This window comes from Chaetodon trifascialis, chromosome 17 (assembly GCF_039877785.1).
Source record: "Chaetodon trifascialis isolate fChaTrf1 chromosome 17, fChaTrf1.hap1, whole genome shotgun sequence".
NCBI classification, from domain to species: domain Eukaryota; kingdom Metazoa; phylum Chordata; class Actinopteri; order Chaetodontiformes; family Chaetodontidae; genus Chaetodon; species Chaetodon trifascialis.
In genome coordinates, this window is record NC_092072.1 from 25,131,581 (window position 1) to 25,203,669 (window position 72,089).

Here is a 72,089-nt window from a genome sequence, read left to right on the forward strand (position 1 = left end):
GCCAGGTGAAACCTATCCTGGATAAGTATGTGTACGCGGCTTCCTCAAATAGACCCCGCCATCGATCACAGATTCACTGATTCACTATGGCAACTAGAGCAGCGTACTTTTCCCCGTCGGAGGCAGAAATCCTCATGGAGGCTTACGAGGAGGTGAAGGACCAAATTAAAAAGAAAGGCAACACTGCCACAGTTATAAAACAACGAGAGAAAGCGTGGCAAAGTATTGCAGACCACCTGAATGTGGAAGTAGTGCACAAATACACACTCGGTGCTCTGCTGAAACCATCACAATTATCCAAATCCAGTTAATTAACATCTCCGAAAACATAGTTGTACTCTGATTATGAATCAGTTGAAACTGTAAGTGAAATTGTGTAAATGTAACTCCCATCACTGTATATAAGGACTGTACACCTCCTTGATAATTTCCCTTCGGGATAAATAAAGTTGATCTTAACTCATGTATTGCTCATGTATGTTGTTTTATTAGTATATGTGTGTGTGTGTGTGTGTGTGTGTGTGTGTGTGTGTGTGTGTGTGTGTGTGTGTGTGTGTGTGTGTGTGTGTGTGTGTGTGTGCGTGTGTGTGTGTGTGTAGAGAGAGAGAGAGAGACAGAGAGAGAGAGAGAGAGAGAGAGAGAGATATCACACATGGACTGGGACAATCCTGCCATCTTCCCTGATGACAACAGTGGTCGGCTGGTCAGGGACCAGGGACATGCATGCTTTAAATTTCAGTTAAATATGGCCTGCATTGGTAGAGGAATTTGTGTTGTTGTTGTTGTTGTTATTTTCAATTTAGATTGATTTCGCCTCTTATGTTTGTGCTGTATACTGTGTGTATACAAGCCTGCAGGGAGGCTACTGCATCCATTCATTTGTCTGTTCATTTGTTGTGTACGGATTTGTCCTGCATTTATTTCAGTGTGCAGACATGTGGGATGTATTATATACAGACCTTTGAATGTGTATTTATTCTTGTGTTGTATAATATGCTTTGATTCTGTGCTCTCTATCTTGTAGAGTCACTGTGTGACTTCAGTTTTGAAAGGAACTGATGCTTTGATTTATCCTTATTCAATAAAATAACATCATGTTACTTTTTGATGTGTATATTTATATTGGATGTGTATTTTATTTATAGTCTATGGGAAACTGTCTATCTAACGACTGCAACATCATCTGAATCATTGAATGTGATAACAATGTGTAGTGGGCAGTGGAATAACTATTGGATTCTGTTTGTGATGACTGCTGACTGAGATAAGGGATGAGATTAAATAGATCCTGGAACTTAGCCTGGTCTGGAGCAGGCTAGCTGCACAAAATAAATCTCCATGGTAACTTATCCCATAACATATCTCACTTTTCACTTTTTGCACAAAACAGTATACTCCAGCGTCTGATTTGCGACTTGCAGCTGTGTCCCCATTGTTTTCCATGTTCTTCTCTTGGTACTGCGTTATCACTCAGGCTTCTCTATGCTGGACCATCAAACTGTCCTGGGACCTCTCAATTGCCTGTCTGTGTCTTGTTCCAGATGTTTTGTATCTGGATACAACCTCTCATCTTGTCTCTAACTTGTTGTCCCTTTCTGTGTCTTTTCTTTCCACCAATCTGTGTGTTTGAGCTTTGCCTCTTCTGAGATTGTATGTCTTGTCCCTTTTGAAGGTGTCCATGGAGACTGTGCTGCTCAGCTTTGTACTGTCCTGTTTGTCCATGCTATGATTTTTCTATACTGGTCTATTTTGTACACACAACACAATTTTGAGGTTCAGATTGGAAGTTGACTCTCATCATAGTTGTTGGATCAGAATGCATGGAAATGAAGTCTGGAGAATTTGTTCCTCTGAAGAAAGGTTTATTTATATATTTATTTATAAGGAATAGAAATTACAAACATTAAGTGTGAAGAAAACATACATAGGCTGTTGAATCTGAAAGAAAGCAAGATTTGAACTTAAGATGTTAAGTCAAATTAGTTTCACATGCCCATCTTAAAGAAATGTTGATACATTAAATTCTCAGTTAAACTAACAAGGACATAGGATAAGAACTTAATGGTAAGATAAGGAGGCGGGCCACTTTTCTGACAAGCCAAAGTCTGTATCCATGTTATTGAGGTGTCTTGTGAGGCATTTCAAGGTAATACCCCATCTCTTCTCAGATTGGTGGTCAAAGGGGTCATCCCTGTTGAGTGGAAAGGAGGATTAAGTAACTTGAGATGAGCAGCAGATGGTTTCACTCTGCACTTTTGACATGAAATGCAGTCATGCTGATGATGTGTACCACCACTCATCCTCTCAAGATCCCAAATTTTTGATGTATGTAAGCAAGGAGTCTTTCTGATTCATTGTGCAATATTTATCATAATCCTGAATGAACAATTTTGATACATGTTAAGCAGGATCAAGAACAATTGGTCAGACTGACTTAGATTCCAGTTGATGGCTTTGCCACAACTGACCTCAAACATAATGAGTCCAGAGCTACTGGACAGTTCCGGGGATAGGCAGAGTAAGTCACTGTGGTGGAGGTGCTTTGTGTGATTGGAGGCAAGCTAGGTCCTCATCAAAGATGTCATCTGTGCTTGTCGGAGGATTTTCCTGTTCTTTCTGTACTTTCAGGTATTCTAGAAGGTTAAGTTTAGAAGGTTTTCCACTGGTCAGTCTTGAAACTGTTGGCATTTGGAATATTAGCAATGGCATTGATCCAATATATTGACTTTTTCAACTCTGATCATCATCAGGTGCAACAGACTGGATTGGGCCAGGTATCTCATAAATAATAATAATAATAATAATACTAATAATACTAATAATAATAATAATAATAATAATAATAATAATAATAATAATAATAATAATAATAATAATAATAATAATAATAAATGGAGACTCATAAATAATAGTAGTGCAAAAACAGCAGGTTGTGATATAATGGAAAATAACAGCAACACAGTGCTACATTAAATGATGCTGGTGTTAAACAGTCTGACAGCTTTTGCAATGAAGGTTCTTTCTAACACAATGGATATAGCAGTCTGTTACTGAAAGAGCTGCTTAAGCCTTCCACCGACTCATGCAGGGGGTGAGAGGGGTTGTCAATGATTGATGTCAGCCTGGTGAACATCCCCTTCTCACCCACCTTCTCGATGGTGTCCAGAGGGCAGTCCAGGACAGAGCCAGCTCTCCTGACCAGTTGGTTTAGTCTATTTTTGTCCCTCTCTGGGCTCCCACAGCCCCAGAAGACCACTGCATGGAAATTTGCAGATGCCACCACAGAGTCATCAAAGGTTTTTAACAGTGTCCTACATACTGCAAAGGACCTCAGCCTTGCAGGTGTCTTCCACACCAATGCCTGGTTGGTATGCGACGGGGACGAGCTCGCTGCTCACCAGGTGACAGAGCTCGTTCAGTATGATCCTCTCCATGGTCTTCATCAGGTGGGAAGTTAAGGCTACCGGCCTGAAGTGGTTAGACTTTCTGGGAACCACACAGGAAGTATTTAAGTTATACACAAATAAAATTGAATTGAATTGAATACTCTGACAACATGGTGAAACAAGTCACATTTAGACAACAGGTTTATGTTAATTTCCATCTGCTGTTCCTGGATTGCGCATGTGAGGATAACATACTGCCACAAAAGTCGTAGCTTTTTATTATGGTAAAGCTAACAAGGTAAGTTACATTGCTAGCATTACCTGAGGTTGTTAGCGCCTAACTTTATTCAAGCATTAGGTAGCATACATACAATAATAACAATAATAATAATAATAATAATAATAATAATAATAATAATAATAATAATAATAATAATAATAATAATAATAATGCCACTAGTGATAAACTCTAGGTTGAACATGTGGAAGTTATCTGAGGTAAAAAAAACAAAAACAACTTACCGATCAAGAACAGGCTGTTACCCAATCAATGAATGACTGAACATGGAAGTGGCGTCTTAACTGAACACAGACTGACAGACTAAGTTTCAATTTGAATTTTGACATCAGAAGAGTGTGGTAAATGCACTAGATGTGGGGCGATGAACACTAATTTTGCCACATTGCAAAATCCATTGCCATTTGAATAAGAAGACAAAAAAAAAAAAAAAAAAAACCAAGCCTACAGCAATATGAAATGTAACTGATTTAACATTAATTTGTATTTTTAATTGAAACTGAAATGCCACTTTGCATGTTGACCTGCCAAAATGCAACATGCATTTTCAAATAGCTCAACCAAATTGTGCATTGTCATGATATGGTTATTTGTTTTGCTATTTCCAGTTTTATGTTGAAGATCCTCATGTTATCTTTTGCTTTTGAAGACCATGCATTATAGCGCATTATGTGGGCATACTTACTACTCTTGATGGCTGATGTGTGTATAAGTAGTGTATTGTATATGTATCTTAATGTATTATAAGACCATTCAGTCAACTTCTAGTTTCTGAGTAGTCTAGAGCACCCAATAGACACTTGGCTATAATTCACTGTAAGTCACTATACTAAATCTATAATGCTTTAGGACTGCTCATACAGTGCATCAGAAAGAATTATGTGTTATGAGTATAGTCATATAAGCATCATGAATGCATTATAATTCACTGTGAATGCCCCCATACTACACTAAAGATTTGGTCCTCATCAAAAATATTATTTAGGTAATAGGCTTTTATTAAAATGCTGTTTCCACTCATTGTGAAGTACAGTGAAACTTCATCAGGAACTCACCAATAACATGTTGCATATTGGGATTAGTTCTTCAAACAATTTTCTAGAGCTGACTTGCAGTTTCACAAAAACAATATCTCAAAAGCTACTCCAAATTGAGTCATTGTGGGCCTCAATAATCACAAAAAAATTCTGCAAGATTCTGTAGGGACTGAGTACTTTAAACTCGTGTTATAGTGCTATTATAACTGTAACATAGAAATATTAAAAAATATAGGTGTAACGTCAACAGCCACAGACACAGATGCATTAATTCAAGAATTTCTCCCCTCCACTTTTTAACACTGGTACAGAACAGAGCTGATACAGAAGTGCAATGAAATCAGACAAAGCATCCTTAAACAGAAAACCTCCAATGAACAATGGCTATTAGATGACTAGAGACTGACTGAAAAGACACAAGTTCAGCAGATACATTGAGAAAGTGCTGAGAACAAATTGCAATATTTCAACAGATGAGAAATGAGGACAGATTAATGGACAGAAAAAAGGGGATGGGGAATGGGGGATGGGGGAGGAACAGAGAAAAAAGTAGAGCCAAGAGACGATGTTCAGCAGCAAAAGGGAGAGTCTTGACACCGCAACCTGACAGGATGTTTGAACTTCTGGACATTTAGCTGAAAGTACAAAAAGTGAGACAATGTGTTCATATTGTTGTATGTTTTAACTAACATGCCCCAGCAGTGCAAGTACAATACAACAAGTCAGCTAAAGTTTTCAGACCCATTTGACTAAAGTAGAAGTATTTGTTTTCTGGACTATCTATCTATCTATCTATCTATCTATCTATCTATCTATCTATCTATCTATCTATCTATCTATCTATCTATCTATCTATCTATCTATCAGTAAGTAAAATGAGAAAATATCAATTCAAATTCCAAGCTTGCGATTTTCTTTTAAAGATTTTGTGTGGCTGTTTGCCTTTATTTGATAGCTGTAGAGACACATGAAAGGAGGAAGAAGAGTTTGGATGATAGCAAAGGGCTCTGGGTTGGAGGCAAAGCTGCACTGCTGCAGGATAGACACAGCCTCAGTACATGAGGAGCATTCTACCAGGTGAGCTATCACAGCATGCCACAAACCTGCATTTAGCAATTTCCATCTATAAGTGACACCCTTGATAATCCCAGTGTTGTTTGTCTGTTCTACTTTATCTAAGCAGGTAGCCATGGTTTCTCTCTCTCCCTCTCACTGTACGGCTCTCTCTTGCTCAGTGTGTCAGATGTTTAGAGTTTCCTCTTAGTGATATTGGTACTAAATGTAGTTTAGTTGTCATGTTTAAGGTGAGACTTAGTGGATTTGAAACATTGCTGCACACCATGAAAACTTAATTGTTAGCTCCCGTACTTCCTGCCAGGCCTCAGTAGCTGGTGCAGAATGACCAAGTGTAGCTCCTGCTAGCTACCCCTCAGCACCTCCTGAGCAGCCAGGAAATCAAGGAGGCTGGGTGACTGTCCAGAGGAAGCATACACCTTCACCACCAACCAGTTCATGTTTTGCACTCAAAAACTACAAAACTACAAGCAGTTCAGTGTGATCAATATGCCAGGGGGATTAATATAAAAGAAAAACGAAAATGAAATAGAAATAAAAGGAATATCTAAATAAATATTTTGTAAAGCTTGAAAAAATTACAGGTTTTAATTGCTTTCTTGTTTGTACAGTCAGAAATTGAAGAAATGTACTGTTTGATATACGCAGACAACTCTAAAAAGTTTGGCTTCTTGTTGAGGAATTTAGACCTGTGAATATAAAATTTAGTTACAATAATAAGCAAATTAATTACATAAAATTGAGAGATAATATTCTTGTCAAATTCAGTATATCCGAACAGTACATTTTTCCAGCATAAAGTCAAGTGGTGATAGATATGGTCATTAATGTAACGTGACAGTTTTGCGGGCAAGACCAGAATAAATGAAGTGTTTCATTAGAAAATCCACAAAAGGCACAGCTCACATCAATGTCTTTTTTGAGTCTTTGAATAAAAGTTGTGATTAGTTGGGTAAAATCTGTGAAGCATTTTGAATGTTATTTCTTTGACTTTGTTTGTCAAGAAGAATTTATGAGGTAGTAGCCAGACTTTATCCCAACAAATGTCTCCAACAAAAGAGGACCAGTATGATATAGCAGAGGGTGTGCTTACAATATACTGCTGAAAAAGTCAATGAATAAGTTTGTTTTTATTCTTAGTATTCAAAGAAAAACAAGCTTCTCCAACAACTGATTTAGTTACATCTGGTAGTGCAGGGCGAGTGTTGTTTGTTTTAAAGTCTTTAAACAGTGAGATAACACCTGAAGGCACAGCATCAAATACAACAGAAAAATCCTTGGGTGTAACAGGTATACCATAATGATGAATGAATTCAGCATAATTGTAAAGTTGCCCATGTTGATTGAACAACTGATTCAACAAAAAAAAGTTATTATCAAACCACCGTTGGAGAAAAATGGACTTGTTTTTATAAAGAACATATTTATTGTTCCAAATAAAAAATCTATGGGGCGTAAGATTTTTCCACACAAAGTCAAATAAAACTTTGTCTATTTCTTTACTGACATGACTATCCACACCTAATGACAGCGTAGCATATGTTAATCTAGATATTCCCTCTGCCTTTGAAAGAAGAATCCTACCTCTTAAAGATAAATCACGTAAAAGCCACATATTAAATTTCTTTTTTGTTTTATCAATTATTGGGTTGAAGTTATTGGCACATCTTTGGGATTCATTTTTATCAATAATGATACCTAAATAAGTAACTGAATTTTTTACCTGAATATTGGAAATCGAATTAGCATAACAGTTTTTAATAGGTAATAATTCACATTTTTTAAGATTTAATCAAAGACTGGAAGCTTTAGTAAAGTGATCTATAAGATTAATAGCTAAAAGTACTTGAGAACTTTCATTGCTATGCAGATGATACCCAGCTATATTTATCAATGAAGCCAAAAGAAACCAGTCAGTTAACTAGACTACAAGCATGTCTTCATGACATAAAGACCTGGATGACCTGCAATTTTTTGATGCTAAACTCAGACAAAACTGAAGTTGTAGTAGTAGGCCCTAAACATCTTAGAAAGTCACTTTCTGATGACATAGCAGCTATGGATGGCATTGCGCTGGCCTCCAGCACCACTGTAAAGAATCTGGGAGTTATCTTTGACCAAGACATGTCCTTTCACTCCCATGTAAAACAAATTTCAAGGACAGCCTTTTTTCATCTACGTAATATCGCAAAAATCAGGTATATTTTGTCTCAAAATGATGCAGAAAAACTAGTCCATGCGTTCGTAACTTCCAGGCTGGATTATTGCAATTCTTTACTATCAGGCTGCCCAAATTCGTTGCTGAATATTCTTCAGTTGCTCCAGAATGCTGCAGCACATGTCCTGACAAAAACCAGGAAGAGAGATCATATTTCTCCAATACTAGCCGCTCTGCACTGGCTCCCTGTAAAGTTTAGATTAGAGTTTAAAATTCTCCTCCTTACTTACAAAGCCATAAATGGCCAGGCACCTTCTTATCTTAAAGAGCTCATAGTACCTTATTGCCCTACTCGAACACTGCGTTCCCTGAATGCAGGTCTACTTATGGTTCCTAAAGTCTCAAAAAGCAGAACAGGAGTCAGAGCATTTAGCTATCAAGCTCCTCTCCTGTGGAACCATCTTCCAGTCTTTGTCCGGGAGGCAGACACTCTCTCTACATTTAAGAGTAGGCTTAAAACTTTCCTCTTTGATAAAGCTTATAGTTAGGGCTGGCTCAGGCTTGTCCTGGACCAGCCCCTAGTTATGCTGCTATAGGATTAGACTGTCGGGGGACCTCCAAAGATACACCGAGCTCCTCTGTCCTTCTGTCCCTCTCCATCTGCACGCTTTCATGTCCTACCACGGCGTGTTACTAACTTAGCTCCTTCCCCGGAGTCTCTTTGCTTTGTCGTCTTGCAGATTACACAGTGGCTGAATCTGGATCGTGGATTTCAGCTGTATCTCCCGCCTTGGCCCTGCCTGACATCCACTGCAACTGCCACTGCTATTATTACATCCACTGTCACTGTTACTGTGATTGCATGTCTGTCTCTCTGTCTCTCTCTCTCTCTCTCTCTCCCTCTCTGACTGCATTTCTGTCTCTCTGTCTGTCTGTGTCTGTCTCCCTCTCCCTTTCTTGCTCTCCCCGGTCGAGGCAGATGGCCGCCCACCCAGAGTCTGGTTCTGCCCGAGGTTTCTGCCTGTTAAAAGGAAGTTTTTCCTCGCCACTGTCGCCAAGTGCTTGCTCATGGGGGAATTGTTGGTTTTCTGTATATAAAAGAGCTTGGTTTGTACCAGCTCTATATGGAAAGTGTCCTGAGACAACTTCTGTTGTGATTTGGCGCTATACAAATAGAATTGAAAATTGAAATTGAACTGTTCTTTAGGAACAGAGTTGTGTCATCTGCCAGGTGACTTATAATGATAGTTCTATCAGCAATGGTGATACCTTTTAAATTACTGTGCTTAATATGTTCACATAAAAGTTGAGCAGCAAGTAAAAATAAATAAGGGGAAATTGGGCATCCTTGCCGCACGCCTCGTTTCACATCGAATCTAGAAGACGAACCAAATTTAATCGAACAATTGGCGTTACTGTAAAGAGTTTTGATTGCATTACAGAAGTAGTGTCCAAAGCCGAATTTCTGTAACGCATGAAAAAGAAAAGAATGTTCAACAGTATCAAAGGCTTTAAAAAAATCTAAAAAGAGCAAAAAACTGTCATCTGAGATCAGGTGTGAGTAGTCAAGCAAGTCTAAAACCAGCCTTATATTATTTGTGATGTGTCTATTCGGCATAAAGCCTGATTGAGCTTCATCAATTAGAGAATCTAGAACTTTTTTTATTCTTTTAGCGAGGATTAGGGCCAGAATTTTATAGTCATTATTTAACAGACAGATTGGGCGCCGATTTTCAACGTAAAGAGGGTCTTTCTGTGGTTTAGGGATTAATGTGATTAAACCTTGAGTCATACTAGTAGGCAAAGTGCTGGATGATAAACTTTCATTGAACACTTGAAGGAGAAAAGGTGCCATCTGCTGGCTGAAAATCTTGTAGAATTCTGATGACAAACCATCTGTTCCCCGGGAATTGTTGTCTTTTAATAGACCAATACTGTTACGAATTTCTGTTTGTGATAAAGGGAGATCACAAAGTTCTCTTTCTGAATCATCAAGTTGAGGAGTATGTTGTAGAGAATTTAAGAACGATAGGGTGTCAGAGTATTCAGATGTGTATAACTTTCTATGAAATGTAGAACAGAAGTCAGATAGAATTTTTGGGCCATCAGTTATATTTCCGTTAATTATTAATTCATCAATAGTGTTGATTTTTGCATGATGTTTTTCCATTTTGAAGAAATAGGCAGAGTTCTGTTCTCCTTCTTCCAACCATTTTTTCTGGGATCTAATAAAAGCACCCTCTGCCCTCCTTTTGTAAATAATATCCTCTAATTTTCTGGCTTTAGCAAGGCTGCTTCCATAGGTCCAAAGGTATTTTGCTGATTCATGTTTAAAAAGTTCCCAGTTTAAGCAAAATGAATTATCTACTTTTGCCTTTTTATAGAAAAATGATATTAAGTATGAAAGTCTTGATTGGACTTCCTCAGACTGAAGAAGGGAGTTGTTTAATTTCCAAAATTTTGCTTTTCTGCCTTGATCAGAGGGAAACAGTTTAATAGAAATGTAAATAGCTTTGTGATCACTTAAAGGACAGGGAATAATGTCAACAGTCACGTCTTGTTCCTTAAGGTGTTTGGATAATAACCAGAAGTCTATATGAGAAAACCTCGTGTTATTTTTGTTACTCCAAGTGAATGTTACTATATCTGGGAATTTGAGTCTCCATATGTCCACTAAGTCATATCTTTCCATAAAGAGTTTAATAAAAGTATTCCTGTTATCATCTCGAGCCAGTGGCCATCTGTCTATCAGCGGGTTCAACGTAACATTAATGTCTCCTCCAATTATGATGTAGGAATTTGGAAATTTGGTTAACCAATATTTAAGCCTGCCTTCTATGTCAGCAAATAATTGAATGTTTTCTAAACTAGAGTTGTACCCATAAACATTGACAAGAGTCAAAACAATCTTATTATAAGTAATGACTTGACAGACAAAATGTCCATTTGGATCAGTGTTACTAAGTAAAATGTCACTGCTGTACCTGTTTTTTATGGTTAAAACCCCAGCTGATCTTTCTGTGCAATGAGAAAACACATTTTCAGATGAATCTTCAGCAACGCCATATAGATTCAGGTTCCACCTCCTTGAGTATGACTCCAGTTCGCAGATGCGTGTTTGGAGGCTGACAACTTTGCGCTCTTGCTCTTTGAGACGAGTGTCAACATTCATCTTTTTCTTTTGTGTATCTTTTATCTCACTGCATGCAAAATCTAGAGTTTTCTTTATGCTTTCTATCTTCATGGTGTTTTCATCAATTTTCTTGGAGTTAACACTCACAAGCTTTTCAATGTTGTCGGCTCGCTCGTTTATGAGTTTAGAGAGAGTAGAGATGACGGTGTTGTCTTCAGAAAGTAACTCATGTTCTTTTTCATACAGCGCTTTTTTTGCTGCAGGAGATTTGCAGGGAGTCACAGGTAGCGGAGGAAAATACTGGAGATGCAGTGCTAGCATAGTCATGGCACAAAGTTATCAGCACATTACCTGGGTAGGAGTTGAGCATGAGGTTTTTGCTTTTTTGCATCCTTTTTCTCTCCCGACTTGACATTAGGTTGATCTCAGCCATCAAAGAAGTTAGTATACGTATTATGAAAGTTGGCTGAAATGTTATTTCTTTGCTTTTCACCGGTTAAAACTTTTTGTGCAGGAGCTCAGTGAAAACGACCTCACTCGGCAGCCATCTTGGTCCCCCCTATACTTCCCCAAGATATATCAGTACTCACATTCCTTGAGGCATCGGTTGAGGGGGTGGAGTCACAGCCATTTTTTGGCTTAAGCCTATTAATTGACCCAAATCCTAAACTCAATTATAACATTTATGTGGATATCAATATTAATAGCCTTAGTGCTGTGTTTACCCCATTATTAGACTTGACTGGCCTCTTCCCAATCCTCTTTTATCGAATCATCATTTAATAACTTTTGAATTCCTATTACTGGACTACATGCCACTGTGCAAAAATTCCTATGATAAATGTCTATCTGATTCCATCGGCATTTATTTCAATTCCATGCCTCAATATAATGGATCATTACAATGCTAACATGGGTTCCTCTCAAATTGCCTATCTTGTTGATAGTGGTGCAGGCTCACTGCATGTGACAGCCAACTCAACTGCCTCTACTTAGCCCTATCTTATACCCTCAAATCTGCAGATAAAGGCAAACATCACAAAAACATGAAAGAAAGTGGCATTCCACCAAAATGAAAGAATTTTGTTAAGCCTGGAGAGATAGTCAGCCCATTACCCATCATCAATAGAACAGTAAGAACAACCCCTGGTTCCTATTCAGCACTGTAGCCAGGCCGGGAAAGAGTCATATCTCTCTTGAGCCTTGTATCCTTATACCCTGTCTTAGACCCCATCCCAACTAGGTACTTGCTCGTATCTGCAACTGCTTGCTATTGCAGTTATAGACTGACAGTGGGGGCTCTATTTTCGTCCCCACCGCTGGTGGGGCGCAGGTTGCACTCCCTGCGCAGTGGTATTTTCATGCAGCGCAGGTGGGCGTGCAGCACACTTGGTATTTTGGTAAACTGAGGCTCATAGAGGTACGCCAGGATGGGCGTTGCGGCGCAGTAGGGGGAGGTGTCGGCATAATGAGCTGGCAGATTTGGATTTTCGGTCCATTTCGGTCCATGTCAGCAGCGTAAAAGTGTGTTGAAAGCTCACCACCCCAGAACTGGTCAACTCTGTGCACCAGCGGCGCACCGCAGGGCAATTGGATTTTCGTAAACCGGCGGAGTCGTGTGCTCACGTCATCAATACCTCACAGGCAGGTTTCCACAGTGTCTGGCATCTCACCGCGATCAATAATTAGCAACAGCCACGATTCAATGTAACTATCTTAGTCAACACATACAGTCAGACCTAAATTTACATATTTTGATCAGTAGCTCATCTGCAGAGGCGTGACCACCGGGGTGGCTGGGGGTGGCAGCGGCTACCCCTACCCCACCACAGCTGCCAATCAGTTTGTCCGAGTCGACATTCAAAAATATGCAGGATGCCACGACTCTTTGCTCTGCACTTCAACTCACGCAGACTTGTACTCAGCTTGCACTATTTCGCTTCATAAGGAGAAAACAAGGGTAAGTAAACAGTCGCTCACAATGTGTAGTGTTAAGTGATTTACAAATGTTTAAATTAAGTTGGTAAGTAAGTCGTCTAGAGTTGGCACAGTGCGCTAGTTTAGCATAATGAATGATTTTCTGACTTAACAGTATTATTTTTAAACAGACAATTGCATGATTTCTTCAGGGGCAGACAGTGATAGGGAGAGAAACAGGATGAAAAGGACTCAAAACATTGAGACCTTTTTTAAGATAAAGAAAATAAATGCTGCAGTTAACGGTGATCAAGGTATCAGTCACTGCATCCTGAATCACCCACACTCAAACTCACACACCACCTCTGCCACAATTGGGCTGGACTGTGGAATGGACAGTTTTAATTTAATCAAGAATTACTGATTCAATTCTATTTAATACTTTACGTCTATTTTAATACTCTTTATTGTTGATGAGTGGAAGTGTGGTTGTTGTTTTTATGAGCTAAAGGACAGTTGAATCTATCTATCTATCTATCTATCTATCTATCTATCTATCTATCTATCTATCTATCTATCTATCTATCTATCTAGATTTCAGAAAGCTTATACAAATAATTTATCAATGATGATCAAGTCTAGTGCATTACTCAAACAGGAGATCCAGCTTTTGTTCACAAGATTGTTATTGAATTCAGTATCACTGACTTCTACATTGTGTATTATAAATGAAAGTCTTGTATTATGCATGGTCTAAAAATGTGTGTATAGTGAGACTTGTTGATTTGTATAAGTGTATATGTGTTCTGCATGGTTTTCTAACATGTTGTTAGAGTTGTAATAAAGCTGTTCATAGCTGAACTAAACGTTTTGTTTCTGTCTCTGTAAGGTAACAAAGAGGTAGGCTAAGATGCCTCTATCTCAGAGCACTCGAGAGACAGAGAGAGACAGACACACGGAAAAATGTAAGTGATGATCGTTGTCCGCTATTACCCACGTCATTTCATTCTAAATATAAATGTTATCATTGTAATGCTTAACGTTATCTACAAAGATGGAGTACATCATTGCTTTGAGGAGGATGAGGAGGAGGCCGAGGATTTACCATCTAAGGACCTCATATTTAGACATGAGTGACGTCAGTCTCCTCCTAGAAGAAGTTTGGGCATCGGACACTTTCCTGCACGGGCTCAGTCATCCTCGAAACTTGCCATGCGCCTTGCCAGCGGCGTTTTTAAAGGTGAGGCGAGGAGCTGGTGTGATTGGTGAAGATTGGACTCGGCTGTGTCAAACCCACTCCACGCCTTCTCCCCTCCCTCCTTCCGGGTTGCGCCGCTGAGTGGGACTGAGATGAGAAGGGGGAGTAATTGCGCTGGCAGTGCAGTGCATGAAAATACCAGAGTCTGCGCCGCCACACCCCATCGGGGGAAGTAGACTTGACTTTGCGGCGCGCCTCCACCACACCGGCGGTGGAATCGAAAATAGAGCCCTGGATGTTTATTGATTGAAGTGTTTATGATTGTTGATTTGAGCTGGCACGAATAAACACTGCTATCCTTCTAAGTCGCAGTTTTCTGTGATTATTCATGCACATTGCAAAACTCAGGCACATCCTCTCTCAAACGATCTTGAAAAACTATAAAATGATCTATGAAAAGAGATCATATTTCTCCCATCGCAGCCTGTATGCATGGGCTCCCTGTAAAATCTAGAATAGAATCCAAAAACCTCATCTTTACCTGCAACTCCCTAAATGGTCAAGTATCAGTATCATATCTTTAAGAGCTCATAGCAACCCATCACCCCTTTAGAACACTGCATATTGTCTTCCTAAAATTTCCAAAAGCAGAATGGGAGTTAGAGCCTGCAGCTATCAAGCTCCTCTACTGTGGAACCATTACACAGTGTTTGTCTGGGGTTCAGACACCCCCTCCACACTTAAGAATAGGCTTAAAATCTCTCTCTCTCTCTCTCTCTCTCTCTCTCTCTCTCTCTCTCTCTCTCTCTCTCTTTTTTTTAGAGATATTATAGAGATATTATTATTAAATTCAGATGTTAATTTTACCTGTATCATTCATCTCTAAAACTACAAACTTAATCAAACTCAACACTTATCATTGCTGTGGTACAGGGGTGTATAATCTTCAATTTCACTTTTTTTTTTTTTTTTTGGGGTCAAATAGCTGGCTCCATAATGTATGTCAAGTATTCTAAAGTCTAGATCTTTTCCTTTTCAGCATATCAATACTAATGCCTAAAGCTATTTTCACTGTTGTATAAAGAAATATAATAAATAATTAAACATCTGACTAAATAAACATGCTATACATTAAGTATTTTTTTAAATCAAAAAGAACATATGGAGATGGCTTTTCCTCTCAAATATGAGAAACTCCGTGGCCAGATAGATTGGTGTGCAATGCAAATGGAAACAAATGTTACACTTATAGGCTCAATAAGCATGGTTCTCACTTACACATCTTATATCACTACTTACATTGAGGTCATGTCATTGAGGGCATGATCCAGTTCCTCACTGATGGCTTTGTACTTGAGTTTCTGTGCATAAAGCTCATCTGCAGGTCCATACAGGAAAGATGTGTTGCAAAGGAAAGGGAGGAAAAAAAGACCAGAGAGGCTGAAAATAGTATTGTGGAAAATTAGACATTTATGATTATAAAGAAACCCATGTAATGTACCGCAATCCAATAGAACAGATACTTAAACCCTGGATAAAAACCTTGGTTAATCTTTTGTTCACATGGGTGACACATGCGGGAAGTGAATATTAGGTAGACCTTTCAATGCAATGCAAGTATACAGAGGTCTATCACAAACAAATACGTCTGATAGTCCCTTGCAATTAATAGGGCATCTTGACTTAAAGAGATATGATCTGATTTAAAAAATAATTCTTCTTGTATCTTGATGCACCACAACTTTTGGTTGGTCATATGACTACAAAGTCAGATACATTCACTTACATTACCATTTATTAGCAAAACAGATTTATGCCAAACTGCCACCGTGTGTTCATTCATCAATATGGAAGACTTTCATTTAGCCAGGCAAGATGGTCTTAAAACATACAGCAAGGCCCTCTGGCATGCCAGGCAGCCTATTACTCATCGTTAATAGAGGAAAATAAGAACAACCCTAGGTTTAAACGAAAAGACAGATTCAGAATCAGAATCGGTAGGTTAGGTTTAGGTTAGGTTTAAACGAAAAGACAGTGAAAAATATAGCACATTGCATAACAAACATAAATCACATGTAATAATGTTACTGAAAGTGCACTTATTTTATCGGGAGAGATCAGATCAAAATGTTCCCACACGGGGGACAACTTTCTCTTTCTCACAGGCTCCAACAAAATGCACCTCTATGTCACCCACAAACCCAAAAAAACACCAACACTAACCCACGAAGTGTGAGCGGATCAATTGCGGTATATAAATCGCGCCAATACCCAAGACAATTCATGAAACAGCGAGACTTCGAACGTCATTAGTGACGCCATTCGCCCTAAATGACACAAGCTTCGATATGCGCTTCACTAAACACTTCCGGGATTTCTTAACACACGCTCTGAAGCATTGACACAGTACAACCCATCACAATGAGGAAGCCATTTTATTTGTGACAGTAACCCTTTTATTCTGCACTTAGTTGATTCCCCTCTTTCTTCCTAGTTCGACGGCCCACAGTGGAGTGACCCCATATTCAAGGTGGTGAGTAGGGTTATGGGTAGGGTAGTGCCTTGTTTTGCCCTTAGTGCCCTGTTTTGTCTTTTTTTACTCTTTGTTTTGGTATTGTTTAATTTTGAGTTCTTCTTTTGAATATTAAAATAACTGGGTTGCTATAGTTCTTAATCTTTCTCTTCTTTTCTTTTAGTGAAGTGGAGTGTCATTTTGTTGGGGAGACTAGGCACCCCTGGTGAGGTTCCTACATCTAATGTGAATGAAAGCACCGGGGCACAATTGTTGACTACACTATACAGGTGCTGGTCATAAAATTAGAATATCATGGAAAAGTTTATTTATTTCAGTAATTCCATTCAAAAAGTGAAACTTGTATATTATATTCATTCATTACACACAGACTAATATATTTCAAATGTTTAGTTCTTTAATTTTAATGATTTTAAACTAACAAGTAATGAAAATCCAAATTTCAGTATCTCAGAAAACTAGAATATCACTTAAAACTGATACAAAAAAAGGATTTCTAAAAATGTTTTCCAACTGAAAAGTATAAACATGAAAAGTATGAGCATGTACAGCACTCAATACTTAGTTGGGGCTCCTTTTGCCTGAATTACTACAGCAATGCGGCGTGGCATGGAGTCGATCAGGCTGTGGCACTGCTCAGGTGTTATGAGAGCCCAGGTTGCTTTGATGGTGGCCTTCAGCTCTTCTGCATTGTTGAGTCTGGCATCTCGCATCTTCCTCTTCACAATACCCCATAGATTTTCTATGGGGTTAAGGTCAGGGGAGTTTGCTGGCCAATCAAGAACAGGAATACCATGGTCCTTCAACCAGGTACTGGTAGCTTTGGCGCTGTGAGCAGGTGCCAAGTCCTGTTGAAAAATTAAATCTGCATCTCCATAAAGTTGGTCAGCAGCAGGAAGCATGAAGTGCTCCAAAACTTCCTGATAGACAGCTGCATTGACCTTGGACTCCAAACCATCACTGACTGTGGAAACTTGACATTTGACCTCAGGCAACGTGGATTCTGTGCCTCTCCTCTCTTCCTCCAGACTCTGGGACCTTGATTACCAAAGGACATGACCACTCAGCAGCAGTCCAGTCCTTTTTGTCTTTAGCCCAGGTGAGACGCTTCTGACGCTGTCTCTTGTTCAAGAGTGGCTTGACACAAGGAATGCGACAGCTGAAACCCATGTCTTGCATACGTCTGTGAGTGGTGGTTCTTGAAGCACTGACTCCAGCTGCAGTCCACTCTTTGTGAATCTCCCCCGCAGTTTTGAATGGGTTTTGTCTCACTATCCTCTCCAGGGTGCGGTTATCCCTATTGCTTGTACACTTTTTTCTGCCACATCTTTTCCTTCGCTTTGCCTTTCTACTAATGTGCTTGGACACAGAGCTCTGTGAACATCCAGGGGACTTGCCCTCCTTGTGCAAAGTGTCAATGATCGTCTTTTGGACAACTGTCAGGTCAGCAGTCTTCCCCATGATTGTGTAGCTTACAGAACTAGACTGGGAGACCATTTAAAGGCCTTTGCAGGTGTTTTGAGTTAATTAGTTGATTAGAGTGTGGCACCAGATATCTTCAATATTGACCTTTTCCACAATATTCTAATTTTACTCATTTGGGGGTTTTCATTAGTTGTCAGTTGTTATTATATTAGTTGTCAATATTAAAAGAAGTAAATACTTGAAATATGTCGGTCTGTGTTAAATGAATGTATACATTATACAAGTTTCACTTTTTGAATGGAATTACTGAAAAAAATCAACTTTTCCATGATATTCTAATTTTATGACCAGCACCTGTAATTGCTGTGAGGATTGCTGTGTTACTGTGTTTCACTGAGGTGAGTAGTGGTTGCACCCCTACGCACAACATAGTGTAGTGTGCAACTCCACTAATGGCCTCTGCCCACTGTACTCTTATTTGCTTAGTTTATGTTGGGCTGAGTTTTAGATATTTTAACATGTATCTGCTGATCTTTGAATTGTATTGTTAAGGCCTTTTTTAGATATTGTAATAAGTATTTCTAACCCCTCTTATTGCTATTGTGATGTTGCTGTGGGCACTGGTGGCGTGTCCTCCACCATGTCTTTGGTGCCTGCTGCCCGAGGAAAAAGAGGGCCTTTCTGTGTGGAGTTTGCGTGTTCTCCCCGTGTTTACCCGGGGTTTCCTCCTTAAATAACCCCCACTAAAAACATGCAAGAAGATCACCGCCTGACCAACAGTGACGAAGGAGGATGGGTCGCCAGGTGCAGGCACTGGTGTTGGCTGGCGGCTGGCAGCCCACCGCTCCTGGTCTGCCGTGGAGGATTGACAGACCGAGGATGGGTCAAATGCGGAGAAAATAATTTCACGGAAGCATGTAGTGTGTGCAACTAACATGTGTGATAAATAAAAGTACATTTCTTCTTCTTGATTTGACTTTATTTCGATTTGTTAATTATTTCCTCTTTCGCAGCTGCAGTCCCTGCCGGTTTCATTTTGGACAATAAACAAAGAATATTTGGCTTATTCAGAAAATACGTCTCTGTCCTGTTTCAGAAGCAAACCTGTGCCCTACCAGTTTTTTTTTCAACCATCACATGCTGAGGTAGTATTTCCTGGGGTGCAATCCCCTAGATGGCGTTGTCGATCTTCCCCCTTACATTACTTGGTACCACTTCCCTTTGCCACACACCCATACAAATGTAATAACTATTGTTAGCCAGCTGCCATTTGGACTGCACAAAATACTATGAGCATTTTTAATATGATTTCTTGATAGCGATTCAGTGCTTCATTGACTAGTGTATCTACAGTGTATCTACATGAATTCAAAACAGAGAACACATATGCCTGGAGGGCAGTATAATGGTAAATAGGATACATTTATTGTTAGTTTGGTTCTGTACAAGTGATTTGTTGTTGAGGAGAACAATATAGAATATCATCAAACTTGTAATTATATCTTGAAAGTTCATTTTCCACTATATATTACTCCATTTGTATTAATTCACAAGTCCTTAAAAGCAGCCCTGCCTACTGTGGTAGACATTCAACTTCTGTTGTTCGAGAAGACACTTACTGTCAACAGGGTTGTGAATCTGCTCTCTGCTGACCCAACCAGTGCTGCACAACATAAAACAATACAAAATCTGAAGCGTTTCATCAGATCCTTGGACAGTGAGAGACTGTCAAAATTTCTGCTATTTGTAACAGGAGCTGATGTTGTCTGTGTGGGCAAAATAAGCATACAGTTCACTGATGAGACAGGTTTACAGCGATGCCCAATTGCACATGCAGTGGTGGAAAAAAGTTTTCGGACACCCTTAAAATTTTACACAATCTCAAATATTATCATGAAATATTTGTGGAAAAATCTTTTTTGTGTTTCAAAAGGTGTGGCTGCATTACACAGACACAAACAAATAGAAATGATATTTTTTTTGTTTATTGTTTACAAGAAAAACTAACAAAACTAAATTTCAATATGTCAGTTCTCAACATTGTCGGTATCAAAGTCAACAAATAACAGAGAATGTGTTCAAAACTGAACATAAAATAAATAAAAACCATCACATCATCAAATTAATATTTAGTAGTCTTTCCATTAGCATGCAGTAGAGCTCTAATCCTGGCTGGCATGTTCCCCTCGAGCCTTTCACACTGTTGAGGGGTAATCTTGTCCCATTCTTATTGAATTACTTTAATTCTTCTAAATTCTTTGGTTTATGATTTGGAACAGACCTTCTGATAATCCACCACAGATTTTCAATGGGGCTCATGTCCAGGGATTGAGCTGGCCACTCTAAGACCTGGATACTGTGCTCCTGCAGCCAAGTTCTACTGGCCCTGGATGTGTGGCAAGGGGCATTATCTTGTTGAAACATCCAGTTTTGACCTCGACGGAACAGTGCATGTGCAGAAGGGAGCATGTGGGTTTCGAGAATGGCACAAGTTCAATGTGCCATCACAGACAGTGAGATGACCAACACCAGCAGCACTCATGCATCCCCAAACCATGATACTGCCTCCACCATGCTTGACAGTGGGTACTGTACATGCTGGAGATAATGCTTCGCCTGGGCTTCTGCGTATCCTCACATTAGCAGAAGGAAGATAAAGCTGGAAACTGGACTCATCTGACCACAGAATCTTCTTCCAGTTCCTGGCTGTCCACTTCTTGTGTGCTTGGGCCCAACGACTCCGGGCTAACGCCTGTCTCTCATTGGTCAGGGGCTTCTTGACAGCCTTGTAGGACCATGCTCCATGATCTAAAAGTTGGCCACGTATAGTGTGGGTAGGACACTGGACACCAGTTTGGTTTGACCACTGCTGCTGAAGCTCCTGTGATGTCATTATGTGGTTTTCCCTGCACATGCAGATCAGGATGCGGTCATTTCTTGCTGAAAAAACCCTTGGACGCCCATATCATGGTTTGTCTTCCAAGCTGTTGGTTTGTCTGTATTTCAGCAGAGTGTATCCAACTGCCGAAGGACTGCATCTGCACTTCCTGGCTATCTGGCGGCAACTGTACCCTTCCTGACCGAGAATCTGTATCTTCAGGTGTGTTTCCTGCGTTAGGTTCCTTGTTTTAGCCATTTTTTTTCTCTGAAGAACTTTCAAATGTGCTGGCTTTATATAGACATGAATCACGGCAACAAAAATTGTGTCTTTTAATAAAAAGCACGACCGTCATTAGTGGATCACTGGTACCAAAATGACCCAATACTCAAAATTTCTTTTGTATTTTTATGGAACCAATCAGTGGTTATAATAATGGCTTTTTTAGGATTTGTTTAGTATTTTGGCTGTGACTGTACTAAAGGAAAGATGATGGCTGGGTGTTTGTAAAATCTTAGCTTTGCAAATTGTTATGAAAAGTTAGTCACTGTTGAATGTTTACTCATTCATTTGTATTAAACAGTTTTGCTGTTTGTTAATACAGGAGGATTGGACCAAAGGTTGTGAGTGTCCATTTGCAGGCGTTTCAGAAGATTTCCTGCGTCCCAAAAGAATTTCGGTTTACTTTTTCATGTTGTATTTGAGTGTGTCAACACAGAGACATACCCTAACAGAAAGAGAACATGACATACATGATGATTTCGAAATATGATGTGGGCATCAGACTCATATATCGGAATGTTTATCTGGCCTGCAGGTTGGCTAGATTAGAATGTTGACCCATTCGTGTCCATTGTACTACTTGTTATCTTGTCAATGGACACATGGACAAATAAAAATTAATACAAACTGAGTAATAGATTATGAAAAATTAACTTTTCAGGATATAATTATCAGTTGCTTCTTGCAGCTCATTTTTGAAGCACAGGTCACTTTTCACTGAAAAGTTTTCAGTACATGATCATTGGCTGAACAGCTACACGCTGTCACATGGGCGCTTGCTCTCACGCAATACCTCATGAAAGGAAAGGCAGAATTTAGTTTGTGCTGAAAGGCAAAGTGGAAAAAAAGCAGGCAATGATGGCCAATGTTTATTTCCTTTGTATGACATATAGGACATAACATCTTAGGCACTGCCTGCAAAAAAGAAATGTTTTACCTGGCCTTTCAAGGCCTCCATAGAGATACTTGATTTGTGATGTTATAAATGGTGAATGGACTGTATTTTTTAACACTTTTCTAGTCTGATGGTCACTAAACATGCTTTTTTACAACACGTCAGCATTCACTTCGCCAGGGATCGAACCATCAACCTTCTGATCAGTGGATGACTGCTCTACCTCCTAAGCCACAGCCACCCACAATAAGTTGATGAGGAACCAAAAAAAAGAAGAAGAAAATAATTTTGTGTTGTTTGGAGAACTGCTAATCATTAATTGATTATTGATCTCTGATCACAGTGTGATATGCTGATAACTGATAAAGTGATTATTATAGGTGACTTTAATGTACATGTTGGCTTTGATAATGACAGCCTTAGCACTGCGTTTATCTCTGTATTAGACTCAGTTGGCTTCCATCAGAATGTACATGAATCTATTCACTGTCTTAACCACACTCTCGACCTTGTTCTGACCTCTGGCATTGAAATTGAAGACTTAATAGTTACCATCATTTAATAACTTTAGAATTCATATTACCAGAATACCCGCCAGTAGGCAAAAATTCTTATACCAGGCTCCTGTCTGATAGTGCTATAGCCAAATTTAAGGATATGATCCCATCAGCATTTAATTCAATGCTATGTCTCAGTACAAAAGAGGACCCCTACGCTAACCTTAGTCCCTCCCAAATTGACTACCTGGTTGATAGTGCTACAGGTTCATTGTGTATGACACTTGACTATGTTACCCCCTAAAAAGAAGATAATAAAACAGAGGAGGTTAGCTTCATGGTATACTCCTCAAACCCGCCAAGCAAACTTCACAAAAAATAGAAAGGAAATGGTGTTCTACCACTTCGGAAGAATTCCGGTTCGCCTGGCAAAACAGTGTTAAAATATACAGGAAAGCCCTCTGCAGTGTTAGGGCAGCCTATTACTCTGCACTAATAGAGGAAAATAAGGACAATCCCACGTTCCTCTTATGCATGTAGCCAGGCTGACAGAGAGCCATAATTCTGTTGAACCATGTATTCCTTTAGGTCTGAACAGTAATGACTTCATGAGCTTCTTTAATGATAAAATTCTTGCTATTAGAGACAGAATTCATCAGAACCTGACGTCAACAGGTACTGTTTTGTCTTCAAACACAGAAACCGTAGAAACTGTTATTAAACCTGTTGCAGTTTTAGACTGTTTTAACCTGTCGAGCCTTCACCAAATAATTTCAATAATTTCGTCATCAAAATCATCAACCTGTATTCTAGACCCCATCCCAACTAAGCTGCTTAAAGAAGTTTTACCTTTAATTGACTCTTCCTTATTGGACATGATCAATCTGTCTTTATCAACAGGCTATGTACCACGGTCCTTTAAAGTAGCTGTAATAAAATCTCTACTGAAAAAGCCTACTCTTGGTCCAGGGGTTTTAGCTAACTATAGACCGATATCCAACCTTCCCCTTTTTCTCAAAAATTCTTGAGAAAGCAGCTTATTTCAGGATTTCCAGTCAAGATTTAGAGTGCATCATAGCACACAGAACTGGTTAAAGTTACAAATTACCTTTGAATTGCATCAGATAAAGGACTTGTCTCTGTACTAGTCTTATTAAATCTTAGTGCTGCATTTGATACTATAGCAGCATAGAGGTGCTTATCCTCTGGGTGACTGGCTGCTGCTCATGAGCGCTACTGATGGCCATTAACGAGGTGGGCCGGTATAAAAGCGGCAGCACTCCCACCAGCTCTCTCTCTCTCTCTGCACCCCCGTCATCGCCTGTGTCACTTCCATGTTGGTTTGTTTGGCTCTACAGGTATCTCTAGTGATGGCAAACTGAGGCTTCCTGAACCACTGAAGCTTCGCAGCCCATTGGTTTGCCAGAAGGTTCACTACCCGAAGCTTCATTCAGTTCTCACTAGCGACATCTGCTGTGCAAAGACATAAAACTAATTTTGCTCATCACCTGAGTGGACATTTTTTCTGTGGTAGTATATAATAAAACATTAATCTTTGTCACAGTTCTCTCACACGCACATGTTTATGCTCATTTGTAAAATATGTTTTTGATTACAGATGCCTGTATGAATACCATAAATAAAACTGTTTTTGTGCTTAGTGCAGGGGGGACACAGGAAACACTGTTTTTTATTTAAAAACAAAAGTTTTTTCACAGTATTGGGACTCAGACGGTTCCTCTTCTGGGAAACGATCTCTCCAGCCTTTGAAAATACCCTCTCATATGGCACAGAAGATGCGGGACAGCATAATAATTGTACCCTAACTAACAGAAGCTAATACTAATAATTGTGATCATGGTGCTAGTACTGATCTATCTATCTATCTATCTATCTATCTATCTATCTATCTATCTATCTATCTATCTATCTATCTATCTATCTATCTATCGGAAGTAAGGGATGCCGTCAAGCTGAAGAAGGAGCCCTATCGGGCCTGGTTGGCTCATAGGACTCCTGAGGCAGCTGATGGGTACTGGCAGGCCAAGCGTGCGGCAGCTCGGGCAGTTGTAGAAGCAAAAACTCGGGTCTGGGAGGAGTTCGGGGAGGCCATGGAGGAGGACTACCGGTTGGCCTCGAGGAATTTCTGGCAAACCGTTCGGCGCCTCAGGAGGGGGAAGCAGCTTTCTGTCAACACTGTTTACAGTGGAGATGGGGAGCTGTTGACCTCGACTGGGGATATTGTCGGGTGGTGGAAGGAATACTTTGAGGATCTCCTCAATCCCTCTGTCATGTCTTCCGTAGAGGAAGCAGAGACTGGGGACTTGGAGGTCGATTCATTCATCACCGGGGCTGAAGTCACTGAGGCAGTTCGCAAGCTCCTCTGTGGCAAAGCACCGGGGGTGGATGAGATCCGCCCTGAGTACCTCAAGTCTCTGGATGTTGTAGGACTGTCTTGGTTGACACGCCTCTGCAGCATCGTGTGGCAGATGGGGACAGTGCCTCTGGACTGGCAGACTGGGGTGGTGGTCCCTCTTTTTAAAAAGGGGGACCGGAGGGTGTGTTCCAACTATCGGGGGATCACACTCCTCAGCCTCCCTGGGAAAGTCTATTCCAGGGTACTGGAGAGGAGAATCAGGCCGATAGTCGAACCTCGGATTCAGGAGGAACAATGCGGTTTTCGTCCTGGCCGTGGAACACTGGACCAGCTCTATACCCTCCACAGGGTGCTTTAGGGTTCATGGGAGTTTGCCCAACCAGTCCACATGTGCTTCATGGACTTGGAGAAGGCATTCGACCGTGTCCCTCGCGTCATTCTGTGGGAGGTGCTCCGGGAGTATGGGGTTGGAGGCCCTCTGTTGAGGGCTGTACAGTCCCTGTACAACCAGAGCAGGAGCTTGGTATGTGAGTTTTGGGTGGCCCTCTTCTGGCAGGTTTGTTGGCAGGTTTTGCGGACCAAGCAGGAGCTTGGTCCGCATTGCCGGCAGTAAGTCGGACCTGTTCCCGGTGCATGTTGGACTCATTGCCTTTTGTCACCGGTTCTGTTCATCATTTTTATGGACAGAATTTCTAGGCGCAGCCAGGGGCCGGAGGGGGTTCGGTTTGGGGGCCGGCAGATTTCGTCTCTGCTTTTCACAGATGATGTTGTCTTGTTGGCTACCTCGAGCCAGGACCTTCAGCATGCGCTGGGGCGGTTCGCAGCCGAGTGTGAAGCAGCTGGGATGAGAGTCAGCACCTCCAAGTCCGAGGCCATGGTTCTCGACCGGAAAAAGGTGCTTTGCTCCCTTCAGGTTGGGGGAGAGTTCCTGCCTCAAGTGGAGGAGTTTAAGTATCTTGGGATCCTGTTCACGAGTGAGGGAAGGATGGAACGTGAGATTGACAGGCGGATCGGTGCAGCAGCTGCAGTAATGCGGTCGCTGTACCAGTCTGTCGTGGTGAAGAAGGAGCTGAGCCGAAAGGCGAAGCTCTCGATTTACCGGTCAATCTACGTTCCTACCCTCACCTATGGTCATGAACTTTGGGTCATGACCGAAAGAACGAGGTCCCGGATACAAGCGGCTGAAATGAGTTTCCTCCGCAGGGTGGCGGGGCGCTCCCTTAGAGATAGGGTGAGGAGCTCTGTCACCCGGAAGGAGCTCAGAGTAGAGTCGCTGCTCCTCCGCATCAAGAGGAGTCAGCTGAGGTGGCTTGGGCATCTCTATCGGATGCCCCCTGGACGCCTCCCTAGGGAGATGTTCCAGGCATGTCCCACCGGGAGGAGGCCCTGGGGAAGACCCAGGACACGCTGGGGTGACTATGTCACTCGGCTGGCCTGGGAACGCCTCGGGATCCCCCCGGAAGAGCTAGAGGAAGTGTCCAGGGAGAGGGAAGTCTGGGCGTCCCTGCTCAGACTGCTCCCCCCGCAACCCGGCCCCGGATAAGCGGAAGAGAATGGATGGATGGATGGATAATTTACTGAACTCTCTACCAACTCGCTACAGACACTGAAACACTCCACTCCACGCCACCTTAAACGCCGACACACCCACAAAGAAGCGCGAATTTCGAACCAGCTTTATACGGAAGTGATACTCGGAATGAGACAGTGGGTGCTTTTCATTACGTTAAATTGTGCCTCCTCGTCTCCTCTCTCCTTCGTCAACCCGGAAGTCATTTCCCCTACGCCATGATGAAGGATCTTCTAATTGCTTAAATGCACCTGAAGGAGACGAGGAGAGAGAACGCTTCTGAAGGAGATCAGAGTGAGGATACACCGGTGTAGTCTACGCGGAAGTCTTTTATTATTTAAGGGGCGTGTGCGTATGTGGCACACGTTTCAATCATGGCGGGAGCAGGTCTTCACAAATGTAATCTTGATTCTTGTTTCAACTGTGTCCTTTTAACAATTGTATCTGTCACCAAGAAATTAATGAAAATTCTTGGTATATAACAGTTTTTTAAAGCAAGGCTACAAGGCTGTTGGTTTAATCTACCACACACCCGTCCTCTGTTATGCCTCTAACGGCATATAATTGAAACCTCATCAATAGCAATCAGGAGCAGAACAGTCTGACTGCAGATCTGACCATAATATCACGTTTTACAGCTTTTACAGCTGTGCAAACGTCATCAGTAATTGACGTCGCTTTGGACTGACGCTGTGGAGCGAGGATTTTTCATTTCAGAGTTTCGTTTCCTCCGTCCTCACGTCCCTTCCTCGCATCCCTCTTTCAAGTCCTCGCTGGGCGGAGCTAAGACGCGAGGAGAGGAAGCGAGTGGAGGTGCCCCCATTTGTGCGACTACGCATATCAGCTGTGGTAAGTGTCCTCTCTCTTTGCGGTGTGGCTGATGCTATCCGGTTGCTAACGCTAGTGTGGTCAGGTAAACGCCGGCGGCTGCGTGGAGCTCTCTCTCCCTCCCTCCTCTTATGCAAGTGTGTGTGTGACTGTAGCTGCTATTAAGGTACGTACACCTACTGTAGCGTGCACCGCATTATTTTTAGCACAACCCGCAAAAACTAATAGTGTGTTCTTGGTGCAGGAACAGGAACCTGCTACAGGAACCTGATAGCTGGGGCTACTGCTGCTTTGTCTCTACTGCTGCTTTGTCTCCGCTGCTTTGTCTCCGCTGCTGTTTGTCTCCGGCGCTTTTTCTCCATCGCTGCTTTGTCTACGGGTGTTTTGTCTCTACTGCTGCTTTGTGTCCACGGCTGTTTGTCTCTGCTGCCGTTTGTCTCTGAGGCTGCTTGTCTCCATGGCGCTTCTGCCGCTGCCTCAGTCATATTACAGAAGCCGCTGCAGATTCTCTCGGCACTGCCTTGCGCACGTGTCGCAACGGCGTGTGCACAGACACTTGTTGCCGGCTGCTTGCCTGGATGCCGCTGGCAAGAGCACTAACTTTTAACTAGGGTTTGGTTCCTCTTAACTGACTGAATGAGAGCGCGATAGTGTGGGTTACATTCATTTTCCTGGGTTATCTGTATAGGCTTATGTTGCATATTTTTGTTTGATCCTGATTTTGTGTATTGTTAATAATTTGTTAGGTTGATTTGAAAGATTTTCTATATTTAATTTAGTAATTGTTTTGTGTTTTGTTTCTTTAACCTTTGTTTAATTACATTGATTGCATTATTTCATTTGGGCATTTATTAGTTGGAATATTTTGTTAATTCTGAACTTGTGATTTGCCCATTTTCGTGATTCGTTTGGTTGCAACCCCACTAAATTCTTAACCCCCCCCCCCCCTTTTCAGTTGCTGGAGGCCAGTGGTGGAGGTGTCGGTGGTTGGTGGTGGCGTACCCCCTGTCTGCTGTGTCCTGGGAGCGGGTTTTCTCACTGAGTGTGTCTGGCACGTTTGTCCGGTGATTTGAGTTGATTCCCTTTTTCTTTCGTTTGCGGATTCCTCCCCAACACTAGTCCCCTTTCCATCCACTAGGCCCCAGCCCTGATTAGATTATTTCCCTTCCCCCGTCCTGTGTGAATGGTGTGTTCCTTCATTGCTTTTAAAATGAATTGTTTAATTCATTCATTTTAAAATTGGGAACCACGTCTCATGCCGTCTTGAGTGAACGAACCTGTGTGCCTTGTATTTGGGAAAAATAATTCCCTGGGTGAAATTCCCAGGGTGGCGTTGTTGACAACATTTAAAGGTCCTTTTGACCCCCTCCCCCGCCTTGCTCCGCCATAATACCATTGACCATGGTATCCTATTGCAGAGACTGGAACACTCCATTGGCATTAAGGGAACTGCACTAAGCTGGTTTAAATCCTCCTTGTCAGATCGCTCTCAGTTTGTACATGTTAATGATGACTCCTCTGTGCTCACTAAAGTCAACTACGGAGTTCCACAGAGTTCTGTGGTTGGACAAATTAATGTTTATAGCTCCACACCAGATGAAGGCATTAAAACAGTCCGAATGGACAGTCAACAGGCCTCGAGAGGCCCCCCAAGAACCAGATGGCACTGACAAGTTATAATCAGGAATCAGGCATTCCTGTAGCAAACTGTTTTGTGTATCTGTATGCTTTCTTTTCTACCACATCAGGATGATGCAAACGATTGATTCAACTTTCGATGTTCCCAGGGCACTAAACTCACAATTTGTATGGTATCAATGTTTTTCCCATGTTTCTAGCTTGTAAGATGACAAAACTATGACTTTAATTTTCATAAGCATTCTTGTCTGGGTTTCTACCATGGAACCATACTGCCATCAAGAGACTGGAAGTGGATTCACCAAATGTAATCTGCCTTTCCCTGTTCCTTTGTTCAATTAGCAGTTATACTATTAGTCATCATATAAGTTAGTATTAGTATGGAAGAATGTTGCCATTAATCAACAAAATGTGTTTGATGCATGTGTATTGGTGTCAACATGTTGTGAATAATGTTGATGAGTGACTGAAAATTGATCATTTAAACTGTGTGATTGTGATTGAGATCCATTGCACACAATTGTTGGTGTTTTTTTTTTTTTAATCTTAGGATGAAATAACAGCGTTCACCTATAAATCAATTCTAAAGTGAGTCCTGTTTGTCACAAACACACCCCAGGGAGCCAGAAGGTATATCCCCCAACCCCCACATCACGCGGCAAGCGCTTGTTTCCTTGTTCTTTACTGACACTTTACTGACTCTTTACTTGGTCTTTACATCAGATCACTTCTTTGGCATTTTAGTTTTTCTTGAGTTCTTGCAACTTCAATTTTTGCTCATCAGTTGTCTTTTGCATTCCTATTGGCGCGTTATTGTAATCTTTTGTCTACTTTTGCTTGCCACGTTAAACTGCATAACTTTTTCAGAGTTAAAACCGAACTCTTTTCCTTAACCATTAAAGCCGAATCACATGATAATATTTTTGTAGATATTTTCAATCTGTCATCGAAAGTACTCTCAACTTTATTATCAACCGAGAAGTTTTTCCATATGCTCTCCACTGCAGTTCGACTGGTTCCCCTGTTGGACTGTAGAGCAGATCGGAGGCAAGAGCAACAGCCTGCCCCCCCCCCCCCCCCCCCCCTTCATGTCTGTTCGATGCAGGCCATCGTCAGAGTGCCGCTGGCACAGTAGTAGGCATTTTCCATGCTGCTTTGAATCAAGAGTTCGTGTCGTAGGCTATAACAATCTCAATTTTCATCAGACTCGCTTAGTCATTAATTCAAAAAATTTAATTTTTCCAGGGGAGGGAAAAATCAAAAACCTTTCAAAAGTAGAAATGACACTCAATGGGAGATGGGATTGGTTGGAACAAAAACACTTGTGGTTGTCTTGTTGAAACTTAACTGCAGAACCTGTGTATCCTGTATCATGTAGAGAGATCTGTTGCTGTTCTAAGATGGATTTTACCCACTGTCCACTAATGATGTAATTTCATTGGCACTTTCTTTTTCTTTAGCTTCAGCTCCACTGTTTAGGCCTTGTGGTATATGTGTACTAAAACAAACAAACAAACTTTTTTCAAGTCCTGTTGGCTGATTTATGTTCTTTATGTTCACTACATTTGTGTCCTCATTTTTCTTTAAAACTACTTCTCACTATTGCCAAACTCATTCCTTTTATTATTTGGCATAGCTTCTTCATCTAGTTGTTTGTGTTAGATCATATAATCCATATTATTTATCATATCATTCATTTTTCATATCCATTCTCATTACTGTCTCAAATGAATAACACTTTGCATTTAAGTCGTTGTCAGTTTCCTTTTGAGCTGGAAATAGACGATTACTGTATCGAGAGCTCACGCTCTCGATACGACTGATCTACAATTAATTCATTAATTACTATTAAATCAGCATTAAAAGAAAAGAATAATTAAAATCCTTCTGAGCTGAGGAAGGTGAGTGCCCATTTTATTTTAAGGAGTGCAAACATTAATCTCAAAGGTTTAATGACCTAATTCCCCTACATATGCTTCCTTTATGGAACATTACCAGGAAGCATTCAATAAATTTTCATTGCTATGCAGATGATACCCAGCTATACTTATTACAGAAGCCACAAGAAACCAGTCAGTTAACTAGACTACAAGCATGTCTTCATGACATAAAGACCTGGATGACCTGCAATTTTCTGATGCTGAACTCGGACAAAACTGAAGTTATAGTACTAGGCCCTAAACAACTTAGAAACTCACTTTCTGATGACATAGCAGTTATAGATGGCATTGCGCTGGTCTCCAGCACCACTGTAAAGAATCTGGGAGTTATTTTTGATAAGGACCCTTTCACTCCAATGTAAAACAAATTTTAAGGACTGCCTTTTTTCATCTATGTAGCATTGCAAAAATCGTGAATTTTCTCCAGTTCTTCCAGAATGCTGCAGCACGTGTCCTGACAAAAACGAGGAAGAGAGATCATATTTCTCTGATATTAGCCACTGGCTTCCTGTAAAGTATAGAAGAGAATTTAAAATCCTCATCCTTACTTACGAAGCCATAAATGGTCAGGCACCTTCTTATCTGAAAGAGCTCATAGTACCACTAGAACACTGCGTTCTCAGAATGCAGGCTTACTTATGGTTCATTAAGTCTCCAAAGCAGAAGAGGAGCCAGAGCATTTAGCTATCAAGCTCCTCTCCTGTGGAACCATCTTTCAGTCTTTGTCCGGGTGGCAGACACTGATAAATCTTATAACTATAGGATTTATGGACAGTGGATGTTATTACATCCACTGTCACTGTGACTGCATGTCTGTCTGTCTCTTTCTCTCTGTCTCTCTCTGACTGCATTTCTGTCTGTCTCTCTCTATCTGTCTCTCTCTCGCTCTCTCTAACCCAACCGGTCGAGGCAGATGGCCGCCCACCCAGAGCCTGGTTCTGCCTGAGGTTTCTACCTGTTAAAAGGAAGTTTTTCCTCGCCACTGTCGCCAAGTGCTTGCTCATGGGGGAATTGTTGGGTCTCAGTAGATAAAAGAGCTCGGCCTCTACCAGCTCTGTATGGAAAGTGTCCTGAGACAACTTTTGTTGTGATTTGGCTCTATCCAAATAAAATTGAACTGAACTGATTTGAATTGAATCATGACTGTTTATAATTTGCAAAATAGTGGACAGCATGACTTTGTGCATGTGTTTTCTTTTTCTGGACAGTAAGTGAATTTAAAATGTATTTAAAGGGTGCATGTAAGAATGCTGTGAAAAACTGTAATAAATGTACCTTCCAGATCATCAATAGTCTTCTCCAGCTTGGCCACAGATCTCTCAGCAAACTCAGCTCTGGTCTCAGCCTGAGATGACAAAGCACAAACAAACTTCTGATCAGATAACATCTGAGGCCAACAAATTATAATAAACAGAATATGCGTTTATTAGGTAGGAAACTTTTGTGTCTCAACACATCTTACTGAAAGGATGAATTTTAATATACAAAATACGCAAATTTATTGGTGACAGTATTGTAAGGTTGTAATTCCTTCTTACTCACCTCTTTCAGCTTGTCAGTCAATATCTTGATCTCTTCCTCATACTTGTCCTCCTTTTGAGAATACTGTGGTGAGAAATATTATTCAGTTGCAGATCCATATGAAAGCAGTTTGACATGCAACTCCATATCAACTTCTTAAAGAAGAAAAAAGAAAATTACCTTACTGCAACCTGTGTTGAATACAATCTAGACCAGCATTTTGAAAAAGATATTTGTTTCCACAATATCTGTGCAAAGCAGTAGACACTGATGAACACCACACAAACTCAGGCTTCCAACAGGAATGTCAGTTCACTACACACCCATCCATAATCTGAACTTGCACACCTTTAAATCTTGCTTCTGAAAAACTGAAATTTGCCACTTAACATAAATTGTGCGCAGCATAAACATGGAGTATGAATGCAATTCCGGGGCCGATCACGTGACTGCAGTCAAACTGAACGAGTGTCAAAGTGAATGACGACAACAGTGCAATTGCAAACTGTGAGATATGCAAAATCGGGATCTCGAGAGGTGGGAAGGACAAAGCTGCTTTTAACACCACAAACTTGATATGACCCCCTCAATACACTGCACTCCAGTTTACAATACACTGCACTGAGAATATGAGTTAGGAGTGCAGTTCCAAAAAGCACAATACTGGCCTTAGGCAACTTGATAACAGTCATTTTTATTTGCTGATTTGCTTGCATTTGATATTTTGATGCCTATTTTAAGTTAAGCTGCTATTTGTTTTAATATTATTGAGTCTTTAATGTTGCACTATTCCTAATGTGAAGAAAATTTTATTTTATTTCTGTGTTCTGTTCTGGCTTGAGACTGTAATTCAAGCTACCTCATAGAAGTTTACAATACACTGCACTGCATGCATGCACAATTGTGCATAAGTGTTACATGTTAATATAAGAGCCATTGGTAAAAAAAAAAAAAAAAAGACATCCTGGATCTTTTTCTTTGCTCTTAGTTTGTTTCATAATGTTTTATAGAAGTATCGGATCGGGACTTGGTATCAGCAGATAAGAGAATTTCAAACCAAGGTTAAAACAGGAGCCTTTTGAAGAAATTTTATTTTTCAAATTTTATTAGCAGATAATCTATGTAGCCTAATTAGAAGATCAATGTTATGTTTTTCTCACACTCTGTTGACACCCCTACTTCCACTCATTTCTTTATTTTGAAATCATATCAATCAATACATTTCACACAAGTTACATAAATCAAATGGGGATCTTATGAAGCTACAGTCTTAGTAACACACAGTACCATTTTGACCCCTCCATGAGGACAAGTGAACCCAAACCGTGTCAGGTAAATGCTCCCCACGGATTAACAGAGCAACCAGACCCCTCACAGGCAAAGAATTCAAGACTCAACTGTTCCCATAGACCTGAACAGAGATGCCACTTCACTCATGCCACTGCTATTCAAGCAGTCTTAACGGCTGACGTTCCTACCATTTGTGTCATTACAATAATCTCCTAAATCAATCTCAGCATTTTTATACTTTCTGTAGATTATGGGCTGAATAGGGGTGGCATTGTGGTAGTTTGGAAAACTTGGGCTTTCATTATGTGCTGTGGAGAGGTGTGTGGGGGTTGTGTTTCCTGTGTTTCCTTTTTTGGCAGCGACTGGGCGTGGTTCTCCAGGTGGCTGGGAGTTGGCTCCTACTCACCTGGGACTCAGCACACAATCACAATCAGCACAGTATAAAGACTGTGGACTGCTGACAACTTGTCGCCAGATTGTTTCTGCTGCTTGGTGGTATTGCTGGCCCTTTACCAGCAATGTTTGTAATTATCTACCGTTTGCCTCTCCGGTGTCTGTCCCCAGTGTTTCATCTTCTTTGTCTTTTTCCCTTTTGGATCAGTGAATTCACCAGCGTTGTTCTCCAGCTCCAGCGTCTCTGCTACCACGACGCTCAGCCTCTTGCCTCCACCTGCCTCAAGCCTCCAACCCTCTACCACCACCACCTTACTTCACCTGTGCCTCCATCACCATGTGCCCTCCACGCAAGTACTCACACCACCTGAGCGCTGAGTAGTGTATCAAGGAACTACTCACCACCTCACTTGTGCCTCACCTGCTGTTCCCAGAACTTCCCAGCTACAAGTTTGTTCTTTTGTACATTGAATAAATTCTTCTTTAACCTTACTCCCTGTCTTGAATTGAGTCCAATTCCTACCTGAAATGCAACAGGCATCTCCATTTATTGTGTGTTTCTCCACTAATTTATGCCGTCATACTATTTGAGTGCTGTACTCTTGCTCCTACCTTTTCAGCCTGGGCCTCCAGAGACTTCAGGTTGTTGGTGACGTTCTTTAGCTCTTCTTCCAGTTCAGCGCATTTACTTGTGCGGTGTTAATTTCGGGGATAGATGAGGAGAAATGTGATGGTAAGTACCTAAGATTACTTTGGTGAAAAGTGTGACCAGTGGTGACAAGTGCACATTCTAAATGTTCAGTGTGTAGGATTGAGATGCATTGAGATTGCGGGTTACCAAATGAATATTCCCTCTACTCAGCCTCCCCCACAGTGGCTGCTAAAAATGTGAAAAATGCAACAGGCCCTCTTTGGAGCCAGTGTTTGATTTGCCCGTTCTGTTGTAGAAACATGGCAGTGCAACATATCATACTCCAAGAAAGAGGACCTGCTCCCTATGCAGATATGAAAGGCACATGCTAAGGTGATGAAAGCACAATCATTCTAATTTTCAGGTGATTATACAATAATGAAAACATAATCATGATTATTATTGTCCATTTCTAGCATTAGACCCCCTGAAATCCTACACACTGGACCTTTAAATGACTATTATAAAGAGAGATAGTGGTGGACGCAGTATTTAAGGTCCTCACCGAAATAAAAGTAGCAATACCACAGTGTAAATATACTCCATTACATTTAAAAGTCCTGCTACTAAAATAGAACTACAAAATTATTATGAGCAGCAACTGAGTGGATTATATATTTTCTGTGTGGAACCTTCGATACTCACGCCTCAGCCAGCTCTGCCCTCTCCTCTGTACGTTCCAACTCTCCTTCTACAATCACCAGCTTCCGAGCCACCTGAACAAATGCATTATATATATATGACCTTGAACCACAATGAACTCCTAGTTACCAGTAAAAATGATTTTTATGCAGGACTAGTCAGTTTGACTGCTGATCTCAGTGTCACGTAACTTTCTTCCATGGCACCTATGGCTCATTGTAAATAAATTACATTTCAATGGCTATATGATTTTCATCATTACTGCTGCAATAATAATAATTAAAAAAAACAACAACCCACCACTGCAGAGGTACTCACAGTAAGAGTATGACACTACTTTATAACCTGTATAAATGCAGATATACATGGATGTTTTTCTATTCTATATTTTGTGTACTTTTATATTTTTATTTTGAAGTCTTTATGCCACTGTGCTTGTTCTTTGAAACTTGCTGGCTGTAATGACTAAATTTCCCCAATGTTGGATCAATAAAGTCTTATCTTCCAATGGCCAACAGCAGAAAACTCACCTCTTCATACTTGCGGTCCGCCTCCTCAGCGATGTGTTTAGCCTCCTTCAGTTGAATCTCCTGTAGCTCCATCTTCTCTTCATCCTTTAGAGCCCTGTTCTCAATCACCTTCATACCTCTGAACACACAAACCATTACTTTTTTCTTACAAATTTTCTATTGTGTGAAGCTCAGAACAAAAAAATAAATTACATACCAGACTTACTGCAAAGTTACAGATGAAATACTAATTGTTAAGAAATCACATAACAGATATCTTACATAACTCAAGGTAAATGTCTGTTTCTGTTTTATCTACTGATATAGCTTTTATCTCCATAATGCAATTTTGATAGCTATCTATCTCAAGCAATAGACATTTGAATGGATTATTAACTAGTAGAAAAAAATTAATAATTATCTTATTAGTATCAACAAAAATGTTTTCTTGTGTGAATGAAAATGAAAGTGTTAATTCTGAAAATAACACAGTTTTGAACAAATAAAACTTCGTGAAATACAACTATGTTTTGGAGAGCTTTGTCAAGACTATAACCAAAACCCAGGAAAAAAGGAAGAGACTGTGTCCACCAAAGCATTTTTTCCCAGTTGAATATGCCAGGCACTCTTCTGAAAAAGCTCAGCCATGGCACTTTTTCAGCTGAGATGCTTTGGTTGATATGAAATGGAACATCTGTGGAAGTACCTCATTTTGCAGTTTGTGTTATCAACAAATACTGAATGTAAACATGGTGGTACAAGGTAGAAAACATCTTAGTGAGTTGGGTTTCATGAGGCAAATAGGTCCTCTTATGTCCACCAGAGATTCACCAAAATCATTTCCACAAGCTTTGGGTAGTCTGCCATTACAGGTTCCCTGCTGCCTGTTTCAGCCTTCCCAGGGACTGCAGTCATATCTGAGCCCACATCAGAATCTGTCCAACCAAATGCCTGTTGAAAGGTTAAGGGGTCTGGGCCAGAACAATATTATCTCAACATTACTGTGTGACAGATCTTTTACTGCCTGAACTTGCTGGCTGGTAAACCAGTGCTGCAGAGATCTCATGCAGGCAATGCGTTTTTGGAAACACGGTGAGCAGTTGGCAAAGACTGCTGAGCAGGAGACAGAGACTGACTCAGCTCAGTGTGTAATGTGTGTGTATAGAAAGTCTAGTTGAGCTAGTAGGAGAGAGCAAGCAGCAGAGAAATTATGGTGATTTTGATTGAAGAAAAAGTAAGCAAGTTTTCATGTGTACTAAATGTACAGAATAGGTTACAATGTGTCAACAAAAGTCTTGTCTGTTGTTTCCCAACTGCTAGAACTGTGAAGGGGGGCTAGCCTCAAAGTTCCTATAACAAACCTATCTACATTTTAAAGAACTGTCTGTGGTGGAAACATAAAACAGATTTAGGGGGTAAGTACATGTAGATATGGGTTTCAAGAGTACTATATCAAAGGTGTTTGGTGGAAATGCAGCTTTGGTCTATCTTCCCATTTGTTGTTTTCCTCATCCAAACCCCACTGAGCCTCATGGACGTCCTACAGTTCATTGTGGTTCCCATATAACTCTTCCTGCTCTTTCAGGCATGAAGGCTGAGAGAGAGACAGGGAATTTTGGCAAGGGGAGTGGTTAGCTGTGCCACATGGTGGCTCTCTTTTTTCCCATTCCATCTGGACTACTTATAGGCTTTTCAATTGTACAAGACAGTCCTGGACTTGTGACCGGTGACTTGGGTGTGGTTACAAGTGTAACAGCATACTTCTGAGGCGAAATAGGCTTGAAACATTCAACCAGATATGGCAGTAAAGCACAGCTTTTCAGCCTGCTGTCAACTTATTGTAAAGCATTGCTTTTCAGCCTGCTGTCAACTTACTCTTTAATTTTACCATCCCAATGGCATGTAAATGACCCATGGCAAAGGGTCAAACCATTCTGAATCATGGTATTAGTATCAGCCATCTCAAAGGTGCACATCCCTCACCTTGTAACGCCGATCATATATGATCATATATATATCCTAAAAGCTGTTAACAATTATTAAATTAAAGAATTCACCTTTCACTCTCATCAGCAGCCTTCTCAGCCTCCTCCAGCTTCTGCAGTGCCGTTGCCAGTCTCTCCTGAGCTCGGTCCAACTCCTCCTCCACGAGTTGGATACGCCTGTTCAGGGAGGCTACTTCTGCTTCAGCCTGATCACAGATAAATACAATGCAGACTGATTCAGAAAAAACAGTGTCCTGCCTATAGATGCACAGGTCTGATGTGCCAACACGGCAACAAAGCTTTTCCTGATCTTTTTCTGAATACCAATGCTAACATCAATTATACGTTTATTCTGAATCCAATATAAAAGAAAATGTGTTTTCTTTGAGAATGCAGATACACTATAGCTGACACAAACCATGTTCTTTGATGAAAAGAACATGTTTTTTCTTGTTTGATTGAGACTGAATGGAAGCCTTACATGTTTGACAGTCTGTGTTGGCTGTCCTACACATGTTAACTCCTGCCATAATGCTTTATAATACAGCCTGAACAGTATTTATTATTATTATTATTATTATTATTATTATTATTATTTGTACATACAAGGGCATTTATTTTCTTAAGTAATTATGGCACACAGTAATGTTACTCAGTAACAGAAGAGGAAGTGTAAGAAAAACTGGGTAACAATACAGATATTCTTTTAAATAGTTAATTATTAATTAATTGTTAATTATTTAAAACTGTGATATGCTTTCAAAACTGCTGCAGTACTTTAGGCTAAAAATAGAAGCTTTAAAAGAATTGTACTGTAAGTAGTTTATCTACTGCATACAGAGTCATTGGTATCCTTGAAAAATAAACATTACCATAAAATTCTGTGCATTTTTTCAAAAGGATGATATACTTACTAAAAATCCTGGGGCACTGTATTTAAAAGTGAGAGAAAGATTAAAAAAGCTGAATTGTTAGGCATGTCAAGGTTGGCCCACAGTAAATACAGAAAGTAAAGACAGAAAGTCAGCTGTGGTTCACTCCAAAACTGACACAGAGGACCAGACCCAAGAGCAGTTAGGGTATTTGCTAATTTATTTAAAATTTCCAAGATAGAAAATCATCTGGAGTGAAAGAAAAAGACAAGCTTTAGGAAAATTACAATTACATGGTAACATGGAGACATTTAAGGAACTAATGAAATAGTCACCACAGTATGAAATGCATACATTTACCAATATATTTTTATTTGAAATTCAATTTTTGATCTCTAATGATTTGCTCAAATTTTACATTCAGTAAACTAGCATGTAAAATTTGCTTTTCTTTTTGTTAATGCAAAATGAAGGAAAATAGCGGCGCTGAACAGAAAAGTATAACACCAAATCATCAACTATTGTGTGGAAACTTTTGGATTCTACACAGGTGGAAAAACTGTGGATAATTTGTAGATTATGGATAACTCACTGACTTTGTAAAATCCATCCATCCATCCAGTCATCCATCCATCCATTTTCTATACCTGACCATCCCTTTTCGGGGTTGCAGGGGGGCTGGAGCCTATCCCAGCTGTCAACGGGTGAGAGGCGGGGTACACCCTGAACCGGGAGGGCGACATATATAGACAGACAACCATTCACGCTCACACTCATAGCTAAGGACAATTTAGAGTCACCAATAATGAGCATTTTTTTGGTCTGTGGGAGGAAGCCGGAGTGCCTGGAGAGAACCCACTCATGTACGGGAAGAACATGCAAACTTCACACACAAACGCCCTGCCTGACCCGTTAGTAACTTTCATGTAATTGCAGAGACAGCCACACCATCCTGTCCTTTCATAACCCTGTTCCCACCAGTTTCATCACTGACTTACCTGCTCCCAATTCTCTCTGATACACCAGTGCGCCCACTTCCACAAGTCCCCCGCCAGATTGTCCATTGCACTTTTGAAGTATTCCAGCATTCTTGCTTTCCTGATTGCCTGATCCTTCCATTACATATGATATATGATGATGTGAATGGTGTAAGTCAGTGTTGATTTTAGTTGATAAACAAGAGTTTGGACCTTGCGAGGTCTGGAACAACATAGTAACACGGGGGAAGTTGTGGCTCAGGAGTTCAGAGCTGTCCTCCACTTATCAGAAGGTTGGTGGTTCAGCCCCTGGTCCCCACAGATTGCATGTTGAAGTATCCTTTGCCAAGAAACCCAAAATTGCTCCTGATTGTTATATTGTGCGTGTTTATTATTGTGTTGTGTTACTGTGTATTTGTTGTGTGTGTTCTCTCCGTTTCTGTGTGGCGTGGCGGTGCTGCGAGCAGATGGCACACCTGAGGCCGATTCCACTGATTCCCTAAACAGCGTGGTGGAGACGTCTCGCTGCCAGATTATCAAAGCTCCATGCTAGAATTTCCAGTCATTTTTCTCTGTGCTTATAGCTTTTCTAGAACGTTGTCTTGTGTCCTAGTCGTGAGTGCGACTCTTGTTTCTGTTTGTGATTAGTCATTGTGTAACTTCCTAGTTTTGATTTTTCTTCCTCTCCTTGTGCATATCCTGTAGTAGTAGTAGTGGTGCTGTAATTCTGTATGAAATGTGTAAAACATTTAAGTGTACTTAACTGTATTAAGTAGCAAAATCCTCCAAAAAGAAAAAGACAAAAAAAAACCTCTCAGATACTGTAACCTAGGAGGAATGGATGATGTACCTAAAATGGACTTCAACCATTGTTAAGTCAAGGTTGTGTGGCTGACATCATGGCCAAAATAGGGCTCTGAATCCCCCTGACAGCTGTGGGGAGTCCATGCAGGGCATGATGGGAATGGAATGCAAAGGAGAAGCAGCGAATCAGCCAGGCTTGGTTTACACTGGCAGCATCACAGCTTTTATCAGAACCTCAGTTCAGGGCTCCCATTGTATGTCAGTATGAGAAGGCACCAAATCTGTTATATTGAGAAATGTGTTTGTTCTTGTAAGGTGTGCAACCAACTACTCTATCTCCCAAAGAGGCACTCCAACACTTGCCTTGAATATCTGGGCCTTTGTTTTGGTATAGAGAATGTTTTCATTATCTGGAAATACTGGTCAAGTATAGACAACATGACATACAAACAAATTGAATTAAGCACAATAACTGCTAATTGCACTTTGGGAGTTGTATTACTTACATCAGCAGCCTTCTTATCGGCCACCTCAAGCTTCTCCTGAGCATCCTTCAGGGCCTCAGAGTATTTATCAAGTTCATCCTCTGTCCCTTTCAGCTTCTTTTGCATTTGCAGAAGTTCATCTTCATGCTGATGTGGGAGATCAAACTCAGAGTTATCAGGTTTGCAATATAATGTCCAAAATGTATTTATCAGAAATTTGTTTACATGCATTATACAGTGGTTAAAATGTCCTGGATTATAGTCAATTCTTGAACAACACTTACATGCTACTATTCATACTGGCCAACAGGAGATCCCTTCCTAACACGCTTCCCATCCACAGTCAAAATCCAATCACTGTGTGCACGGACTGGATTTCATACTAAAAAGACTTCAACTTTGGAAACCATCCAATTGATTTACTCATATTGACTCATACTGGTCTCATATTAACTTCAGATAAACTTTGGAATACATTTTGCACAGACTGTGGATTTTCTTATCTATGACATTTTGGAAGTGCATTAGGAAGGGATCTTTTAATGGCCAGTAAGAACAGGGGGAATGATTACAGCAAGAAAAACCTGTTTCAGTGTACATACAGTATTGGCATCTGAATATTGTTTAAAAACAGACAGGTTTCTGAACGTATCATTTTAATATGAACTGAAGAGCTACCTTGCACTCAAATATCATGCACAAGTTGTTGCAATTTAATTTGACTATCAAATACAACACGAATATTAAAACTTGGCTGTGCACAGTTTGAAAAAAAAATTACACAATGCCTGGCAGCAATACGTGCCCCCTGTACCACTGATTGGTCTGGGTATTTCTGAAACAAATTGCAGCATGTCAGAGTGTCCGTTTCAGAAAGGCACAAAAACCTTTGGACACAGCCCTCCCAAATTCCAATGTCAGAAAGGCATGAGGGAGGGGGGTTTTCAGGCGTACAGGTGCTGGTCATAAAATTAGAATATCATGGAAAAGTTGATTTTTTTCAGTAATTCCATTCAAAAAGTGAAACTTGTTTAATGTATACATTCATTTCACACAGACCGACATATTTCAAGTATTTACTTCTTTTAATATTGATGATTATACCCCAATTGAATATCTCAGAAAATTAGAATATTGTGGAAAAGGTCAATATTGAAGATATCTGGTGCCACACTCTAATCAGCTCAAAACACCTGCAAAGGCCTTTAAATGGTCTCTCAGTCTAGTTCTGTAAGCTACACAATCATAGGGAAGACTGCTGACCTGACAGTTGTCCAAAAGACGATCATTGACACTTTGCACAAGGAGGGCAAGTCCCAAAAGGTCATTGCTAAAGAGGCTGGATGTTCACAGAGCTCTGTGTCCAAGCACTTTAGTAGAAAGGCAAAGGGAAGGAAAAGATGTGGTAGAAAAAAGTGTACAAGCAATAGGGACAACCGCACCCTGGAGAGGATAGTGAGACAAAACCCATTCAAAACTGCGGGGGAGATTCACAAAGAGTGGACTGCAGCTGGAGTCAGTGCTTCAAGAACCACCACTCACAGACGTATGCAAGACATGGGTTTCAGCTGTCGCATTCCTTGTGTCAAGCCACTCTTGAACAAGAGACAGCGTCAGAAGCGTCTCACCTGGGCTAAAGACAAAAAGGACTGGACTGCTGCTGAGTGGTCCAAAGTCATGTTCTCAGATGAAAGTAAATTTTGCAGGTCCTTTGGTAATCAAGGTCCCAGAGTCTGGAGGAAGAGAGGAGAGGCTCAGAATCCACGTTCCTGAGGTCGAGTGTCAAGTTTCCACAGTCAGTGATGGTTTGAGGTGCCATGTCATCTGCTGGTGTTGGTCCACTGTGTTTCCTTAGGTCCAAGGTCAATGCAGCTGTCTATCAGGAAGTTTTGGAGCACTTCATGCTTCCTGCTGCTGACCAACTTTATGGAGATGCAGATTTCATTTTTCAACAGGACTTGGCACCTGCTCACAGTGCCAAAGCTACCAGTACCTGGTTTAAGGACCATGGTATCCCTGTTCTTGATTGGCCAGCAAACTCCCCTGACCTTAACCCCATAGAAAATCTATGGGGTATTGTGAAGAGGAAGATGCGAGATGCCGGACTCAACATCGCAGAAGAGCTGAAGGCCACCATCAAAGCAACCTGAGCTCTCATAACACCTGAGCAGTGCCACAGCCTGATCGACTCCATGCCACGCCGCATTGCTGCAGTAATTCAGGCAAAAGGAGCCCCAACTAAGTATTGAGTGCTGTACATGCTCATACTTTTCATGTTTATACTTTTCAGTTGGACAACATTTTTAGAAAAAATAAAAAAAAATCATCAAAATTAAAGAACTAAACATTTGAAATATATCAGTCTGTGTGCAATGAATGAATATAATATTCAAGTTTTACTTTTTGAATGGAATTACTGAAATAAATCAACTTTTCCATGATATTCTAATTTTATGACCAGCACCTGTAAATAAAAGAAAGTGTGTTTATAGATGTAAGAGGGTATAGTAGTATGTGTGGAAGAGTTTAGTAATCCGTGTATGAGAGTATGATACTAAATAAAAAAAGTATGATTGTGCATGCAAGAGGGTATAGTAGTGTACATGTGAGTTTATGATATTGGACATTTTGGGATTATCTGTAGATCTTTTTCAACTCCATCACTTGTTAGAAAACCGCTTTAGTTAAACGGCGACATGGAAAGACTGCACTCTAGTCATTTTGCTGGTCACAAAATAGACATGCATTGTGGGAGATGTTGTTTATGGTCACTATACATTGTAAGGCAGCATAGCCTTTTATTTTAAGACCACACAAAATGATGTGGTGGGCCGGATCCGGGCTGCAGGCCTTGAGTTGACGCAAGTGCTGTAGATACTTATTTTTCTCAGAATATGAACTGAAAACTAGAGTTTGAATTGTTCTCAAATTTCTGGTTGGATTCAGCTTTTTCTGGTTTGGCTGGGTCTTTAAGATGCAGATGTAGACTAAACAGTGGGATTTCTCACTACAAAAGGAATACTATAACAAAAAATATTAATATGCTTTGTGAATGATCACCTATACAGTAATAGCTTCATTAGACACTTGAAGAAAAAGCCAGTCTCAGTAATGTGGAGTGACAGACTACTGCTTCTTGAACCTTCTATTTGATAAGACTAATTGGAAGAATCTATTCGATGAATCATGCTATTCTGTGTTTTTGATATGTGATTTGCATCACCAACCTGCTTGCTTCTCTCCTCGGCTGCTTTCTTGTCTGCTTCAGCTTGTTCAGCCTGGTCCAGTGCATTCTCCTTGTCCAACTTCAGCATAAGCATCTTCTTTTTGATGGCCTCCATTTTGACAAAAGCTTAATTTGATTTTATGACCACACAGTGAGTAGAGAGGGCAAATAGATGACGTGAGAGCCTGGCAAACTGGTGGAGACACTAAGAGATAGAGGGACACCCTTTATATGACAGACGAGGAAACACTCCCACTCCTAAGGCAGTCAATTTACCCACATGACCGCACCCTGACTCCAGTCATGACTCAAATGAAAAGTGAATCTGTATACTAAAAACATGTTTGCATATACAGTATAAGTACTCAAATACTTCAGAAATCCTTAATTTGATCAACTGTAAGTCAAGCCTTTCCATGCCATTTTGGTGAAGAGTAAAGAAATCATTGGAATGACATAGTTTATCTCTTGAAATAAAAGGAGGCTAACAAGAGCATAAATGCCATTAAAAAGACATGACAATGGAAAATGCTCTTGTCTTCTTCTGGCTGCACATGCGCAAATTATTGCTGAAACAATCAGTCCTAGGAATAAACGCTATCTATAAGTTGTGGCTTTGTGATTGCCCGACTACAGTTGATGTGTTACCTTCAAAATGTGTCAGGGTCCTGTGAGTACTCTAAAAGGTATATTGTAACAGGTTTCCATATTTATTTTTTTATGGCCACCATCCAGTTAAGCAACAGCTGTTGGTGCCATTAATAGAGCAAAACATTATTACAATCTCATATCTATTTGACACTAAATTTACAGTGAAATACATGTGTTGTTGGTTTAAGGAGCCATAACTATTGGTGCCTATTAATAGTGGTTAGCAATATGAACTGCATCCTTCTTATCAGAACATATATAACATGTCGGAGAAGAAACAATTAATATAGTTAAACTAATCAGATGGTCCATTTAGTAGCTGGTCTGAAGTCTTTTGAACAAATCACCTGATCTTTATGGGGTCTGGGATATTCAGAAAATGGGTTAAATTCTGTTCGCATTGATGATGATTACCATGATTTTTGGAAGATGATGATATAATATGAAATCTCCCTTACCTTAACGTATTTATAAATAGAAAATGACCCAATGGGGGCTTTAACACATTTTAGTATTAGTACATATATGAATACAATAGAGACTGCTTTCAATTTTAATAATTCATGAAGTATAACATTTATCAACAAGAAAGCACAACAACAATTTGACATATAAGACATTTAGATGAAATTGGAATATGCATAGTCAAACCCAAAATATGTTTGCTTATTTATTTAGAGGGACAGACAAATGGAAAGTTCAAAGAGAGGTCACATTGAGTTAAATAAGTTAGTAGCTAGATGGGAAGTGAGACTTTCTCTCATGTTATTCCTTATGACACTGATGTGGGAAATATGTTAGCAAATGAGGACACATCATTGTTGACCTAAAAATATTAACTAGTGTAGATTTAATACTGATCTATTATGTCTTTTATGTGTCTAATTTCGAACAGAGTACTGGTATTTTCAGTGTTTTTCAGGTTAGAGCCTTTTCAGGACTAAACAAGTGCATGGAATGGTTGAGATTTCAGTTCTCTAAATATTTCAGTTGACTTCAAAGGCAATTAGCTTTGTCTAAAAAATATGTTTGAATTCATAAAACTCAACAATACACTTTCATAGATGAAATATTATGTTTCTTTATGTTTAAAGAGTATTTCATGAATTTATCATACTAGAACTGCCTTGGTGATGGGGTGAGAAGTTGTGAGATAGAACACACACAATATAAACTGACACTGGGGAGGAATGCCTGTCCTGTAACCCTATTCCATCACCTGGCCTGTAATGCCTATAATTGGATATCTCCTGGGGATGGATAGAGTACAGGGGCAATGGGGTGACTATGTCAGTTATTCCCCTCTCTAGGCCCCAGTTGGTTATTAATAAACATCTTTTGGCTGACATTGTCTAGAGGATTAGAATGAGAGACTGGATCTGCAGCTGTGCACGTAAATACACAGGCAGACATGAACACAGAGAAAACGTGTGCTGTGGGTTGGTGCGTTGTCCAGAGACCTCTTCTATTATGGGGTCTGAGGGAATTCATACAGACTGACCAGAGCAGCCTTATTGTGCTCACATACAGTACACTGACAGTGATCCAGTGTGACATTACTGGGATATATAATGCAATTTTAGGGGTTGTTTAGCATTCATTGTCAAATCTGAAACAGTAACCTTCACAGAAATGGTTATTCTATGACAAATCTGCTGTTGCACTGCCATCAGGAAAACTGCACTCTGCTTTGTTTTACAAATTGCAATGCTGAAATTTTCACAATACAATTTTATACGAGAGACATGAGTAAATATAACACAATGAAGACAAAACTTTAAAAAAGGACTAGATAAATGTAATAGTCAGGATAGATAATATTTTATCTAATTAGTTTTCAAATTTATTGCCATGAAAAAAAAATAATATTTTTTTTTTTCATTCATTTTCAGTTGGCAAATAGTTTACCACAGGTGGAATTTGAACTTAAACTAGACTAGTTGGCCTTATCACATCAAGCTTTAGCTTCCCTTCATTGGCTGACCACATTTGATCGTACTAAAGGTGCCACCGATGACCTATTCAATATTATTAAGTTATATTAATAAATAATATTAAGTTTACAGTGCTGTCTACTCTCAGAAAACAGAGTATAAAAGAAGTCAGTAGACTACAGGGTGTTTTCCTATCGTGCCCCATTCCTCTGCAATAATCTTGCGGATGACATCAGATGGTCTTAATGATGCCGGCAACGATATCCTGTTGCCAGGTTCCAGTCCGCAAGGGACTGGCCTACACAGCCAACCTCCAGAAGGGTTTCACCTTTGCCTCTGGCCTCCAGAAGGGCTCCGTCTTTGCCGGCAGCCTCCAGAGGGGTACTGCTTTTGCTGGCATCCTCCAGATGTGCATCACAGTGTTTCCCCAACCATTATGAGTTGCTGTGTGATCAATATTTTAAAGGTTCTTAAAGACTACACTCAAATAGTACTTGTTAAAAAAAAGTTTTAAAGAAGACTCAGGAAAACCATCTGAAATTTATTAGAGCTGTTTATTCTTGTTGCAAGGGAACATGTCACTACAGAGAGCCTGTGTTACGGGTCCCAGGAATCTGCAACGCGGTAACAAAGATGTAACCTGTATCAGGTAGATAAAGCAGGCACAATAAGGTGTGCATCTTCTGCCATTCCAGATTGCCTATGTGTGTTTTATTAAACACCTTAACGTCATAAGCACAACATCCATCCATTTTCTATGCCGCTTATCCCTTTCGGGGTCGCGGGGGGGCCGGAGCCTATCTCGGCTGTCAACGGGCGGGAGGCGGGGTACACCCTGTTTTTGGTCTGTGGGAGGAAGCCGGAGTGCCCGGAGAGACCCACGCATGCACGGGAAGAACATGCAAACTTCACACAGAAAGGCCTGACCCGGGAATCGAACGGGCGACCTTCTTGCTGTGAGGCACGCGCACTACCTGCTGCGCCATATGCACAACATATAACACATTTCGGCTCAATACGTTCCAGTTTTTTTCCTTCACACTGACTCAGTTCTCTTTCTCAGTTCACTAAGGTCAATCGCATAAAGCACATTCCCACAGCTTCAGTAAACATTCACTCTGTGTCTGTACTTACTACGGTAATGTACACATTGGTTGGACTTATGCCAAATAATAACCTTTAGTAATTAAAGTGCATTTTTAACACAGTATACATCTGATTAAACACTGCTTTCAATGTCAGCATCTCTCAAAATATTGCAGACTGTCCCTTTAATCATGACACTAAACTTCTGTAACAGGTACAGGATACTGAAATCTGTGAATTAGAAATGTTATGTTATGTGTTTTAACAATATATATTTTAGCAAAAACAGACTGCCAGGAGCATGTCTAGTGCCATTCTATTTTGCCAAATGAGCCTTATTGAAAAGAATTGAAGAAAAGAGTACAGAGTACGAGAGAGAGAGAATATATATATATATTCTCTCTCTCTCTCTCTCTCTCTCTCTCTCTCTCTCTCTCTCTCTCTTTCTCTAATTTTATTCTTGTAAGGAGCATCTGTAACAAAAACAATTTCCCTTTGGGGATCAATAACGTATTTCTGATTCTGATTCTGAGTGGTGGTTAAGCATTTCTCTCTATGTAAATTGAATATGTAAATTGATTGTTTGTTTTTGTGTAACAAAATCATCTAGTGGCAATACATGGAATGGCATGACCAGTTGGATTAGGGCACATCTCCCCTTCCATTCATGAGGTAGAATAGATTTGAGTGTCCTTCCTCCACAGTACCACCATATGTCAGCACGAGAGCACTGTTTCATCAGCCATCCGTCCTGAATTCCTGCACTGTTAACAGACAGGGTGACTTTGCACCATGACAGCTCTCCCACATCCTGTCCCAAGCCTTTATGTTCAATGCAGGTGTAATTACCTGCATATGGGCTGAAATAGGGTGGCTGGGTTACTGCAGTTGGGGGGGACAGATGGTACAGTCAGTCAGAGTGTCAGGGGAGTTGAATAGTCTAGGGATACATTGGAATTCTGTGGGATCATTCTGATGATCTAGAGGAACTGTGCCCAATCCGGGTCTGGCTGCTGCACATGCTAACAATTTGTTTTATTCAGTCTGTTATTTTCTTCAGTATATATTAGCCACTGCAGCCATTCATTTGTATCAACAAATCCTATTTCAATGGCTATTTCACACACAACATCATAGTTGTGTTACTGAGGTTTAAAAAGGTTACAATAGGTTGTGTCTGTAACTGATGTAGGGGAATTACTTGATTTGATGTTGCATTCATTAATAAAATGCCAGGGCACCAACCTTCCTCGGCCTAAATGAGTGCCTGGATATACCTGTGTTACAACATCTGTACGACTGCTCGGGTTCATTCTTAACACGTACTTTTGCACAGTTACCTTTTCCTCGAGTAAAAATTCAACCAGATACATTGAACGGAGTGGACTTCATTTTTCTTATGACGATGCTACAATTATGTTAGACCCCTATAGACCTATATGCGCAGTATTGTTTTTAATGACGGTAATGAAACTGATACCGTTGCTATTTTTAGACACCGCGGGATACCTTATTACCAGATTACCGCCCAACCCTAACTCCAACTAGAAGAAACTAAAAGACAACTGACTGTCCGCTACATGCTGCAGACAGTACATCGCTCCAGGGCGTATCTAATCACCAACAGGCTGTTGTGCATGTGGGTCGGTTTTCAGGCAAGCGATGTGATTTCACCTTATAAAGCAAGGATTAATTAATGATTCTTACGAGGGACTCATCTGCTTCTCACTATGGTTAATCACATATATTCTAAATGATCAATTTGCAAGGACATTTCACCCTTGTTCACAACATACGTCAGACACCTTGGATGGATAATGACGATGTAACACGCATGTGACACTGTCTATTGCACATGAGCTAAGGTGAATGTCACGTACTTTAATTTAGGCCAAATCAGATGATGCAGTTTCGCTCAGGGAGGATAGGTATGACATGGACAACGGTTTGAAAAAGGAGTAACAAAAATATTTTTATTGGCAAGAAAGCCACTCTTTAAATGTGCCAACTGAAATAGTTCAGCTCCTGACTGAATTTAAATGTCTCTTTATCAAAACCACAAAATAAATTCACAACATGAACAAATATTCAACTATTCAAAGTGTGACCCACCTCAGGGTGAGGAGGGAGAGATAGAGACCTGCTACGTAACCACGGTGGTCAGTAGCAACCTCAACTACCTGAGCTTTGACACCATACAAAGATTCCCAGAGCCTGAAGACATGCATTCAGTTCAAACCAGATTTATTAATTAAAAGCTTGGGATGAAACACAAAGGCTGTAGAGTCCCTGGGCAGACAGAAAGGACAGTTAGTCAAGACCACAAAAGATAATTTTATTTTACGACACTCTCCAAAATAATTCTAAAACAATTAAAACAGAGTAGGCAGAGTAATAGAGAGAGTAGGCAGGGTACTTACCATGGGGAGATTCTACAAACAGCCCCAACCAAACCACAACGTGTGCACTCTATCACTGCAAGACACAACAAACACTACAATGGTAAATCTAATGTGGTGAGTAAAGTGACCTCCACCTGCTCAGCTGTTCTTAGCTCTCATAAAAGGAGGAAATGCAAATAAAACAGTGAAATAACACTTCGGGCTGCTTAGCAGAGTCCTCTGTGAGCGCTCTGGTCCTTCACGAGACGGAGCAATGAAACCATAGACATAATATACATAGACGCCTCATTGACTGACGCTTCCTATTGGAGCTGACGTTCAGCGCGGCCGCCATCTTGGATGGGTCTCCCACGCGCCCCCAGTGCATTTATTCACAGGAGGAAGGTGTATGCCCAGCTACAATTATCATCATAACTCCTCTCATTTTTACCCGATTTTCACACGGTGTTAGATCTACTCTTGCATTCACAAAATAAACGAGGAGAAGGTCTATGACTCACTAAATAATAAGCACTCGCGGAGATCTTCCAGATTCAAAAAAAAAAAAGAAAGAAAGAAAATGATCAGAATTTATTTTTGCACAGAAAAACATTCTCCGTGGTTGACTTCATATAATGAACAAAACAAAAGCTTAATTTAGTGGTTGATAAACTGTGTCACTCCTCACTCCTTCAACACTCAACATAAGACAAAAAAAAAGAGCAGACAAAGGAGAACCCAGCTGTCTTATCTCCCTCATCATAGCGGGAGGATGGTCTAACCAGGAGGAAGGCCGTGAGCAGCTGAAAACTGTCAAAAACAAATCATAGTTTTTCTACAATATAATTTACAACTTTCAATAATTAATCAACACCATCATCAGCATTATCTTTGATTCACCATTTTCCAACAAATTAATAAATAATATGAATAGGCTCCAACATCCCGGCCCCTAATTGTTGGCATTAGCAAAAACAATTACATAAATAAGATTTAAAGGAGCCAAAATAGAACAATTACAGAAATTAATTATGTCCTTCGAATTTACAGTTCATTAAGTTACCTGACCATTTGTCTGATCAAAGTCCATAATCATGTCAGAATATCTGAAGTAGTCTGTTGTGTAGGCTGGAAGATCGTAGCCCCCATCATGTTGCCTCCATTAGAAGACAGAGCTTATCTATAGGTCGTTGAACTGTGTTGGTTTTGGTTTTAACCAAAACACTTCTCACAAAGCCCTTGGCATCTGGAAATGTCTTTACAACACAGCCCATAATCCATGAGTTTCTTGGTGTTGTGTTATCAACAATGACAACCAGATCTCCAGGACTCAAGTTTTTTTTACGCTGTTCCACTTGCTTCTTTCTTGCATGAGTGGAAGATACTCTTTTGTCCACCGGTTGCAGAAGAGATCGGCAAGATACTGAGCTTGTCTCCATCTCTGTCTTGAATATTGATCACTTTTCTTGAAGACTCCTGGTGGCATAATTGTTTTTGCTTTCAGCTGAAGCAGATGGTTTGGGGTTAGCGGTTCCAAATCATTGGGGTCACTTGACACTGTAGTTATCGGTCGGTCATTCAGGATGGCTTCTACTTCACACAGTGCTGTTGATAGAGTTTCATCATCTAGTGTTTGCTGTTTTAGAACAGATGTGAGGATCTTTTTAACTAATCTGATCAGTCTCTCTCAGATACTGCCATGGTGGGCTCCAAAAGGAGGGTTAAAGATCCATTTTACTCCCTCTGTTAAAAGGGTGTTCTGAATCTTTTGATGATTCAACTCCTTCAAAGCTTCCTGTAGTTCCTTTTGGGCTCCAACAAAGTTTGTCCCACAGTCAGTCCTGATACTTATAACTGGTCCTCTGCATATGGCATTTATGCATGAGTCTGTGGTTAGGAAGTTTGCCATCTCCAGGTGGATAGCTCAACTGACCAGGCAGGTGAAGATGACCCCCCATCGTTTCACCTGAGCTCGGCCCCTCTTTACTTCAATGGGACCGAAGTAGTCAATGCCAACATGACTAAAAGGCTACCGGTAAGTCTGGATACAAACGATCCTTTGGAAGATCCGCCATTTTCCGTTCTCCAGGTCTTGCTTGCATACGTCTGCAGAATACACAGTTTCTGATGATTTTCCTGGCTAAAGAGTTTGCATGAGGGAGACAAAACTTTTGACCTAGCCTGGAAAGCATATGGTTTCTTCCTCAGTGCCCAACTTGCTGATGTGGATACATTGTAGGATGAGGTTAGATACATGAGAACCTTTAGGGAGAATAATTGGGTTCTTCTGGTGCACAGGCATTGCACTTCTGTTTATTCTACCTCCTACTCTCAGAATACCATTATCAAGAATCGGATCCAGTTTGTGGATGCTGCTTCTTGAATTGAGGGTTTTATCATTTTCCAGGTAAGTCAATTCATGGCTGAAGTAGCGTCTTTGCTCAAAACAAATGATAGCTTTTTCTGCCTCTTGCAGATCCTCCACTGACAGATTTTGCGTCCCTTGATCATCTTTCAGTTTTTTCTTTATCTCTGTAGACACAAGTGTCTGGCTCTTTCTCAGCTGACTTAGCAGCTGAAGTAGTTTTTTCACCTTCAATATCCAGGCTACAGACCTCTGAAGTCGGTTCCATGATGAGTGATACTTGATCAATGTGCACATTGGATGTTGGTTTTCAATACTGACACTGTAATCTCCTTTTTTACCTCTGGGTCATTTGCTGATATTTCTTCTAGACCTTGTGTGATCTTTGGCCAGGTCTTTTTCTCTTTTCCCAGGTATTCAGGATGCGTCGTCGGCTGGATTGTCTCTTGAATTTATATTTCTCCACTGGCTTGTGCGGGAGAGGTCATGAATCACTGCAATTCTGTTGGCTACAAATGTATGAAATCTCTTGATCTGATTGTAGATATATTTTAGTACAGATGTACTATCTGTCCAGAATGTTGAATCTGTGAGTGGCAAGTGCAGCTCCTTCATCAGCATCCGATCCATTTTTACAGCCAATGTTGCTGCAGTGAGTTCAAGTCGGGGTATGGTGATCTACTTGAGAGGTGAGACTCTGGCTTTCCCAAATATGGAGGAGACATGGATTTTGCCTCGGTGATTTGTGAATCTAAGGTAGCTTACTGTACCATATCCTGACTCACTTGCATCACAGAAGTGATGCAGTTCAGCAGTCTCCACTGGGTTGAAGTTTTCAGGCTTTATGCACCTTGTTACCTGAAACCCACTTAACTGATTTAACTCCCTAATCCATCTCTGCCAGGGCCTTGCAAATTCCTGTGGAACAACTTGTTCCCATCCATACTTGGATTTGCAGAGCTCCTGGAGTATTTGTTTGGCTTTCAGGATGAAAGGAGAGAGAAAACCTAATGGGTCATAAACTGAACTTACTGTGGAGAGTATGCCTCTTCTGGTAGCAGGCCAGCTCTTGACAGTTACTTTAAAGCTGAGGGTGTCACTGTGTGTGTTCCATTGGATTCCAAGTGCAGGCTCAACTGCAGTTTATTTTTTCAGCTTTTCTTTATCCAGGTCCAGTTCCTTGACTGCCTTTGCTCTGTGATGCTCGGGAATGCTTGACAACACCTCGCTGTTATTGGTGACCCATTTTGTTAATGTGAAGCCTCCCTGTCTGCAGGCATCGGTGAGGTCTTTGACAAGCTTCATAGCTTTGTCCACTGTTGCCACGGATCTGAGGCAATCATCCACATAAAAGTGGGTTTTGATGGTTTTTATGACTTCATCAGAGTAAAATTAGCAATGCTCGGGGATGATACGGCACCAAAGAGGTGAAATGTCATCCTGTAAACCTCAAGTGGTTTGCTGATATCACCCTCAGGCCACCAAAAAAAACCTCAGGAAGTCTCTGTCGTTTCTATCAACATGTACTTGGTAAAAAATTGCCTCTATGTCAGCCATAACTGCAATTTGTTCTTGGCGAAACCTTAATAACACTCCAATGAGGGTGTTTGTTAAGTCTGGACCTTGGAGGAGCTCCTTGTTCAGAGATGTTCCTTGAAATGAGGATGTGCAGTCAAACACCACCCTCAGTGTGAGCTTTCATTTGTGGCGAACACCATGATGCGGGATATACCAGATCTGCCCATCCTTTCTTTGAAGCTGCTGAGGTGGAACCTTTTCTGCATAACCCTTTTTGAGAATGTCCTCCATGAAGGTTATGTATTCCTCAGCATAAATCTTGTCTTTCCTAAATATTTTCATAAGGTGCACTGTGCGTTCTTTTACCATATGATAGTTATCAGGCATAACTTTTTCTTTATTCCGGAAAGGCAGTGGTAGATGATAGTGGCCATCTTTTAGATATGCTGAGCTTGAGGCAATTTTCATAAAACTCTTATCCTCAACTGACATCTCCTTTTTCTCTCCATATATGTTCTCAGAGAAATCCTGGTTATATTGTCTGATGAGGAGGTCCTTTAGTTCAACTACTGAGATTCTGTTAGTTGATACTGCAATGGGCCCAGCATGTCCTGCAGCACTATCAACCCTGACTGGTCCAGTTACCACCCATCCCAGTATGGTTTGGACTGCATACGGTCCATTTTCTTCACTATTTATTATATTCCATGGCTCCATTGCCTGAGGAACATCAGTCCCAATGAGAAGTTCAATATCTGCCTTAATTTCCTTTAAGTGGAGACCACTTAGATATGGCCACCTCTTCAAGTCAGCCTCTGTGATGATGTTTTCCTTTGAAACAGGGATTTTGCTCTGTGTGTAAACTTTTGGTAGGTCCAGATATGTGCAGCCCTCCAAGTCTCCCACCTCCAGTCCTCTGACCTCATAGGTCCCTGCTGGCTTTTCCTGCCCCATTGTTCGCAAAAGAATCTCTGTTTTGCGCCCTTGCACATTCAGTTGGTTCATTAGATTCTCTGTGCAAAATGTTGCAGTGCTGCCTGGATCGAGGAAGGCATAGGTCTGAATATACCTGCTCCCTTTTCTCATCTTAACCCTGACTGGAACAATTGCAAGCGCACAGTCTCTCCCGGCCCCAGTTGCATCACCTGCTGAAACAAGAGCACTGCTTATAGGGGTCTCTTCTGTCTCAGCAGTGGCTTTTGGTTGATTTTCCTGCTTTGGGCCTTTTTCACTTGGAATGTGAAGTACAGTAGGATGTTTCATTTGACAAATCTGACACATTAATCTTCTTTTACAATTTTTGCTTAGATGACCTTTTAGTAGACAACCAAAGCAATATCCATGACTTCTTAAGAATTCAACCTTCTTGTCATGTGACTGTGTTTTGAATTGTGAGCAATTGATCAGAGCATGATTCCCATGACAGAATCCACAGAAAGGGATGATAGCACTGGGTGTAGTTTGAGCAGGTTGTTGTGGAACAGATGATTGTTTCACAGTGCATCCTGCTTTCTCTGTATTCACAGCTACTAAAGTAGCGAAGCTGCTGTTTTTGCCTCTTATCGATTTTGGTTCACTTTTGCTTTTTGGGAGAGACTTTTTCATTATTTGGTCCTGAATGTCTCCAAACAAGGGATCCAAAAGCATCTTGGCATGTTTTTCCACAAAATCCACAAAGTGTTGAAAGTTGATTCTCCTGCCTGTTTTTTGTTGTGTCTCATAAGCTGTAGTTCACCACTTTTCACGGAGTTTGTAGGGTAGTTTGGATGCCATTAGCCTTAGGTTCAATGGGATATCAAGCTCCTCTAAGTACTGTAAATCTTGCATTACATTACAGCATCCTCTCAAATACATTGCATATGCATGCAGCATTTTCCCATCCTCAGCTTTAATCGCTGTCCAGTTCAAGGCTTTTTCCAGGTAAGCTCCAGAAATTTTCATCTCATTTCCAAAGTGTTCTTTTAAGAGGCGTCTTGCTTCACTATAGCCCCTACTCTCCTCCATGTGCAAACAGATGCGAACCACGTCTCTAGGCAAACCAGAGGTGAACTGCTCGAGATAGTAGAGTCTGTCTTGATTATTCTTAGTCTTGTTTTCAATCAAGTGTTCAAATGCATGGATAAAAGACTGATATGCTAGCGGGTTTCCATCAAACACAGAAATCTCTCTTGCGGGTAGCAAAGACAACTTTTGCTGTGAGACAATGAGTTCTGCAATGTCACTTTGTCTCACCACATCCAAGTTATTATGAGCAGCATTAATAACCACATTATCTTGAGCAGAATGATTTATCATTTGAGTATGATTGGCATTGTAGGTCTTGTATTTTTCAGTTGCATTCTTTTTTTGAGGTTTATTTTGATTTGTTTTGATGGATGGAGGTTTGTGGAGACTTAAGATGGTTTGGTGAAGTGGGGTTTTGGGTATTGCACCTAACCGCACAAAGTCCACCTCGCTCTCCATATTTTCTGGTTCATGGTAAGAATCATAATACTCAGTCATGCCATCACCTGGAGATTCCTGAACCACCTCATCCCTTTCATGAGGTGGATCACTTTGAAGGATTTCTATTTCTGTAGCTGATGCTGCGAGGTTGTTATGTGAGTACACACACTGAGACCAGATGAAGGTGAACTCACAGGGATGGCTGAGAGAATACAGAACTAAGGCAGGTAAATTCAACAGAAGGTTTATTAACAAAAGGTGTCCACAAAAACGGGTAAACGAAAAGCGAGAGCACAAAAACGCTCTGCAACGTCCAACTAAAGGTGTCCTCCAAAACGGGAAAAACTAAAGGTGAGAGCAAACAAACACTCTGCACAGATCAACTAAGGGTGTCCACAAAAACGGGAAAAAACTAAAGGCGAGAGCACAAAACACTCTGCTGGAAGCTCCAACTCCTCTCTCGACCGAGGCTAGGCTGGGCTGAGGGCTTATCCACAGGGCAAAGGCTCCTGGAAGAGGGCAGACAAAAACACAGGTCAGAATGGACCGGACGCACACAGAAGATCAGTCGACTGACAGAGAAAAGACAGACTACCACGGAGGTAAGCAGACGATCTGACGAGTACTGGAGGGAAAAGCCTGGGTTAAATGCAGCTGCTGATGAGCTGATGATCTGCAGGTGTGAGAGGAGGCAGGCAGGTGGAGCTTGACTGGCAGGTGCAGCCTTACTGCATGGTCCTGGACAGACAGGGGGAGACAAACAGACAAAACACACTGGGGAAAACAGGGGAAAATGAAACAAAAGGGAGAGACACACTGCCAGGTCCTAACAGAGGTCTGCTTCCAACTCCACTTGCTCCATCTTTGCTTTCAGTTTTGTTTTCTCCAGTTGCAAATTGTGTTTTTCTTTCAATGCAGCAGCTCGAGCCATTGCAGCAGCCTGTTCTGCTTTGGCCTTTTTTAACTCTGAGGAGGTTTTCGATCCAGTGACAGCCTTTGTGAGACACATTTGATATGCTGTCCAGTGGTCCAACTGTTGATTGTGCAATCTCTCTTTTCCATGTTTCAACATCTTTCAGAAAATAATTCAGGTTAGTTATTCTGGGTTCATACCAGTCATAGTAATCATTTTCCCTTTCCTCCTCTGATAAGAGCTCTTGCACAGATTTGTTAGCATTTTTAAATTCATCCACAGCTTCTTTAAACGCTTCAAATGCATCATTGACCTTATCATTATTTCCATCATCAGTCATCAAAGCCTTTATTTCATTTAACCTCCACGTGCATGCTCCCAGTCTGCCTCTGCGCGAAGCAATACTTGATTTTAACATGTCCTCGGCCTCAGATGTGGTCACAGACTTCATTTCGGATAATCACACAAGTTCCTTTAATTTCCGTTTATTTCATCGTTAAGTTCATCCTTTAAACATTTAAACTTGCTTCCAACATTCTTTCTATTGCAATCCACCTCCAAAACCCTTTCCTTCTATAGTGTTCGATTGTTTCTTTATAGCGCAGCGGTGCATTCATTCATAAAGTCGATCAGCTGATTTTACTCACTGGCTCGCCAGCTGCTTTATTCATCTGTCAAGAGTGATCGACTGGATCCGCCGATTCTCCGTTGTCCTTCAAGTCTTCGGTGAAATTTATCAACTTGTTAGATCTACTCTTGCATTCACAAAAAAAAAAAAACGAGGAGAAGGTCTATGACTCACTAAATAATAAGCACTCGCGGAGATCTTTCCAAAAAAAAAAAAAAAAAAAAGATCAGAATTTATACTATTATAAATTATATTATTATATAATGCCAGTCAATAGCTCAGCAACCCACCAAAATTCACTATAGAAACACCAATGACGATCCAGAAGGAAGTAACCCCAGAGATAGGTTATTGCATGAAGAGCGCTCCCTCCACTCTGGAAACCACCTCCTCTTTATGTAAACAAGCAGGACCTTCGTGATCTCAAACTAACACAGAGTCATAGGAGACATTAGCAGCGTTTCTTACGGGCTGGAATATAACTTTTGACCACAAAACAACAAAGGTAAAACATACTGTAGCGTCCCTTAACAATGAGGCTACGAGACGTGAACTCAGTTTACTGGCTTTTTATTCCTGCACTTTAACACAGGCTACTGTGGGCCGTAGCCAACGCCAAAATAAGAAAACACCTGTCTCTAAAATGCTGTTAGCGGCTACTTTTTCAACTCACGCTAACCCCCTATCTACACATAAACACTCTCGAATAACAAAACCCTCCCTCCTTGATCCTCTTCAAGGAGGGAGGGTTGGAGGGTGGGTATCTCACACAAATCCTTGCCATAGGTGCTGGTATTGATTGACAGGCTTCACAGTGTCTCCAAGCATGAAGACGTAGCTGGAATAACACATTCACTGACATTAAGGAAACTCAGTAACTGCCCTAATGAACTTCTGACTGTAGCTGACCATAACACATTCTTAACAATAACAGAATAACATGTAATTGACAGCACCCAGTCCGTTACAATACTTTATGATTTAGCGAAGTTTTTTTTGTTACTCTTTGGCTGTTAGCTCGCCAAGTTTTTGTCGCACAGTGAGGAGGCAGACATCTTCGTGATCATCAGACCCTCTGCTTTCATATGATACTGGGCTTTTGAGGTTTGTGTGAAGTGGTGAAGTCAGCAGATGCCGTACCTTTGACGTGCGCTGTTTTCGTGTTTTCGTTACATGCGCACATAATTTCGTGGGGTATGAATCATGTTTCGTTTCGGTGGCAATGCTTGGTAGAGGATTCCAACTGAGTTTTTCCCCGTCAGTCTGGTATGCTACAAGTTAGGACTGGTGCTTCTTAGCGTGAGCATTGACCATCTGAACTGCGCATGTCACGCTGCCCTGCAAAGTGATTTTTAATTAGTCATGGTAATACTGTATACCCCGGGAAAATGTGGGAAAAAGTTTGACGGTATCAAAATTTGGATACCGCCCAACTCTAGTTAACACTACAAGTTTTCCCCACAGGGTTTCCCACCGCCTACAGGAAAGGAAAACAACAACAAAATACAACTAGACAAATTCCCCTCAGCGGGAAATTTGGAGAGTGATACAGTGCGCAAACACCAGGCCGTGCGCGTGCCTAGTGCTATCATATCAGCACGGCAACCCGATATCAAAAGTCAAACCCGTTCATAGGGCCCAATTTCAGCATCGGCGACAATGCTAAGCTGACATTAGCATGTCAAAAAACACTGTACTCACATTTGGTGCTGTTTCTTCAGGTTCCTGTGTTGGAATAGTTAACAGATTGAACACTTCTATTAGTCAACATTTTTCTCATATAATCAGCTGGAGTTTCTTCTGCTGCTTCATCAGTTCGAAAGAATGGTTGTAATTGTGGAATGACGTAGGGTCTTCCATACATCATCACTCCCCAGGACGCAGCCTCGGTCCACATACGATAATAGCACAAACTCTCACACAGATAATAATATGAGGTCAATATGAGGTGATCACACAAAATGGGCATAAAGTATAAGAATTTCTCTAACAGTACTACCACCAAAAGCCTGGATGATTTAGAGGAGGGCTGCAGTTACCGGGCATGGCTTGTAACTGTATCTAACTCAAGGGCTATTCGGCTAGGTGCATTACAAGGGGTAGCATGATAGGCATCCGAATGTGGGCAGTCTCCTCGCCACCAGTTTAAACATTTTTCAGATTTTCAACCTACTAGAGTAATATTTTTTAGAACTGAGAACTGGACCCTTTAAGTGGAGAGTTACTGGTCCATTACTCTCTGTACAGGGGTAACTAGAAATCTTAACAAGGCTAATATGCCATAGTTTCCTTAGAAGTAGCCAACACTAACGATATGCTGTTAGTTTCATGGTAGGTGTGTGTACATTTTACATAAACTGAGAGGGACATCTTATTCCAGCACCTGCTATACAGATTATTGATGAAGAGATTCGAAATATACATAAATTAGGACAGAAATGTACTTTGAACAGATTAAAAGGAGCCCTGAAAGGGTTTTAAATGCAAGAAGAATCTAAGACTGGATTATAATTTTGCAGATCGCTTTTAAAGTTTATAGAATAAAATATTTCTTGTTGTTCTTATTGTTCTGTATTGTTTCTTTGTGGCTGCATAGAGGAACCTTGCCACCAACTGACAACTGATGATCCTTGAAGCAGTCATGATGACAACACCGACTCGAAGTTGCAGTTTCCTGAACATTTTTCCGTGTCTGTTTGAAACTGTCTTCAATCGTCTAGACTGAATGATAGGTACATGGAAGCGCAATTCATACTTTAGGCAATCTATCTTCCTTATGTGCACTGAATCAAAATCAAGAGTTTCATACATATGTGGAGGAAACTAGGAATCCTTATAGTTTCCACTATCACCTCATAATAAGTAGAGTTTCAGCACTGAGCCATCATCAGCCTTTGTTTGACCCCTCTTCCTCTCTAAACATGGCCTCTATACAGCAAATTTTCCTTCTGACGCTAAGATACTGCGATTTTGACATTAAAATCACAAAATCACTGTTTTGTGTGAAAGTGTTGTTAAGTGGCAAAAGGTATTAAGAATCAAATTTCCTGCTCAGAAACACTCAAATGTGGAAGTTGATGAAGAAAAACAGTTTGATTTACATTGCAGTTATTGCATACACACTACAAATCTTTATTTTGTGCTCCTGATGCACACATAGTGTGATTTTATTAAAATCACATGGACGTCACTATTTTAGGTGAAGCTGTTGTGCCAGAAGGTCTGAAAATCAAATTTCCAGCTCAGAAACACTCAAATGTGGAAGTTAATGATGGATAACATAATTTCATTTCACTTACAGACACACAGTAAATAATCATTTCTGTACAGATATAAGTGTGATTTTGTCAGTAATATCCCAATAACATTACTGGGTGACCCTGTTTTTATGTGCCAAGGGATGTCAGAAAGAAAATTTCAGCTTCACAACACTCAGATGTGGATGCTGATGAATGAATACTTTTTTTTTTTTTTTAGTTATATTGCATTTATTGCATAAACAAATGTTTATGTTGTGATTCTGATGGGCAGATGGTGTGATTTTGATATTAAAATCACATGAATGTCACTGTTTCAAGTGAAATTGTTTCCATGTGCCTGAAGATCTGAGAATTATATTTCAAGCTCAGAAACACTCAAATGTGGAAGTTACTGCAGAATTTAATTTTAGGCCACATTCACTGATTTAGTCTTGTTTTGACTGCTGCAATAGCTAAAGAGTGTATGTCATTGTCATCAGCTCAGAAACACAAATCTAGTTCGTGAAGAAGAACATGGATTTCTCTTAGTTTCTTTTCTGTACACCTTAACCTCTTCACTGTTGGTATGCCACATACTGTTTTAGGCTTGTTTTGACTTGTGAAGTAACTAAAGCTGCAGTTTCTTCCCAGAAACACTTGAAAATCACATATGGAATTGAAAATCATTAAAAACTGAAAAAACATAAAGAAATAACATGGATATCTTTTATGAATTATATATATATATTATATATATATATTCATTTCAGGCCTTATTCTCTGATATCATCTAGTGTTGACTTATGTTTCAGTAAGGAAAGAGTGCCACTTCTCTGAAATTAGACTAGATTAGATTGGATTCAACTTTATTGTCATTGCCAGACTGCAGCCCAGAGACTACAAAATAATAGTCAAAATATTAAAATTATAAATACTTACAGGTAGTTCAATTGGCATGAGATATAAACAGTATGAGGTAAGTGCAAGTAGTGCAAGTAATTACTATGGGACTGTAAGCTATATTGGTGGCACGGTGGTAACAGTGGCAACACTGTCACCTTACAGCGAGAAGGTCTCGGGTTCGATTCCCACCTAGGGCACTGTGGGCGCTGAGGGCGTGTCCTCCACCATGCCTTCAGTGTCTGCTGCCCCTTATCTCAAGGAAAGGGGCCTTTCTGTGTGGAGTTTGCATGTTCTTGTGTTCCCGTGTTCACCTGGGGGATCCTCCATAAAATGAACCCCGTAGCAGATGGTAAGGGGCCAAACAGTCCATGGTTGGGGTGGGAGCTGTGTCTGCTGATGCTGCATGCCCTTCATAGACACCGCTTGCGCTGGAGGTCCTCAATGGCAGTTTGCTGGGCACTGGTGATGTACTGGGCCCATTGCAGGGCCTTCCGCTCGGAGGTTGTGCAGCTGCCATACCATACTGAGATTGGTCAGGATGCACTCGATGGTGCACCAGTAGAAGTTAACTAGGATTTGACAAGCCAGGTTAACTTTATTCAGTTTCCTCAGGAAGTAGAGGTGCTGTTGAGCCTTCTTTATCAGGGTGGAGAAATTGAAGGTCCAGGAGAGGCCCTTGGAGGTGTGGATACCCAGGAACTTGGGTAGTCAGGTTGTTGTCAGCGCACCACATTGCCAACTGCTGAACCTCATCCCTGTAGGCTAACTCATCGTTGTTCTTGATGAGGCCTATGACCGTGGTGTCGTCTAAACAAGACCAAGCACAGATCACACATCACAGATGACAACCTCCACGCTGTTTAACAGGTGGCTACAGCACAAGACCTAAAGCCAGAGATTGACGGACTGACCTTGGGAAAATGGTGTCAGATATCCAACCAGAGAACAAATAGGTAAACATTTTTAAAAACCTGAATTAAAAATATAATAAAATGTTTTTCAAGTACAGTGTAATATGGGTGCAATTTAATGGTTGTGCTTGCATTTTGTTATTTTCAGAACATGATAAATGGATTGATGGAGTAATGTGGGTTTCTTAACCTGATAAATTAAAGGGATATGTGTTATAATAACACAGAGCAATGTGCTTACAAATATTTTTACATTTATGTAAAAGCATGTACAATATTTTTACACTTGAATAAATAATAGTCAAAAACAGTGACAGTTATTAACAATATGTTTATACAGTCTTACAGTTACAACCGGCCCTTTGAGGGCAACAATAATGCTGATGTGACCTGGGTGACAATGAGTTTAATGCCCCTGGTTTAGAGGAAGAAGTCTTTAGTTGCTGAAGGACGATGGTTAGAGCTGTCTTAACATATATCCTACTGTTGACAGCTCTGGGATGACTAAATAATTAACCATTCCTAAGAATCTTTTGATTTCTGACATGTTTTCTGGCTGTGGAAAGTTCCCAATTCCTGTCACCTTGCTTGGGTCGGCCCTGACCTCACCCAGGAAATTAACCTGTCTCTGTTTGAACTTGCACTTGGCCTTGTTCAGCTTGAGTCCTGCTACTTCAATGACCTCTAACACCTCTGCTAGGCTTCTGTCATGTTGTTCCTCAGTCTCAGCATGAATTAAGATCTGAAATATCTACATGAAAATCTCAACCCCTTCCAGGCCAGCCAGAGTCTCCACCATTTTCTAAGGGACATAAGGGGAGCCATATCTCCCAAACGGAGTTATGAATGTAGTGAACATCCTGCTCTCTTCATGCAAGGGAATTTGGTAAAATCCACTTGCTGCATCTAATGACATGACATCTTTTGAACCAGCAAGCCTTGGCATTACGGTGGGTAGGACATACTTCTCTCGTCTCATCGCATTACTCTGCACAGAGGCGGACCTCCCTCTTGTTGGGTTTAAGCGCTGGCACCATAGCAACGCACCATTCAGTTCGCTGTGTTACTTTTTCAATTATGTCCTCATCCTCCATGCATTACAGTTCCTTTTTCACCAGCGGTACCAGTGGCAGGGTATCCGCCTGGGTGTCGGCACTGCATCTGGCTGGGCATCATCACACAGGGCTATTCTGACTGGCTCAGTTTTTAATAGCCCGCTCGATCCAAAGACACCACTGACCTCATCCATCCTCTTCACTAGACTCATTTTCACTACTTCCTAACAGCCTAACAAGCAGCTTTTGCATTTATCACATACACCTTAAAACAAAACTTTTTCTCTGGAAACCTGGTACCCTGGAACATGCCGGTACAATTGAAAGCGCCCCCTGTGCTGAAGGCCCTAACTTTATTTTAGGACTCATCTCTTCAAATGTCCCTTAATGTGAATTTTAAATTTATGTCAATTTTAAAGGTTACTACCACATTGTTTATAAGTCTACAGTCCATCTATTTTCTTTACCCTCCCTGTCCACTGCTCAAAGGAAGTATGTCTGTTCAGGTTGTTCACTTGTGACTTCTCTGACTGCTTTATAATGACATTTACGTTCCAAATGTCAATTCTTGTGACATTTATTGTGCTCACTTTTAAATGTAGGGCAGTGTTTTTCATTAAAGTGTTGTGGCTTACTGCACCTCCCATGTTCTCATGTCTCATGTTCTCCTAACCCTTTTTTTCTATACTGTCCATCTTTCCACTTGACAGCATTAATGTTGGCCAGCTGAGTGTCCGGTCTGTTGGCTTGATTGACATGTCTCGTTACCATCTCTGCCTGGCGCACATGTTCGATCACTTGCGCAAGTGTCAGGTCTGCTTTAAGCTGGAACTGGCGGGAAAGCTCTTTGTCTGCTATTCCTACCACAAGGCGATGTTCATCCCTCGTGGCTCTGAACTGACAGTGTTCTGCCAATTCATACAATGTCCTAATGTACATCTCTGCCATTTGTATGGATTGCTGACACTGTTGGTATAAACCTGCACGCTCATGTATGATGTTGCGTCGTGGAATAAAGCACTTGTCAAACTTTATTAGGACTGCATCAAAGTCTTTCTTATCATCGTCCTCTTCAAACTTAACTCCGCCATTCTGTTGGGCTCTCAAACTTGAACTCACTCGGTGGGTTAAACTTCGCCATGACTTTCGTACCGACACACAGTCTATTCTGATACCATGTAATGTCTGCACGTATCTCTTACAGGTGTGGTGATACCAGCTGAACTGCGAGTGGCAGATCTAGAGAATCTATATAACACCTATAATGGCACTTTAGGAGTTGCACCTAAAGAGTGTAGTCGTTTAACTTTAATTGGTTTCTCAAAACAACCCATGCACAGGTACATACACAAAATGAATACAGACATGATGTAAGGACATTTAACAACCTTTATTTATTAGCCACAATAAAATAATTTGGTTATTAAATTATGTTTCTATTTAAAAAAAGAAACATTTATATAGTTCCTTTTATTTCCAACGAATATAATGTTCAGCAATCATAATAACCCACAGTGGTTCAGCTAGGAGAGAGGCAAACAACAACTAGCCGAGATCCCTTCCACACACACAAGGCATCTAGGCCCAACACGCCAACCTGGTGAACGAACACACCGCGCATACCATGCCGGGATACCTCGGCTTGGTGGAACTGCATGCTGGCCAGCACTCGCTTCGGAAGAGGAGAGAGGGCGATTACCCAAACAGCGGGGGTATATGAACAGGTCCACATTAGCGGCCAATGATGCGGCTGAACTACAGGTGCCGGTAAGGTCCGTGCCACACACCTGCCGCAATCACCATGCGTGCTACAAAATAAACATAGACTGAGGGACACAGAAGAGAAATGCAATATATCAACAATATAAACAACCATCTGGTGAAACAGGCATATATTAATATTGACACGACTTCCACATGTGAGTTCTTCCTGTGCTCAGTGTATTAAGTTGCCAGCATGAACAACAATCACAACATGTATATCTCTGGCTCCTTCTACGCAATTGGGCAGTCATTATATTAATGACTGTACAATTTCAGGTAAATCTATTGAATAGTTGTTAAGACATGCCACCAAAAGCCAAAAAGGCAACGTGCTGGTGGTGCTGGTGTTAGGGAATTGACAAAGTCAGCAGAATTCTTCCTCTGAAGACCATAAATGTCTACATGGTAGTACAGATGGCTAAAAAAATGTATAAGCAAAGACACATTTATAAGTAACCGTGAATTTGCACATCTGCTCAAAAACAAAACAAAGCCGGGCATGTCCAGACATGTGAAGTCAATTCAGTATAGAGTTGGTAAGTTGTAGAGTGCACATCCAATTTGCAGCATGTAAAAAATGAAATGAAGATTTTCACTGAGCCAACCTGGACAAGCTGACTGGCACCTACACTTGCCAGCGAATGACCAGGAAATGGCCAGTGGTTGTGTTTTACAACATCCTTGATGTGTTGGCATGTAATGCATTTGTGTTGTGGACCCACATCCACATTCCTTGTCAAGCCACACATTGAGCGGAGGGAACGGGTGCCCCGAGACCCAGATGCTGCAGCCTTGGCCAGACAGCTGCAGAGCTCTCCTACCACTCCGTCCACGCCATCAGGAACACAAAGAGCATCCACTCCAGCATCCTCCTCAGCCAGCCCTGCCTCAACATCAACCAGCCCTGCCTACAGCCCCGCTCACCTGATTCTAAGAGAAAGAGGTGTCAGGTCTGCCCAAGCAGTAGACAAACATATTGTGCTTCAACTGCCTCGACCGGTTGGGTGAGAGAGGGAGAACAAGAGAGGGAGAGTGAGACAGACAGAGAGAGACAGACAGAGAGAGACAGACAGAAATGCAGTCAGAGAGAGCCCAGAGGCCCACACCAAAAATATTAAAACCAATATTTTCATGGATAAGGAAGCCTAACAAGGTAACCAAGAGATGAGAAATGGATTGGATGATAGATAATTATTTTTGGTGTATTTTACAGCTGATTCAGGACACAGGTCAAAACCAACCCGTTAACACAAGAGATGGCAACAGAAAGCTAACACAAGAGGAAGGTTAATAGCTAATAGATCGTATGTGTCAAGACTACAACTGGCGCTGTGTTGAAACATTTCCTGCTTTACTGGTGCATCCTCCCACTTCACGGAGGAAATCTACACAAACAAGCACATGCTTACACACACACACACACACACACACACACACACACACACACACACACACACACACACACACACACACTACAAAGACTTACATTAATTTCCTGGAGGCTTACTCTAACCATAACCACTACTTGCCTATCCCTAACTTACCCTTATTTTAACCAAAGTCTCCACCCTAAAATTAAATGATTTATATTACAGGGACTTGTGTTTTGTCACCATAAGGAAGGTGAGTCCTCACAATGTGACTGTTAAAACCTACAACATGAGAAATACATGGCCACACATGCACAAACACACATGTTCATCACTTTTGGGGACATTACTACGGAAGAGGATTAGGGCCACTGAAAAATTAAAAAAAAAGTTAGAATTCTGAGTTTAAAAAGTCAGAATTCTGAGAATAAAGTCAGAATTCTGAGAAAAAAGTCAGAATTTCGACTTTTTAATCTCAGAATTCTGAGACTTTTTGCGGGGAGAGTGGCTTCCGGGCAGTCAGGAGGAAGACCACAGACGCCATAGCGGACATAGGGGCGTTTTTACGGGTCCGAGGGGTTCCGGAGGAAGTAATTTTAAAATTAAATGAGCAAAAGGTGAGTGAATGTTATTTTATTAAACTTGTGAACGTAGATTTACTGGGGTAACCGCAGATATAGTTTCCCTTCTGTGTCTGCTGTACTCGTTTTTCTACGTGCTTGGATTACTGTGTCTATATATTGGCGTTTTGCTAAAGCATCACCATTGTTACGTGCGATTGTTGTTATCCAAAGATCTGCTATTTAGTTCTGATTTGGAACTGGACCGGTCGCCTGTCAGCGGCACTGCTCGTCACTGCGGACCGTCTGTTAGCTCCAGAGAGCAGGACGGCTCGTTGTTAGCATCTCTTAGCCAAATAACTTGTTCAAGCAAGTGTGCTATCATCCAACCATACCCGACTACCTGAAGTGCTATTTGGCAGAGGTCGGTGGTTAGAGGATGGTAACTGGGGACTGTTAGCTCAGTTAGCATCTGGGATAGAAACAGGCGTTCTCCTCCTGCTAAAGTACTGCTACTTTGTACTTTGTATGTAACCTACTGCCCGATTTCACATTAGGGTGCAATAATAATCTGTTTCCCCTGATTTTGCGTCCTATTGAGTATGTTTTAGGCTTCATAGTTGTTGGAATACAAATACACATAATGTATTCTGTCTAAGGCATATATACTCTCCTCTTGGGATTAGCGGGACTACAAGCCTGTCACATTTCTAAATCATCTCAGGAATATTATCCCTTCAAGTAGAAATCACAGTGGACATTTATTCATGTTCATTTACATACATGCACAGGCATGGAAAAGTTGTGTTGAGTCATGTAAGGACAAAGCATGCCTTTGATGTAGTTCTATTATTGTACTGAGCCCTGCACATTTTATTACAGATTTTATTACTTTATTACTAACAGTAGTGTTGACCTGACAAAATGGAAGTAAAGTAAGTGAAAATGTAGTTTAATTTTTTATTTAATTGGATCTCCATTAACCACTGCTTTGTAACAGTAGATACTCTTTCTGGTGTCCTTAATCTTTTCACAATACTTCAATACAGAAATACACATATATATCATGAATAATGTAATCATTCACTGTAAAGAATTTCACTGTAAAATAACAGTAAATTACTGGCAGCAGGGACGCCAGTAATTTACTGTTATTTTACAGTGCACCTACTGTAATTTATTTTAACAGTATAGTACTGTATATTGAATTACAGTACATTACCGTAGGATAACAGTGGGTGGTGTTGTAATTTTACAGCACATCTACTGTTGTTTATTTTAACAGTATAGTACTGTATATTGAATTACAGTACATTACCGTAGGATAACAGTGTTGTAATTTTACAGCACATCTACTGTTATTTATTTTAACAGTATACTACTGTATTTTGGATTACAGTACAAGACAGTAGGATAACTGTGTTATGGTAATTTTACAGTATACACCAGTTTATTCTCAAAGGATATTAAATCTGCTATTTTGCATTTAATTACTATAAATCCCCACAAATTAGCTTAATTAGCTTAGCAAAAGTAGCTTAACATCATACAGGGCTTTTGAAATTCTGGACTGAACAGCAAGTCAATCTGGACCCATGTCCATCCATACCTCATGTTTATCATGACAGCAGGTAACATCCACAAGTACTATTAACGTGCAAGACATGACTTTTCTTGTATTTTCTTTAAATTGTGTACCTTCTTGTGTTTGTGCTTCTACCTTTAGCCTATCACAAACGCATCCAGCAACATGCATCCACCACTATTCGTCTGTCTGTGCCAACTGAAGAAAAGTAGCAGGTTAAGCTAGTGGAGGAGACTGAGGAGAGTAACACATAGTGCAACGACCACTCACTCTGATGCTGTTTTCAAGAATCAAGAACTGACAGAGTACAGAGCGCTCACACTAACACCATTTCCCAGAAAAATCATAAGTGAACTGATTTAATGTTGATTAAATGTTATTGCCAATCATTCCTGAACTCTGAGCTTGAATAAATATCAGATCAGACTAGCTTTGAGAACCCCAGGTATAAAACACAAGAGAATATGTATTCCATAACATTACTGCATTTTAATAAAAACATCAGCAGACTAACATTCATTAAAACATTTGGATTACAAAAATAAAAGGTCATCTCATTGGAAGAACAGTCTAGCTTGTGAACAGTGAAACTGTGAAACTGTGAAACAGTGAAAGTCTAGACAGAGAAAGAGACGAGAAGGAGAAATACAGTGAAAGTACTTGACTTTTGGCTGGTATTCCCATCCCCATGAATAGTGCCTGTAAAACAAACAGACAAACAAAAATTTAGCAACACAACGTCACTGATAAAATATAAAAATGTGAAACAGACTAATGGAGGGAGGGGAAGAAACATAAGTATGAGGGGAGAGAAAAGGGCCAGAGCAATAAGCTGTTCAAGGGAGTGAGAAAATAAAAAGTGTGAAGAAGAGATAACAGGTATCACGACGGTGTTTATCAACTTGCTCTGTTAACTCAGGCTTTCATCTTCAGACTCTGTGCGCGCTCACATAAAGAGGGGCGTTTGTTGTGTCATTTGACTCTTCTTCCGCACAAAGTGAAGCGATCGAGAGCCGAACACTTCAGTCAAAATGATCAAGTTGTTATAATTGGAAAATATACAAAATATATGACGGCAAAAGCTACACTGTTGCTGCAAATAAAGCAGGAGAAGAAGAATGATGTCAGAAAATTACTGATCGACTAAATGCGATCTCAATGCTGCCGTTTATTTCTAACATGAAAACTGAACATTAAACAATAAAACTTCATACAGCAGATTTAAACATGACGATGTCAGTCTGACTCTGTCCCGTGATGAGAGAGCCGTGGACATCACATCAGTTGTAAACTGATTTAAGATTTTCCGTGATAAATGAAGAGGAATTTTCTAATCAGTGTTCTGAGCTGCAAAACGGACAATAAGTAAAAAAGTATTCAATGTCTGTAGCTGTTTCATCATTATTTTAGTGTGTGGATTATATATGATGTAAATTTAAAGTTTTAATATGACCTGAAGCAAACGAGGAAAATGACTCTGCATCACCAAACTGAGGTTACCATGACAGCGCGATGCACAGTCCGTGCTGCTGTGATACCATGTTAGATTTCTACATTATACCGATTCGTTCCGTGATGTTACGAACATACAGCTCAGCAACTTTTCATTTTTAACGTCTTCCCTCAGTTTATAGGCTAATATTGCTCAAAACAATCTTGCTAGAACAATAATTAGTTAAATAGCGGCGCTTTTTACAGCCGATTTAATCTGAAACTCGGAACATAACCTGCTCCCGAACAAGTTATGAGCTTAGCATAAGTTGATCTAGCCAGGTTCGTGACACTGAAAACCCTGGCTTTAGACTCAACATACCTTGCTAACCCATTAATCTCGCGTCGTACTACAGCCCTCGGGTAACACTGCTCCTTCGTGTTGTTTTGAATTTCGCTCGACTTCCTTTCTGTGAGCGTCTCCTGGGGCGGGCAGCTTACCATTCAACCAATCACACACTCGTATCTTACGCTCAGCAAAGCAGGATTGGCTTGTAACATGTCACATGGGAACAGATGCTTTCAGGGTTCACAAAAAAAACCTCCAGCAGACAAGTTTCGCAGGCAATAATATCAAATGGTAAATTATCGTACATTTGCCCATTTTTTAGGATTATTGATCGTACAGAGGGCCAAATTATCGTACACCTGGCAACACTGCATGTGGTGGAAGCATCTTAGCTCACAGAAGCTCTGAGCTCTGTTCTCGTTAACGGCAACGCGGTCGGCTCGGTGCAGCTGGTGAAGCAGCGGTCTGATGAGCATGACGTCCGTGACATGTCCCGTTAAGCGCGAAGTTGTGACGTTGCCAGGTGATGAAAAAGACACCTG

The 72,089-nt window shown here is 40.7% G+C and overlaps 1 protein-coding gene across 1 annotated transcript; it reads right to left on the reverse strand.

The window, feature by feature from the left end:
- Nucleotides 1–4,937: 4,937 nt before the first annotated feature.
- On the reverse strand, nucleotides 4,938–44,646 carry tpm3 (tropomyosin 3). Its single transcript, XM_070985292.1, has 10 exons — nucleotides 44,461–44,646; nucleotides 41,255–41,380; nucleotides 38,168–38,301; nucleotides 36,132–36,249; nucleotides 35,605–35,675; nucleotides 34,881–34,956; nucleotides 32,607–32,669; nucleotides 32,340–32,409; nucleotides 15,501–15,579; nucleotides 4,938–5,356 (listed from the first exon to the last, which is right to left on the reverse strand). Exons 1-10 carry the CDS (start codon nucleotides 44,572–44,574, stop codon nucleotides 5,353–5,355), a joined length of 855 nt encoding a protein of 284 aa, XP_070841393.1. The 5' UTR covers nucleotides 44,575–44,646; the 3' UTR covers nucleotides 4,938–5,352.
- Nucleotides 44,647–72,089: the final 27,443 nt, after the last annotated feature.

What these genes read in the sequence shown, in the direction of transcription:
- tpm3 (XM_070985292.1), bottom strand. Translation starts at nt 44,574, where the DNA reads ATGGAGGCCATCAAAAAGAAGATGCTTATGCTGAAGTTGGACAAGGAG. An exon ending in AGGGCAGAGCTGGCTGAGGC is followed by an intron (nt 34,957 to 35,604) that starts GTGAGTATCGAA and finishes ACACCGCACAAG; the next exon opens with TAAATGCGCTGAACTGGAAG. An exon ending in TGACTGACAAGCTGAAAGAG is followed by an intron (nt 32,410 to 32,606) that starts GTGAGTAAGAAG and finishes TTGTCATCTCAG; the next exon opens with GCTGAGACCAGAGCTGAGTT.